Source organism: Felis catus, chromosome C1, assembly GCF_018350175.1.
Source record: "Felis catus isolate Fca126 chromosome C1, F.catus_Fca126_mat1.0, whole genome shotgun sequence".
NCBI classification, from domain to species: Eukaryota; Metazoa; Chordata; class Mammalia; order Carnivora; family Felidae; genus Felis; species Felis catus.
This window is the reverse complement of record NC_058375.1, coordinates 112079685-112151773: the sequence shown is the minus strand read 5'-3', so window position 1 is coordinate 112151773 and position 72089 is coordinate 112079685. Positions and strand designations below refer to the sequence as shown.

Genomic DNA, 72089 nt, shown 5'->3' with positions numbered 1-72089 from the left:
AGCTAATGCAATAAGACAAGAAAAGGAAATAAAAGGCATACAGATTGAGAAGAAATAAAACTGTTTTGCTTTTTTTTTTTTTTTTTGCAGATGACATGAGTGGCCTATGCAGAAAATCCCAAAAACATCACCCAAAAATTTCTGAAACTAAGTAAATATAGAAAGTCTGTAGAATGTACGGTTAATATGCAAAAGTAAATTATTTTCTTATATATCAGTACTGAACAATTGGAATTTGACATTAAAAATGCGATACCATTTATATTAGCCCCTAAAAAATATTTAGTTACAAATGTGAAAATATGTACGTAAAGAATCTATATGAGGAAAACTACAAAACTCTGATGAAAGAAATAAAAGCAAATCTCCATAAGTGGAAAGTTATTCTATGTTCACGGGAAGAAAGACTTGATATTGGTAAGATTCTAATTCTTCCCAACTTGATCCATTTACTCAATACAATCCTAATATAAGTCCCAACAAGTTATATAGTATATATTGACAAACTGATTCTAAAGTTTATATGGAGAGACAAAAGATTCAGAATGGCTGACACAATACTGGCAGAGAAGAGCAAAGTTGGGAAACAGATACGGCCAAACTTTAAAACTTAGTATAAAGCTCCAGTAAGTGACACCATGTTTATTGGTGAAAAAATAGACACACAGATCAATGGAACAAATTAGGGAGTCCAGAAATAGAGCCACACAAAGACAATCAACTGATCTTTGATAAAGCAAAGACAATTCAAGGAAGAAAAAATAGGCTGTTAAACAAATGGTGTTGGAGAAATTAAACATCCATGTTCTACATAAATAAATAGTCATCCATGTGCTACACAAATAAATTTAATAAATAAATAAATAAGTCAGCCATGTGTTACATAAATAAATTGAATAAATCAGTAAATAAGTCATCCATGTGTTACATTAATTAATTAACTAATTAATTAATTAATTAACTAAATAAGTTTAGCTCTACGCCTTACACCTTTCACAAAAAAGTTAACCCTAAATGGATCCTAGACCTAATATAAAATACAAAAAAAGTATAAAACTTCTAGAAGATACCATAGGAGAAATTCAAAGCTCCCTGGTTTGGAGATGAGTTTTTAGATATGATACCAAAGTCATGACTTAAAAAGAAAAAATGCTAAGTTGGACCTTTTTAAAATTAAAAACTTCTACTCTATGCAAGGCAGTATTTTAAAAATGAAAAATATAAGCCACAGACTGGGGGAAAATCTTTGAAAACCATATCTGATAAAGGACTCTTACCCCAAATACAAAGAGCTCTAAAAACTCAACAACAACAACAAAACAAACAACCCCGTTAAAAATGGGCAAACAAGTCTAGACAGACATCTCACTAATGGAAGCATACAGATGAAAACATGTATATGAAACAATGCTCAGCATTGAAACAATGAAATACTGCTACACACCTATTAAGATTGCTAAAATTCAAAAAATCGACAGTACCAAACGCTGGTAAAAACGTGAAGTAAAGGGACTCTCATTCACTGCCACTGGGAATGCAAAATTATACAACAGTTTGAAAGGCAGTTTAACAGTTTCTTACCAAACTAAACATACTCTTACCATATAATCCAGCTCTCCTACATATTTACCATTTGAGTTGAACACTCATATCTACACAAACTCTGCACACAAATGTTTACATAAACTTTATTCATAATTGTCACAAACTATAGGAAACTTAGATATTCTTTAATATGTGAATAGATATCCTGGTACATCCATACAATGGAATATCATTTAACAATAAAAAGAAATGAGTTACCAAGCTACGAAATGGCATGATGGAAGCTTAAATGCATGTTTGCTAAATGAAAGAAAATAATCTGAAAAGATGGCTTACACTGTATGCTTCCAGCAATAAGACATTCTGGAAAAGGCAAAACCACAGAGACAAAAATTATCAGGGGTTGTCAGGTGTTTGGGGATGATGAATAGGTAGACCACAAGGAATTTTTATGGCAGTGAAACTATTCTCTACGACAATGTAATGGTAGTGCATAATATTATTTGTCAAAACCCGTAGAAGTGCCCAACACAAAGAGTGAAACTTTATGTAAACTATGGACTTTATTTAAAAATAACATATCAGTTAAGTTTCTCAGGATCCACATAAGAGTGAAAACATATGGTATCTGTCTTTCTCTGTATGACTTATTTCACTTAGCATGACACTCTCCAGTTCCATCCACGTTGCTACAAAAGGCCATATTTCATTCTTTCTCATTGCCAAGTAGTATTCCATTGTGTATATAAACCACAATTTCTTTATCCATTCATCCCATGGGGGAGGGAAAGGGAAAAAAAAGTTAGAGAGGGAGAGAGCCAAACCATAAGAGACTCTTAAAAACTGAGAATAAACTGAGGGTTGATGGGGGGTGGGAGGGAGGGGAGGATGGGTGATGGGCATTGAGGAGGGCACCTGTTGGGATGAGGACTGGGTGTTGTATGGAAACCAATTTGACAATACATTTCATATTAAAAACAAATAAATAAAAATAAAATGAAAACATTCACTAAAAAAAAAATTTACAACTGGCTACTACATCATTTACCACCCCTTCTAAATTTGCATGTAAATAAAAGCATAGACTAGAAAAAAAACAGATATATAATGTAATGGGGGTAAACAGTAAAATTGGTATTTAGGTCACATATAAAAAAATGAAAATAAAATAAAAATAAAAATAATGTATCAATATTGGTTCAGCAATTGTAACAAATGTGCCTTACTCATACAAGACTCTGATAATAAGGGAAGCAGTGTGTGTAGGGAGGGATGTATATAGAACTCTCTGTACTATATGCTCAGTTTTTCTGTTAATCCACAACTGCTCTAAAAACTAAAGTCTATTAATCCTTAAAGTCACTTTTTTCATATCACACTTTGTAATATTTTTGTCCGAGGATGCACTTTTTTCCTTCAAAATAGTTGCCTCTGAAGCCTGGCAGTTATTCCAGTGTTCACGTGAGCTGCTGTCAGGCTTACAGGGTGTTCTTTTCTACCTCCTGCATTGGTATGTCTCCTGGGAAGTTTTGACTTGAAGAGCAGTCACCAGTTTTTCTGAACCAAAACTGACGAACAGCATAGCTGATTGGATATATTTGTTTTTCTTTTTGTAAGGCCTGATTTTCTTAGTTGGCATGTAAAGTAAATCTGCAATTTGCCAAGTTGAGATGAGACAGAAGACCATTTCAAAGACGGGCTACATCACTGGAATATGGTTGTTGCCTCTACATCTGGATTTTCCCCTAAACACAAATACCTTCATATTATATTTCTGCCTATCATTTTAAAACTATACAGACAAAAGGAACATCCATTTAAATATTTAAATCCATTTAAATGTGCTTCCTCTTTGCCAATGGGGGAAAAAAGTCAATTTTCAGCCTAAGTATTATTCCTTTGAAGGTAACATGCCCTTTTTCTCTAGCTGCCTTTAGGATTCTCTCTGACTTTTTCTCACCAGTTTTCCTGTGATGTGTTTAAACATAGGTTTATTTATGGCATTTATTTTGCTTAAGGTTTAAAACACTTGTGGAAATTGTGACTTGATGTCTTTTGTCATTTGGGGAAATTATTGGTCATGATGTTTTCAAGTATAGCTTCTACTCCGTTTCATTCTCTTCTACCTCTGGGACCCCAGTAACTCTGTGTCATATATTTTCACCATGTTCCATCTGTCTCGTATTCTTTTCCTGTATTTCGTGTTTTTTCTCTCTGTGGTTCATTCTATTTATTTTCTACTGACCAGATTTCCAGCTTACTAATTCTGTTGTAAGTCTATCCAATCTGTTGTGAAATTCATCTATTGAGCTCTAAATTAATATAGGTTCTTGTATTTTTTTTTTATTTCTAGACTGTTCATATAAACTTTTTTATAGTTTGCTTATCAAAGTCTTCATTTTGTCAGCTAACTCCTTGAATATATGAATATAGAGTTCACGTCTAATAAATCCAACACCTGAATTTTCTGTGGGTCTGTTTATATTGTCTGATTTTCTATTTTTAAAATATTTCCCTGGATTATAATTAATATGCAGTAAAGTGCACAAATCTTAAACGGACATGTCATTGGTGCATATATATATATATATATATGTATATATATATATATATATATATTTATTCTGTAACCCCCACCAGATTGAGATACAATAGTGATTAACAATATATAAAGAGTTCTAACAAATCAGTAAGATTAGAGAAAATCACCACAAGGAAAAATGGACAAAAGTTCTAAACGGGCAATTCACAAGAAAACACAAATAAGCTATAAAAGAATAAATCTGACAGATGTGCAGGCTCACTTTTAATAAAAAATTGCAAGTTAAAATAGCAATCAGATGCTATTTTTCATACATTTCATTGAAAGTAATACAATACATCATTGATCTATGGTGGTAAAGCTGGAACTTTCACGTCTTAGGGAAGTGGAAATGACAAGTTTTGGTTACCAAGTATCTCTCTGTGTTTTAAGTTTATTGCTCTTTGATTCAGCATTTCCATTGTTAAGGCTCTATCATTTCAGAAATTTTCATAGAAGCACACGAAGATATATTAGCTGCTAATAATAATGTCAACATTTTTTCAGAGCTCACTATTTGCTAGACTCTTAGTGCTTTTTGAGTATTAAGATATAATTCTCAAAATGACATAGAGGCAATAGATATTTCCTGGTGTGAATGGTAAGTTGAATAGGACACTAAACCTGAAAAGGGAATGTAGGGCTTGCTTTTGCCTCACTCACTAGGTAGAAGACGCGAACGTCTTAAAAGGAATGGCTGAGTGGTGGCTATCAGGCACAGATCAAAATGTCGCCCAGGTGGGTCACAGGGCAATGGTATGGAACCACGTAAATAAAGCCATAGGACTGGGCTAGCCAGGTCCCTAAATTTTGATAACTGTGGGAGAAGATTTCACTACCTCCACATCAAATAATGTCCATCACCTGCCGTCTCTGTGTGCTCCACTGTGCCAACTGCTGTGGGACTTACGAAAGAATGACAGGACTTAATCTGTGTCTAAAAGTCTGGATGTGATGTAAGAATAGCATGTACTCTGCTCCAGACTCTCAGAGAAGGAGCCCTGCCCAGATATCTAGCAGCATCGACAGCACGCTGTGGGGACGTTCTGACACGTGTTTCTCTCCAGTGCTTGTCTATGTTCTTCCTGATGGTAACTCTCTATTGGATTCATCTCTGTTATCTTCTACACCTAGTACAGTGTCTGGCAGACAGTGGGCAATCAGTTCAATAAATGAATGATTGGATCCAGGGATAGGCAGATGAAAAGCTGAGTGGATGGGTGGAGGGGAGGGTAAGTGAATACCTCCTACCAAGTATCAACCCTTTCCTCATGACAAGAAGATGAGAGGGTCACCCTAGATAATGTCTAAAGTCTACTATAAATAGTTCTATATTCTGATCTAACTTGTGTCCATACTTCAGGAGTCCAGTTTTGTGGAATTTATTTCCACCCTATAAGTTTCATCATCAGCACAGAAAAAACTATAGTTAAATTGGTGCTGTTTCCCTTAGCTGTTTTTTTCTCTTTTCCAAGCAGAAAGCTCTTTGTATTTATTGTTTCCTGTTTCTGAGAAAACAAGCACTAACAGCTTCAGGGATGAATATGAGAGTATCTGTCCACTGTCATATTAATTCCTCTCTGCAAAGAAAGTCTATTTCATGTTTATTATTTTTTATTGTTGCCATATACAATGAAATTCTGATATGTTTCAGACTGTCATCATTGTGAGCAAATCTCAACACAGGCATTCACAGCTGAATCAAGGCATCAAAATGGCATAGTAAGAGCCAGTGGGGCTTCCAAAGCGTGACTCAGGCTGAAGAGTCATCAGCTACCAGGGGCACGCTCTTCCCATGGTGGAGGGCTCGAGGACAAGAGGTCAGGCCAAACCATGCAAACATATTCCAAGCCTCCACTGGGATGCGGCTTAGGTCATGTCCACTCACATTCCATTGGCCAAAATAAATCTCAGGACCAATCCCAATATCCATAGGGCAGGACAGCATACTGGGCTCTTGCTGGGGAAGGGAAGGGTAAATATTTGCTGAATAGTAATACAAGCTATCACAGGGGGTCTTTCAAAAGTTAACTCTCAAACTCCCTGCTGCTTCCTTACAGTATCCTGGAGCTCTGCCCACTTTTTATGCTTTGGTGACTTTTAATTCAATGAGTAAAAATAACAACATAAAGAGTCATTATTTCTGGAGTACCCACTATGCTTCAGCCACTTCACATGTATCATTTGTAATTCTCACCACAGATCTACAAAGAAATCGTTGTTACCCATATGCTATGTGTATCGCATATGAGAAACCTACAGATCCAAGAGAGAAAGTATCACATCCAATGTCACGAAGTGCATGCCAGAGATAGACACCAAGACCATTCTAGCAGCCCAACTCACAGACCATGGGCCCTTTAAAATTTCTTGGGACGCTCAACCTCACTGATCATCTTATCTGATTTATTTATTTGTGCCATTTAAGACCACAATGAAATACTCCTACACACCCAACTGAGTAAGTAAATTTAAAGGACTGAAAATAACAAGTGTTTGGAAGACAGAGTATCAACAGCTCCCTACACTGTTGGCGACAATGGAAATTGGCACTTTAGGGATCAATTTGACATTATCTATTAGAGTCAAATGCACACTGTGTTAATACCCAGCAAGCCCGCTCCTCCTAAATACACTATGTAATATGTAGACATATAGATGTAAGCGTAGATATAGATATAAATATAGAAGTAGATATTGATGTATGTGTGTGTACAAGCAAACAATAATTAAAGAAAAGAATCCTCACTTAAAAGGACAAAAGAGGAAGAAATGCCCTTAAAGAAAGCCACGCTCCTGAAAGAGCAAGAACAGAAAAGTAACATCTGACAAAAAGTTGCAGAATACAAGGAAATCTGCTGCTAGGAATGTGAGTGTTGGAGCACCAGTAGAAGGGCTGGGAGAGTCAGAGGAATGGGCAATGGGCTCCCAGTAAGGATTTAAGAGCTGGGTAGGTGAAGAGCCTGGGAAGCTTGAACTTGAGGAAACAAGAATGCACAATGATACTGATCTGGGTGATCCACTGGGAGGAAGAAAAGGTTTCTGTTTTAGAGCCTCAGCTGGAATTGATTGGTGGTGGGGCAGCGGGGAGGGGGGGCATTGAGGGGCTCAGGGCCAGTCCTTTAAGGAGACCACAGAGATTGAGACACCTCCCTTAGCACACACCCTGTAAATCATGCCGCGAGCAGAATTGAGGCTGAGGACTGAGCTAAATTATGTTTCCGTGGTACCATCCATGTGCATGATTTTGAAGCAAGGTCAGGGACTTAATTTAATTTGCTGCTAAATTTCATCTTTCCAGGTTAAGCCCATTTTCTAAGCCGCCTGAAGGATTTTTGGTTTTGGGTGGGTTTTGTTTTGTTTTGTTTTGATGTTTTAGGTTTTTCCTGTGGTTTTTGAGTGTTTTTCAAAATTTAATAAATAAATAAATAAATAAATACATGATTCAAATAGCACAGAGGGCTTTTGTCTTAAAACCAACCGCCTCCCACCCCATGCCCCTACCCACAGGCCTGTTCTCCAAATGCTCTTTTTACCATCACAGATCGCCGGTATCCAGTTGGCCACATCATTTTTCTAGATAATATGCTCATTATCCTGGTTTGTGACTTGCCAACTTCAGACAATGCATTGACTTCTTGTAATGGTTACTGTCCATTTACCCATCTCCCAGACCCATTCTTCCCTACTCACAGCCAGAGGAGGGACTTGGGGTGTAAAGGAGTAATCTTTTCTTGTCCTCCATCAACAGTCCCCCAAAATGCCATATTTTAGCGAGCTTCGTATTTGGCTTACTTGTACAGCTTTTTGTTTGTTATTCTGGGTTTTTAGCCAACATTTTTTTTTCCTCTGTGGAAAAGCAAAGTATGCATTCTTAGTTCATTTTCAGTTATATCCAGCTGCTCAATCATCTCATCTCCTACAGCATTCTCCCTCCTGAATGTCACCATTTTCCAGAACTCAGCAAAAGCCCTGGAACCTCGCTGTCCTCCCTCCAGCCACACCTACTGTCTTCTGCATCCTGGGACTCCTCTGCCTGGTCATTCTCCCTTGGTCTGACAGATCTTATTTTCCAACAGCTTTCTTCTGCATAAGAACTAAACTTGTTGAGCCTTTAGATATCCAAAGACCTCTTATTCTTCTCTCGTGATAATTTATTTATTTATTTTTACTTAAACAAAATTTTAATGTTTATTTTTGGGAGAGAGAGAGAGAGAGAGAGCGAGCAGGCCGAGGTAGGGTAGAGAGAGGGAGACACAGAAGCAGAAGCAGGCTCCAGGCTCCGAACGTCAGCACAGAGCCCAACACAGGGCTCGAACCCATGAACAGTGAGATCATGACCTGAGCCCAAGTTTGATGTTTACCTGACTGAGCCACCCAGGTTCCCAGGCATAACAGTTGATTTTTTGTCCAGGTGTAAGATGTAAGGTGTGAAGTCATCTTTGCCTCTTAACTTCTACATTCTGTATTTTTGATAGGCGTCCTGATGCCAGTCTGACTTGAATCTTCTGCAGAAGATGCCAGCTAACCTCCCCCACCCACCTGTCTATGGAAGCTTTTAAATCTCTTCTCCTTATCATTGCTGTTCTGAAATTACATAACACATAGTTATATATAATTTTTTAAATGCAGTCCTTTCTATTTGAAAACCTGTATACTCCTTTAGCTCCTCATGATTTCCTCCTCCGTTCCCCGCTCATTCTTCTCTGTCTTCCTTATACATATTTACATGTAAACTCCTCTCTTTCATTTTCTCTGCTGTTCTTTGAGAAATTCATGTAAGTTGGACCTCCTAATCTCATCACTCATTTTTTCTCCAATTTTCTCTTGTTTTGTTCTTAGTCTAGAATTACAATTGCACCAAGAAGAATAGAATACCCAGAAGTAAACTTAGCCAAGGAGGTAAAAGATCTGTACTCTGAAAACTATAAAACATTGATGAAAGAAATGGAAGATGATGCAAACAAATAGATATTCCATGCTGATGGACTATAAGCATATATTTAACAATATCAGTATTGTGAAAATGTCCACACTACCCAAAACGATCTACACATTCAGTACAATCTCTATCAAAATACCAACAGCATCTTCACAGAACTAGAACAAATAATACTAAAATTAGTGTACAATGGCAAAACACCCCAAATAGCCAACGCAATCTTGAAAACCAAACTAGAGGTATCATAATTTCAGATTTCAAACTAAACTGCAAAGTTGTAATAATCAAAACAGTATGGTATAAGCACAAAAGTAGACACATAGATCCAACAGAACAGAATTAGAGAGTCCAGAAATAAATAACTCCACACTTGCATGGCAAATTAATCTTTGACAAGGAGGCAAGAATATCAAATGCAAAAAAAAAAAAAAGAAAAAAGACAATCTCTTCAACAAATAGTGCTGGGAAAACAGGATAGCAACATGCAAAAGAATAAAACTTGATCCTTTCTCACAATATATCCAAAAATAAAATCAAAATGGATGAAAGACCTCATTGTGAGACCTAAAATCATAAAAATCCCAGAAGGGAGCACAGATAGTAATTTCTCTCACACTAGCCATCGCAACATTTCTAAGGCCAGAGAAACAAAAGCAAACACAAACTATCAGTTATTCCTTCAGCTTTCACCTTCTTGATTGGATTTTCATTTTAGCCATTACAGATGGTCTCCAACCCAGCATGGTTCAGCCTAGGATTTTTGGACTTTATGATGGTGCAAGTAATACACATTCAGTATTCAGAATTTTGAATTTTGATCTCTTCCCAGGGTGATGCTGCCTCATGATTCTGGGCAGTGATAGCTCCTGGTCATTCACATGATCACAAGGCCAAACAACCCCCACACTTACCACCATTCCGTTTTTCACCTTCTGTACAGTAGTCAATGAATTATATGAGATATTCAATATTTTATGAAAAAATAGGCTTTGTGTGAGATGATTTCACCCAATCATAGGCTGGGTAAGTGTTCTGAGCATGTGTAAGGTAGACTAGGCTGAGTTATGATGCTCAGGAAGTTAAGTGGATTAAATGCATTGACAACTTATATTTTCATCTTACCATGGGTTTACGGGGATGTAGCCCCATTAAGTGGAGGAAGATCTATACATCGTTAATTGTATAATTAATCTATATGTTGTTACTGCTAATTGTCAAAAATTCCTTTCTCATTATTTGCTTTTTCTTTTACATAGAACACCTCTCTTATTTTATGGTTTTATTATTTTCCCAAATTTCTGAGTATTAAAGTTCTGCCTTGTCCCTTGGTTTTCTTTAGATCCTCGTCTTATTTAGTTCTGTTTCTTTTTTTGAAGTTAGCTTTTTTCTTTTGTTTGGCTCGGCCATGTTCTGGCTCTTGTATGTGACTTGGTTGTCATATACAGCTGTCTATCGATGCTTAAAAAGCAAAGGCCAGGCCAATCATTCTAAAGCGTTGTTAAGGATTCTCTCTTCCATTGTCTGAATATGTTTCCTGATTAGTCTTCCTTCTGGGAGGGAGAAATCTGGCTGGGAGATCTGTGTTTCTGGACTAAATGGTCTCTGCTTTAGGTTATGTGGAAAAGACCTTCTTGACAAATCCCAGAAAGAGGAGGGTTTCACCAAAAGAGGCTCCTTCCCACACTAGTAGCCTTGACTCACTTACACAGTTTCTTAATTTTCTTAGGGACATTCACACGCTTTTGTCCCCAGGGGCAAACCTTTGTGGTTGGCCTGACATTTTGTACCCAAAGGTGGGGAAGCAGGGAGGAGTTGCTTCCACAAGGAATAAACCTTTAACCAATGTCCTTGTCTGTATTCTCACTTCCAAACCCCATGCTCCAACCTGCCACTCTGAGCTCCGGCCCCTGTGGCTCTGACAGGCTGAGCCCAACCCCCCTGCCCGCACGCACCATTGAGCGCACACGGGCACACACACACCACACACACACACACACACACACACACACCGGCCACCCTGCAGCCTCCCCTGGGCTTCCCCTGTGCTGGAACCTCTATCTCTCTATTTCCTCCCTTGACATACTCCATACCCCATCTTCCTGGAATTCTGGAAATCTCATACACACTGAAGGATCCCCTTAGAGCCCCTTCACTTTATGAGCTTCTTTCTTTACTATTCCTATAATGTAATTGTCATGTGCTGTAAAAAGAGTACAAAATACACTAATTCTGTTGTCTCGAGCCTTACACTTGAAGGGACTTAAGATGAGAGAAATAGGTATACAGTCACCTGTGTCCCTGTGGCCTGGACAGTAGACATAGTTATACCTAGTTGTGTTCATGGCGTACTATGTCTCTCTGTGTATTACATATGAATTATTTTAATTTTTTTCTACAGTGCTACAACACTGTACATACATTTACATCTTGGTAAATGTGTGAGCTTTTGGGGAGAATCTGCACCAACCCCTTCAGAGCACATCGGATGTAGGGGTCATTAACCCCCTTTTGCACGTGAGAAATTTTGGAGGCAAAGTCACTGAGCAAAGTCGCACATGGTGAGCCAAGAATGAGAAGCCATATCTGCCACATTCCAAAACCCTGTTCTTTCTTTGCTCATGAGATTGTTTGGGGTATTACATGAGATAAAATATGCAGAGCTTGTAGCAAAAGTTTGGCAAATGTAATTACCATTCTGGTTCCCCCTTCTTAGTCACAGCTACATACCCCAAATCCCTCTGTCTTCTTGGGCCAAAGGGAATAAAAGCCACAGCAAAGACTCTAAGGAGGAAACTGCCTCCTCTCTTAGTGGGCCCCAGACCTCAGCTGGAAGCAGCTAGAGTACAATTTTTTAGTTCAGGTTCACACCAACAACTTACTCACAAAGGGAGAGGGCTGTGACCCAAACAGGACTCTCTGAAAGTTAGTAATTCATTCTACCTCCTGGGAGATAATAATTTCCTTATGTGCTGGTGGGAACCGTTGGAGACTCATTTAGCAACTCCTTGCCTCCTTCCCTTGTGTCTCAGGGTTGCCAGCATGAAGAGTGCCATCAAGCTGGGCAGGAACACCAGGGAGTCCACCGGGGCACCTGGATCCTCCAGGGACATTGGGATCCTCCAGCGACAGTGGGGTCCTCCAGGGGCACTGGGGTCCACCAGGGACACTGGATACAGGGATACAGGAGGGGTGCCAAGGAGACCAGAGCTTTAGGGTTGGACAGTCCTTGTTCCAATTCTAGCTGTCACTGAGTAGCTGTGTGAGCATGAGTAGTTACCTCTCCTCTCTGGTCCTCAGTTTCCTTTTCTGTAAAAGGAAGAAAAGGGAAAAGGAAGAAAAAAAAGTCAGAAACAAAATGCCACCTACCCTGTAAGGATACTGTGACATATCAGTAACCTCACATGGGAGGGCCCAACACAGCACCAGGCCTGGCACATTCTAGGTCCTCAGGAAATTGTTGCTATCTGTATATTCCTATGTCTGCTGGGATGTGTTTTTCTGGAAAAATCACACTTGCTTAAGTGTTAGAACCACCCAGGCTGACTTATGTGCTGGCTGTGTCCTTTTCACTGATTCTTCCCTGCCTGAGATTCAAACCAACCCCATCCTGACATTTCTCTATGTGTTTTTTCTTTCTTTCTTTCTTTCTTTCTTTCTTTCTTTCTTTCTTTCTTTCTTTCTTTCTTTCCTTCTTTCCTTCTTTCCTTCTTTCCTTCTTTCCTTCTTTCTTCCCTCCCTCCTTCCTTCCCTCCCTCCTTCCTTCGCTGTCTCCTTTCTTCCTTTCTTTCTTCCTTTTTTTTCTTCCTTTCTTCCTTTCTTTCTTCCTCTTCTTTTCTTCCCCCACCGCCAGTCTGAAGCCTCTTCATGTGTCTCAGTCCTAGTCTGTACTAGGTGGACTCTCAGAGCTGTCACCAATGCATAAGATTTTGCTTATGGTCACTTCCAACTACCCCAGCCCACCCAGTGTTCCTGCCGGGTTTCTGTGCTACTCTTCCTCTCTTAAAGATACTGTTAGAAAGTTACCAGAGTCAGACCATTCTGGATGCTTACGACCTATCTACTCCTGGATGAGGTGCTGCTATAAGCTAGGGGCCTAGGCTGCAGCTCTGGGTCTAGCATGAGTCCCACAGCCTCACTGACCTTGGACACCCTTTGCTCTGCCTGGCATGGCCAGAGCCAGCCTTTAGTAAAGTCTAGACAGAAGAGGGCCTAGCGGCTCAATCGTAGCAGACAGCCTTAGACCTTCTTTCTCTCAGCCTTCAAACATCCTCACTCATGGATTCTTCTCAGACAGATGTGTGTCCTGAGGGGAAAAGGGAGAGGCTCTTGGCCAAGGCTGCAGCATCTGCCGGCCATTGATGTCTCTGTGTTCCTCTGGACCCCACCCTCCCAACTCCCAGCCCATGTTCCTCATTACTCACAGCTCCCCCTGCTTCTTCTCTCCACGCCTCTTAAAATATGCAGAGCCACAGTGTGGTTTTCTTAAAAGCTGCCAACTTGCCAATCAGATAAGTCAAGCTATGTTTCTGTGCTAATGAGAAAGAACCAGAAAAGGGCCCAAGGAGAAAATGTTCGCAATACACATGAAAAGACGTTGTTGTCTTTTGTGTATAAAGAGTTCAAGGAAATAAATAAAAAAAACATAAAACACCTTTCTGAATGAGAAACAGCATGAACAAAACATTCAGCCAAAAGAACATGCACTTTGTAAATAAGCATGACAGTATATTCAGCCTCACTAGTAATCAAGAAAATGCAAAGTCGAATAATTACATATTTCCCGTCCACAGAATTATCAATGATTTAAAATCTAATGCTTGATTCTGTCAAGAGGCTCTGAGAGGAACACTTGACTGGGGAGAAGGTAAATTGTCACAGCCACAACTCATGAATGTATCAAAACCCTAAAACATAGTCCTAGCCTTTGATCCAGCCATTCCACTTGCTGGAATACAAGCTAAGGAGAAATATATGAAAAGTAGATATTTATGTTCATATGGTTTATCCCAGCAAAGAAAAGGAAACAACTTAGTAATTAAATCAAAGAGCTTTTATACTTGTATATGGGAAAATGGTCAATAAAGCAAATGCCCACAAATGTGTAAAAGAGATTAGCACTTAATGTGCTAGACATTATGAGCAATTGTTAGAGTTTTTTTTTTTTTAACCTCTCCATTACATTTTTTTTAAACAAAGAACATCTATTAGTTTGATACAGGGCAAAAATTTTAATTAGAAATTTTAAAGGACCCAAGTAAAATCTGCCTGCCTCTACCTGTAAGAGCTCACAGACAAGGACTGCAGTAGGTCCCCTCCAAGAGGAAACCAGCACTATGTGTGTGTGTGCATGTGTGTGTGTGCATTTGGGTGTACGTGTGTGTGCATGTATGTGTGTGTTTGGGTGTATGTGTGTGTGTGTGTGCATGTGTGTATGTGTGTGTGCGTGTGTGTATGCGTGTATGTGCGTGTGTATGCGTGTATTTGGGTGTGTTTGGGTGGGGATAAGTCAGGCAGGAATCCCCCTCACATGCACAACTCCCACCCTATGTAGTTCTGGAAAGGAAGTGAAAGTTCCCCTCTGGGGCCCCATCACACCCTCTCTGTCTGTGGTGAGCTCAGCAGGGTATCCCAGCCACATCCTGCACACATTACAGAGGCTGCCAGAGCTGAGTCCCAATCCAGGCTGCACTCCGTCAAACAAGTTCTTGTCACTGCTGCCAACCTCAATTTTCTCACTTCCAAATGGGCCGTTGGCAATATTCTCTTTGATGGTGCTTATGTGAATTAGATAACTGTTTTATTGTTATAAGATATAGCTGAGTTCTTGCTACTCCATTAATAAGCACCCAACACATCAAGATACACTGCATTTCTGTGACTTAGTATCAGACCCTTACCATAGAATCTAATTTTTCATGTTATGATTTTACCTTCTTAAAATACTCCTCGTTTCTTTAAAATTAGACACTTTTAGGATTAAACCTTCTAAACTATATCAAATGTTTCTCTGCTAGCTAAATGACTACTCACTATTAAACACTATTTATCTTCTTTTCAGAATGGCCTGAAGTCCTTACTATAAAGTGTGTCCATCAGGGGACAGGACCAATGTCTTCGATAACTTACACTTAATGTCTTTAACTTATTTGTTGAGCAAGATATTGTATTATTACATTATTATCTAATGCATCAGTCACAGTGACCTCACTTTGCAGATTGTTCCAGTTTAACAGATGAGAAAACTGAGGCTCAGAGGATTTGAGTAAAATGTTGAAGGTCAGCCACATAGAAGGCAATGAGGACTCAAACCCAGACGGAGTCCCAAAGCCTCGGTTCCTTGATGGTCCATGGTGCAGTCACATCCTCCACGTATGGCTGGATCCAAGAAGCTTTCGTTGTATAATAAATGCTACTCTGTTTTTGTATCCGAACTTAGAGTTTGTGGAGATACCTTTCTTTAGTTTTTTGGCTTCCTCTCTGTAAGGGATTCTTGTTACATTTTGGTGCTTTAAATTTTTTTTTAACATTTATTCGCTTTTGAGAGTGAGAGAGACAGAGCATGAGTGGGGGAGGGGAAGAGAGAGTGGGAGACACAGAATCCGAAGCAGGCTCCAGGCTCTGAGCTGTCAGCACAGAGCCTGATGCGGGGCTCACACTCACAGAAGGGGAGATCATGACCTGAGCCAAAGCCAGACACATAACCAACTGAGTCCCCCAGGTGCCCCATTTTGGTGCTTTTAACCTGTCCTACTTTGGGAAATGACATAAGCAAATGTCTTATGATTATATCTAAAGGCCAGTTGGCTGTCAGTGAGGGTCTAAAAGTCTCCCCACAGGTGTTTTCACAAGTGAGATGCAATGACCTGGGGACTTATTCTTTGGTTACCTAGTGGCTTTTTTGGCCTCCTTCGGGCTCCCCAGCTGCATTTCAGATCATTGAAGTTCTTTAAATTATGAACTCTGAATACAGGTGATTCTATCATCTAACAAGGACTTATATGCTAAATTGTTGCTAGTTTCTAGTAAATGCCTTTTCTGTCCCACTGTTATTTATAGACATTGCTTCTGCAACTTTGAAATGCAAGTGCTCCTGTCTGCATTTTCTAGGCGAAGAAATGGAGACTCCAAAGTTTCCACACCTGGCCCAAAGCATTCCGTTGAATAGTTCCCTTCACATCAACATGTATATGTAGCATGGGAGTCTCACTAAGGATTTACAAGCAGTGTGAGTTTCTTCATCATCTAACTAATGAGAATTATGAACATTTGCCCACTGTGTCAAACAGGCCGTCCTCATAATAATGCCTGGAGTTGGTCCAGCCCACATAGAGCTGGGCAAGGAGTCTGCTCTGCACACCTCCAGGGGGCAGCCTTACATTGTGTTCAACCTGGTTGGTACTCCCAAGGGCATATACATCGTGCAGACATCTGAAATGGTGCCCCGGGACTGCAGCAGAGCACCCTTACCTGGGAGAAGGGGAGAAGGTGTCACAGCTGGTGCATTGGAGGACCATCAAGTAAACAACATGAAAAGCCCCACAGGAAGGGCCATCAGACATGAGGACAGGATGTGTCTTGGATCTGAGATTTAAAACCAGGCTGACATGGTCTCAAACTCCCTTGCCCTTCTCCCTGGTGGGGAGAGGGGAGAGATCAAATTTTGCATATAACATAGCATTCCTTCTCCGTGAGGTAGGCAGACTCCGTTTAACTAACCAGAGTGTCAAAATCCATCTCAAAGTTTTTAACTGTCCAAGTAAAGTGAATTCTTTACAAACTCAACTATGTCTGGAAGCCTCAGACAAAAGTGATCCAAATAAATCATACGACCTTTGTCCAAGCAATCCCTTTTTCTAAGAATCTTTTCCAAACATCAGCCCACGGATGGGGACAGCGCCCTTGAGGAGGGCCAGCCAGGCAGGGACTTCCCAGGCCAACGGTGCCCCTCAGCCCTGAGTGGCCACACAGCCATCGAGCGGCCAAGCAGCCTGCCAAGATTCAAACACAGGTCTGTCCCTATTTGGTCACTGGCCCTAACAGTGCCCTGCAGGCCATCCTGTCACATCTGGGAGTTTTTCAGTCCTCACCCAGGGGAATTCTCCACCACAACCTCTGAGTCTGATAGCTGCAGATGGAAACAGAAACACAGAAAATGTGATTCTTGCGCAGGAAAGTTGGAACAGAGAAGAGTTCAGACGTGGGCGGGTGTGTGTGTGTTTAAAAAAAAAAAAAAAAGGGTGGAAACCCCACCAGCCAAGTCTGCAGAAAAAAAATAAATGCAGTCTGCCTATCTGGGGCCGGAGCCCCTCCCCTCGGGCCGCCGGAGACCGTGACACAGGTGCCGCTTCCTCCCGGCTGCTGAGGGTCAGAAGTAGGCCCGCGCGCCCCTCGCCACCGCTCGGCTTCTCCGTGCCCCTGGCCCGACCCGCGCCCCGCACCCGCTGGCGATGAGCAGTCTCAACAGCACGTTGCCGCCCGACCAAGGTGAGTGCCCGCCGCCGCCCCGCGGGGTTGCGCCCCAAGCCCCCGGGTCCTGCCGCTCCGTTCGTGCCTCTGTGCGGTGGCCGCGCGTATCCGCCGCGGGAACTTGCCCCAGGCCGGGAAGTAAGGAACCCCTGCGCGGAGGGAGGGGACAACGCCCGCCTTGTGGCTCGGCCGCCCCGAGACGTGGGGGCGGATTCCGAGTAAACTTCAGGAAACTCAGCCGGTGCCGTGACTCCTCTCTGGGGCGGAGGGAGGGACGTGCACGCGGCGGGGGCATCTCTGGCCTTGACCCCCAGAGCGTTGTAATTCCTCTTTCTTGTTAAGAAGGCACATGCTTTCCTGCTGACGGGAAAGAGAAATCGGATACCCCGAGCTTCTCTGTAAGGGTGTTGCGGGGACCTGGCCTGGCCTCCCCCACCCCTCCTCTGCCAATGGGCTTTTGCAGTAACAACATCAACAACAACAAAAACTTAAAATTTTCTTCTTAAAAAAGCGAATGTTTATCCCTCTTATCCCCAACTCTGCCCAGGTCTGCTCATTAGAAACTGTCAGAGGGGAGACATTCTGAGTCATCCTGTTAAATAATTAACGTGATAATAGGGGTACTGGGGACACCCGCTCCTTTAAAAGTTTTTAACATCCAGGTGGTTCTGTGGCCTCACCAGCGGAACTGGAGCATAGTCTACTGTGGCTAGGTTTGTGGTTGTGCACTATGTGCCTGTGTGTGTGTGTGTGGCCACCGGCATGCTTGTTTGGGGGTGCGTGGGGACAGGAGTCCTGGGGGGAGGGCCCCTCCGCCTGCATTGGCATCAGGCGTGCCACTGATTAGCCAGGGGCCTGAGGCAAGCCAGCCTCTGTCTTAGCTCCAGCACTGTCATCATCAGTGAAATGGGAACATAGGATATTCTTTGGGTCCTGGGAAGGAAGCTCTGTGTAAAGGTCCCAGCATGGAGATAGACCGCTAAGGGCCCCATAAATGTCAGTCATCTTCATTTTTCATTTTACAGGAGACTGGATCTGGGAGCTCATGTTGGCTCCTGTTTTCGTGTATAAACACACGTGAGTGTGAGAGTCAGACACTAGTGTGTGTGTGTGTGTGTGTGTGTGTGTGTGTGTGTGTGTGTGTGTGTTGGGGCCAGGGGTGAAGGGCAAAGCCACTGAGGAAGTGCAGGCAGGCTGCCACTCCCCCTTCTGGAGAGGCTGGCTCCCTCCCCAGGAGCCTGCCCCACCCCCTCCCTTAAGCAGTTCTCTAGGCTTCAAGTTTCAGACCATGACCAATGGCTGCAAACACTTCCCTTCTGGAGCTCAGAGGGATGCAGCCATCACTTGCATGCCATTCTAGATTACCCTTAGGACTCCATTTATGGCAGGCTCTTTGCTGTGAGAGAACTGTGGGGCCCTCTCTCTTGCTGCTAACTCAGGCAGGATGTGTCTATATCCTGTGTCAATTTACATCACTGCTTCTCAGAACCAGAGGTTAGGAGAGGACTGCTTGGGCTCCGCCAGGCCTGTCCCCTACCCTCTGGTCTCAGCCAACTCCTGTAAGCCAGAGTGCCACAGTTACTGCGTAGGAGTCATGTGCAGAAATCCATTGCCTTGCCCTTGGATGGAAGGGGTGATTGCTCAGTGAGGAGATGGTCAGGTTTGTGGACTTTATTCAGAATTCACTGCCTCCGGCAGAAGCGGAAAGGGTTGCATTAAGTGCCAAGTGAAATTCCATCTCAGACGTTGCCCAACGGCTCCAGATATATCCATGGCGGGAGGAGTCACAAGGCATTGGCACAATCAGCAGCTGGACCTTTCCAAGGGTGTCTAGGGTTGGGCAATTATTCCTGGGTATTTGGGCAACAGAGGGGTGTGGGGTAAGAGGCATTCTGTGTTTGCAATGGAAACACGTGAGCCCATCGATAACGAGGAGGAAGAGGCAGTGCAGGGAGGTTGGCACCCCAGATCAGTTTCCCTCTTTGCATGGCAGATATTCATATATCAAATGGCCTTCTGCAGCCCCAACCAAAACACCTTCCAGAGACTGTGTGGCCACAGTGAGACCAGTAAGCTCAAGCTAAGAACAAATTTGAACAATAAATCAAGAGTAAATAATAGGAAAGAGAAAGATACCATCCCACCTCCAGAGCAATTTATCAATTTATGAGAATCCTTCTAAAGTGTTATGTGTATAAACAGCTACTTTCTGTTTTACAAAATAAAACTCACTTTATATATTCTCCTTCATCTTGCTTTTTTCTCGTAAGAATATATGTTGAAGATTATACTTCATCGTCAAATATAGACTAACTCATTCTTCTCAGGGCATAGTATGAATATATAAATAAATTGGTTATTTTATTTAACCAGTCCCTACACCAATGGGCATTTAGGTTATGGACAATCTTTATTTGATTAAAAAAAAACAGACACAGTGCAGCCATGACAAACCTTGTAAGCAGGCCTTATGTATTTACACGAATAGGTATAAATACATGTGTTTGTATAAATTTCGAGCAAATGCCCTCACACACAAATTTGATTTCTGGGACAAAGAGTGTGAACATTCAAAATGTTGTAGATACTAAAAAAAAAAAAATGCCCTCTAAAAAGTCACATGAATTTCTAATACCCACCAGTAGCCCATGAAAGTCATTATTCCCCACCCCCCCATTCACCCTGTGTGGTTTACCTCTTAGCCAATCTAGTAAGTGAAACAGGTTGCCATTTTTGAACGTGCCTCTGTAATTCTAAGTGAGGTTCTGCATGTTTTCATATCTCCATACTGGATTTGATCCCACCTCCAATACCTGTGGGCTTTGAGGAGGTACACAGTATAGCAGAGCCTCAGTTTTCTCATCTGTGAATGGGAATAACAGTGGCTTCGCAGGGGTCACGTGATGAACAAGAGAATAAGGGTTTGGCATCATGCCCAAGACTGGTGGTGACTGTGGCTGCTGTTGTGAACAGAATTTATCACAGTAGACCTGACCTGCGAGTGCTGGTAATCTCCAAAGTCTCCTTTACAGACAGTTGCTGTTTTGGCTTCTGATAACATAACAAGGATATCAGTACCCACGTGCTGAGCCTTGTGGTAGGGCCTTGTGTGGGTCACCTTTCCATAGCCTGGTCTCATGGGCATTTTCTTACCTGTTTTGCAGATGAAACACTGCAGGCTTGGGGGACGATGTACCCCAGGCCTCCCAGGCACTGAGGAGGGCACAGCCAGGCTATGGACACAGGCTTTCAGACCCGAGAGCCAGCAGGGGCCAGCCTGAGGGGTGTGTGCAGTCAGGGCACTGTGGGGGCTGTGCCTGGGAAGTCACCACTGTAGCTTTGCACACAGAGGAACTGCATGTGGCACGGGCGCTGAGAACCTGCCAACCAGGCCACAGTTCCTCGGCTGAGCCTGTGTTCTGACCACAGTCTATGACCTCAGTCTACCACTGCCTACTGTAGTTCCCTGTTCTGCGGTTGGGCCCGACCCACACCAGACCAGCCGCTGCCCTTCACCCTGCCTTCCACAGCCTGCTGAGGCTGTCCCCTGGAGCCTTTTCCTGTGGACTCTCCTGATGCCCAGACTGCCCTGCCTCTGTAGCTTCATTTCCAGGGCTCTCTGGGTATCCCCACCACACATGTACCCATGCCCGTGCACACACACATTCACATCCACATACACACACACAGCCTGCCTGCCTCACTCCTGTTCATCCCATAAAGCCAAGTTTATGACCCCCAACCTCCCTGGGCCTTCCCTGAACACTAGAAGACCACCCACCGTGGCCCTGGGGACACTGTAGCCACCCCCCAAATTCCTGGATCTGTCTGTTTCCTGAAAATTCTGACCTCCTAAGGGGCTCCATGACCTTACCCACTCCCTCCTTGAGGCCTGGTCCAGAGAGGTGAATGCTCCCAGATCTACATCCATTCCACACGCTGAAATTGCCTTTTAAAAATCATAGGGGCTCCTGGGTGGCTCAATCAGTTATGTGACAGACTTTGGCTCAGGTCATGATCTCACCTTCTGTGAGTTCAAGCCCCGTGTCGGGCTCTGTGCTGACAGCTCTGAGCCTGGAGCCTGCTTCTGATTCTCTGTCTCCCTCTCTCTCTGCCCCTCCCCCACTCATGTTCTGTCTCTCTCAAAAATGAATAAACATTAAAAAAAAAAAATCATTCACTCAATAGCTCCTAGTCCAGCACTTGGCATATACATGGAGGTCAGTGACTAATAAGTTAAAATGGACAGAAAGTCAAAATGAGACAAACTCTAAGAACAGGGCTGCTGGGCCCTGGCACTCATCGCCTGGCTCTTTCGCACTCCTGCACTGATTCTCACCTCCTGTTCTCCCCCAACACCCCAACACCTTGCCTAAGGTTTTCTCCACATCTCTCTATCATCTGAACTTCCGAGGCAGTGCTGGCTCCTGCCTTTAGTTAGTACGCATTTTCACTCTTGCACATTCTTCCAGAACAAATAGCGTGCAAAAGTGTAGCCAGTGGCAGATGCTGACAAGAGCGGTTTTCCTCTCGTGCCAGCAGGCGCCGAGCCCAGGACACTGGATTCCATCACAGGTCAGGCGGGCGTGGCAGGCTCTTTGCATGACTCCCTCAGAGAGCCTGCGAGGTTGTCACCACTGCACACACAGCCCCTGTGGCCCCAGCCACAGTGGCCCAGCTGCCCGGCACATCGGTCTGAGCCCTTCCTCCCGGCCGGGCATCTTTACCCCTCTTGTTGGTAACTCTGACACTGAGCGGTTGCTGGAGGCTCAGTGTGGACCACTCTGAGAAGTAGAAACTCCAGGGGGACCCGGTCAGAGGGAGCCCCCACAATTACCTCCCAGAGCGCGACCTGGTTCCCACAGGAAAGAGAGGAAACTTCCCTCAAGCTTCCAGCCAGGGAAGGGAAAGTTTCACATTTTGATATCGACCAGAGCACCTGTTGTTAACAAGGCCTCCCTCAGCAGAAGCTACCACTGACTCTTGAACACCAGGGCTTTGAACTGCGTGGGGCCACTGTTACGTGGATTTTTTTCGATAAATACAGTACACGCTGTAAATGCATTTTCTCCTATTTATGATTCTCTTAATAACCTTTTCCTTGCTCTAACTTACTTTGTTGTGAGGAAACACTACATAAGCCATATAACATAACAAAATCTGTGTCAATGGACTGTTGAGGTTATTGGTAAGGCCTCTGGTGAACAGCTAAGTTTTGGGGGGAGTCAAAAGTTACATATGGATTTTCACCTGTGTGCGGGGTCAGCACCTCTCACCCCCAACATTGTTCAAAGGTCAGCTAACCCCCCAGAGGTATCATTAGAACCTATCTGACCTGGAGGAAGGGACATAACCAACACCAGCCCACCGCACCCATCCTGTCCCACCTGAAGGGTGAAAAAAGAATGAGAAACACTTGTGAAGTTCACGGTCCAGAGACACAGGCTCCTACTCACGGAACCGTGGGCCACTTCCTCTGCCCCACCCCACCACGCTGTCACTGCGGTTCCTTCTACCCAATACATCATGCCTGACTGTCAACAAAATTACAAGACCCACTAAAAGGCAAATAATACAAATTGAAGAGACAGAGCAAGCCTCAGAACCAGACGTGGCAGGGATGTTGGAACCTGACCCTGTCACTTGCAGAGCCTGTGTCCCCTTCACCTGTACACAAGGCATGTTTTTAAGAGGGGCACAAGCATACAGCCACCCAGCTGACCCCAGGCCGAGCCCTGCCATTTCTCCCCCTTGGAAAAATTTTCTCCTGGAGTGGAGAAGCTTTGCGTTTTAGCCGTGGGCACATATATTCTCACCAGAGTCTAAGAGTGAAGGACATTATGGTTTGCTAATGCCTGCCTGCCTTTTGTGTTGGGCCCCAGTCTGTGATTTCTGCATTCACCAGGCAGCATGGCCCACTAGCTATGACATGGTACTTGCTCCTGAGAGGCTCACCAGACGCCAGAACCTTGCACGCCACCTTCAGCGAGCGGAGGCTTCGCGTTCAGGTCCCCCTTCTGCGCTTTTGAAAACCGTTTAACTAAATTCACTTTGTACCAATTTGCTGGTGATGAAGAGGTCAGACTGAAGAGGTCAGAGGTTCGAATCTGAACCCGTTCTGACCTGCCTGTGGCCTTGAACGTGTCGCTGGGCTCCCTGCGTCCCAGTTCTTCCTCCAGGACAGTGCTGGCTTTGTCCTATACAGTCGCACAGGACCCCCACCCTCAGAGGGCCCCACACTCTCAATGCTCTGCAGTCACTTCCTTGAAATTCTTCGCTTTTGTAAAGGGGCCCCTGTTTTCAATTCGCACTGGGCCCCACAAATTCTATAGCCAGTCTTGAGCCACTAAATGGGGATAATAATAATTTCTACCTCAGGCGTTTGTTCTGAGGATTAAATGCATTAGCCTAGATAAAATTCCTGCCGTAGCACCTGGTGCATGTTAATCACTGCCACTTACTGAGTGCTTGAGTGTGTTGTAAATGAATGCTGGCTCACTCACCCTGCCCCGCTCCCTCCACGTTCTTCAGTCTCTGTCCATGTTTGCCCAATTGCTGTTGAAAATAGTACCTGAGGCCAAGATGGCAGAGTCTGCCCAGGTCTGTAGGGCCTGGTCGAGGACCTCTCCAATAGCTCTGGCAAGCCGCTCCCTCCTGAGCTGTGAGTGCATCAGAGGGGGTGCAGTAGGGGGAAGGTAGCCCAGAGAGGGTGTGCAGATCACTGTGACCTCAACACCAGCTGTGGCCTCAGCAATGGGTTTCCTTACATGGTGCCTGGTGGACCCTCCTTGTTCCATTAGCCTCATCTGAACACCAGCCCCTGAACAGTAGGGGCTCAGCTGTCCTGTTCTCCATGGGGAAGAGTAGACTCCTAAAAACACTGAATGAATGAATGAATGAATGAATGAATGAAAAGGTCTAGCCAATGCAAGCCAAGCCTGATGTACACAGAGTGCAGTGGGTCCCCGTAGTCACCTCCCCACCCCCACCCCTTAAAGTGGCCTCCGAGCTCCTCTTGGTTGAGCCCACCAGCTTGTCCCAGCCCTGCACTCCTTGCGCACCCTAACCTGTGTTACCCCCCTACCCATCTCACCCACCACCTCTCAGTGCCTTCTCTCCTGGCTCCCTTCTCTTTTTCTTCAATGCTGCCATTTGTGTGGGTTCACAGCGAGGACTCTGCCAGGTGCTCCTTAATGCCCGGGCTCCCCTCTCTCCTGGGAGGGCTCCCCTTGTCCAGCCTACAGCCCACCCCTGAACTCCTGCAGGGGACCTGAGCCTTGCTTCCTCTGAGACTGGCTTGTCATTTGAATTGCCATCCTTCCACTTCTACCAAAATTCTCATTTTAGTGAATTAATTTCAGCTATGGCTGACAATCCTGAGTGATCTTTTTTTTTTTAATTTCACAATCTCTTTTTTTTTCCCCTCTTGTTACAAACTCTAAATTATCCTGACTCACTGTCCTCTTATGGTGATGGTCTCCCTGACTCAAAGGACAGAAAGTAGACTTCACTTCCCATATGCTATCTCATTTTGCCTTGTAGCCACCTTAACTAAGGGAGGTATTTTTATCTCCATCTTGCATATGATGGCACTGAAACCTAAGAGGCAACCAACGTGGCTTGTGGAGAGAGCCACAGCCAACCCCTCACACTCAGGCTCACATACAGTGGATTCAGGCTCATGTTCAGGGAGTTTTTCTAGGAAGGCTCAGCCAGGACCAACCAACATAGCAGGCAAGTGCTTAGAACCCAGGGTGCTTTTAGAGATCCACAAAAATTTACATTTCTTTTACAATGAAAAGGAAGAAAGGGGTGCCTGGGTGGTTCAGTCAGTTAAGCATCTGACTCTTGATGTTGGCTCTGATCGTGCATGATCTCCCAGTTCATGAGTTTGAACCCTGCATCAGGCTCTGGGCTGACAGTGCTGAGCCTGCTTGGGATTCTGTCTCCCTTTCTCTTTTCCCCTCCCCTACTTGCTCTCTCTCTCTCTCTCTCTCTCTCTCAAAATAAATAAGTAAACATTTAAGAAATTTTAAAAAGAAAAGGAAAAAATGAACTTTTGAGACTAAACATTACATTTGTCTTTATACCTATGCCACTGTAAAATACAGCTTTTGGTATTTTGGGGGAGAAGGGACCCATAAACATAAAGCACCAAGGTCCAAAACGGTCACCCTGCAGCCCTGCCTGGCTCAGCACAGCTGAGGCCATGGGACCGGGTGCCGGCCTACTGCTCCCTGCACTGCCGTTCTCCCCGCCGGACTCTGCCCTGCTCCCAGCACTGTGACCCCTCTGTGCAGCTGTCCTGCCTCGAATCCTCACACATTTTTCCCCTGGCGGTCCTGCCTAACCCAGCAGAACCCTGGGGGCTGCGCAGCGGTAGTGGCTGCTTCTGGGCCTGCCCTGTACCCCAGCCTTCAGGAGATTTAGAGTCAAAAGTAAATGCTTGAGAGAACCTAGGTCTCTCTCTCTCTGTCTCTCTTTCCCACCCACTCTCATCTCTCTGTCTTTCTCTTACTCTCTTGGCTATTTAAGCCATGAAATTAGGTTGTTCTCCACTTTAAAAAGTTTTGAAAAGAATAAGTTTTCTTTGCCCTGTTTCACTATAACAGAAACAATCACGTTCGCTGGAGAACTATGTATATGACCAAGAGGAAAGGTGTAGGATGACTGTCTCTAGAGCGGAGGTGACTTGGAGATGCCTGTGCGGCAGGCAGGTGACAGCTGGAAGGCAGTTTCAGAGAGAGATCTGGGCAAAGATAAAGACGGCCTGGGGGCCCCAGTGAGGAGCTGGGGGCCGTGAAGAGCCTGCTGGGGCTGCACGGATCACCCCAGACAATGTGGGTCTTCACACAGGCACAAAGGGGCCGGGGTGGGGGGGGGGTGGAGAGCACTTGCTCCATGCTGTCTCTGTTCCCCTCCAGACCCAGCGACGATATACGGGATACCTTGTTTCATCCTGAAGACGTTGCACACACGTAGATGTTGTTTGTTTCAGTTTAGGAATACGGAAACTGAGTTTTAAAAAGTCGTGTCCCCAGGCCCTCGCCATGCACCACAGGCACTGTCCAGCCTTGAGCTCGGTGTGTCTCCCTCTGCCTCTTGGATGTGGCTCCCCACCAGGGCAGGAGGGGGGCTGCCCGTGACCCCGTGCCCTTCTGCTCAGCTCTATGCAGCTCCGAGGTCACTATCAGAAAAAAAAGGCCTTTTTTTTTTTATCCACCCACCCCAGGCCACTTGTGCTCAGCTCTATCCTCCTCTGCCGGCCCACACCTGCCAGTCCAGCAGCTGCTAATGAAATGCCCGCAGTGGCACACAAGGGCCGGGCTGTGGCTGTGAGTGCCTTGCCAGCCAAGGCCAGCCCACACACAGGTCTCGCTTTCCCCCAGGGAAGCAGTGGGCAGCTGCCTCTCAGGTTCACCGCAAGGGCACTGGGAGAGAATGAAGCCCCCACCAATTCCTCACCAATTCCTGGGATGCCTCCACCACAGAACCACCCCTGGTCTGGCAGCTTTGTCTTCTGTTAAGATGCTGTTAAGATACTAGCAGCCGCAGGACCTTTCCTGCATTGTGCGGTACTTTGCCAGGCACTTTCAAATCTGTTCCCCTTCTTCATTCAAGAGAGACTGTTCTCCCTCTCTGTGAGGAAACAAAGTAAACCTCGGAGAAGTCGAGTGACTTTTAAGAGTTCCCACAGCCAGGGGTAGTAGATGGAACAAGGCTGTGACGCAGGCTGAATCTTCTGGGGGTGTGTTGTTTGTGCCACAGAAACTCATTCATCAGGTTCTGAAGGGAGGGATAGGATGCAGGGACTGCAGGGTCACCGAAAGGGAGACACTTTGACACTGACCCTACATTCTCTTGTATATCCACATGTACACACATGCACAAGCACACACACACACGCACACTCACGTACACACGTGCATGAACAGGTGCACACACATACACACACACACACACAGTCCTTACCACTTCCTTGCAGTCATCAGCAACAGACTGGTGTCACCCTCAGGTTCAAGGTGGGGAGGAGCTCTTTTGGGTTCTAGTTTGGCCTGGGGCAGCGTGGATAGGCGTTTAGTCTATGGGTCCTATGACCTCACAGAGACAGCTGGAGACAAATGTGAGAAGTGCTGTCTACAAGCATCTTTGGCCTTGGGCATGCTTTTGAAACTATTTCCTCTTCCACTAGTTTTCAGACAGCATCCCATTTCTCTGCCTTGGTCTGGTATCCCCGCAGTACATCTGACTATCAGCGGTCTGTTCTGTCTGTGATCTCTTTTGAGGTCAGTGTGATGTCCAGGCCAGATCCCCTTTACCACCCCTCACCCCCCATTGTGGCAGACAGGGACACACAGGTCTGAAGAAGGCAGCAAGGTTGTTTTGGTTATTTGGGATTTGGACTCAGCATTGCCTCTCCCCATTGAACCCATCCCAAGTCTATTAACAAAGGCAACAGTCTATTAGTAAGTCCATTAATAAAGACAGCCTTCTCTCTGGTGGGTTATCTATGCAGCCCATACATGTACCAGTAGTTAAATTTAGGGCTGGTTTCCAGATTTGATCCTTACACACACCCTCTTCACCCCCAGTCTATCACATGATCTGGATCATGTCTTCAGGGATCCCTTGGGTAGCCAGTGACACAAACCATGAGCCTTCTGGTGAATCCAGTCCAGAGGACAATCTTCAGATCACCATAATCCAATCTGATGCACTTTAATTCTGATCCAATGAGCACTACAGTGCAAGGGGCCACACAGGAGACACAGGGGACCCTGTCTTCAAAGGGTCTTCAGCCTCACTGGGGAAGCAAGACCCAGGAACATCAGAGGGCAAAGGAATTCAGAACACCCTTCAGGTTCATGCAACTGTGCAAGTCCCCTCTGGAAGAAAGGCCATGTATCCCTGAAATTCCAAAAGAAGTAGCTTCTCACCTGGGGTCTCCACTCCAAACACACACACACAGACACACACACACACACACACACACACACACAAAATGGTGTCACAACTATAAATCTCCATTGCAGTTATTTTCAGCAGAAAGGACATTCCCCCAAAATAAATTATCAGATAAAGTCTAGAAATACAAAAGAGATAAAAGTTTATTTGATGTCTGTTGAGGAGAAGAACTGAGTGACCACACTCCAGGGGCCGCTTGTAATGGTTCACTCTCAAGTTATCACTGGACACCGAGGGCTTTGTGAAACCCAGTCTGCAAATTCCTCCTGCCTGGTGCCAAAGCCAGAATGGTTCACTGATGTCCAGTCACTGTTGGTTGTCAGTGATGATACCTGGGAGCTTGGATCTCAGAGGATCTTTCCATCGTGGATGTTCCCATCACATAAAGCCAGAAAATGCTCTCACTGTGGTTAAATGTTTGCCTATGGCCAGATTGTAATGGATGCCTAGCTGTCAATCACTTTACCAATTCCATGAGGACAGTTCTTACCGACTTCAGGACCACTATGCTCAGACTCCATGAAGAAAACCTGAAAAGTGGGAAGGGAAATTGGATGGAAGAGTCCATTATGAAAGTGATTTATGCACAAATTTTTACCAACCACCATACACATTCCTGGTTCTTCAATAGAAACGCGCATCTTGTCATCTGTCCTAGGGATTAAAGAGGAAACAGATAAAGTATCAGACAATATCCCTGCCCTCAAAGCATTGTTGGGTTTGTTGGGGCAGCCAGACACACATCATAATAGGAATAAAAAGCGACCCATCCTCCTAGGGGGAAATTTCTTATCACATAAATTCAGGTTGCAAACCAAATTGCTTATATCTTGTGATTATTCACTGAAATAGCTAAATAGATATCGAGATATTTAAAGAGTAACTTAAAGTAATATAGCCCTCAAATGTAAATTATGACCTAATATTAGCTAATATTTGTAGGTAATATTAAATTATGATGAATTTCTACTTAACCAGATAGAGTTTTATCTCGGGTTAAGATTTTGTGCTTGAAAAAACAAGTTGTCAATGATCAACATTGATTCTTGAGAATGTTCTAACTTTGGGGAATGACTTCGGGAAAGATACATTGCAAGGATGTAAAAAGGAAAACTGGTGCAAATGTATGCGGTCTCCATGATGTGCAGGGATGATCTGACCTGTCAGAAGAGCTAAGAAAATGTTCACTGGTCATACTCACCAGTAGCCATCATCCTCACCATCACTGTGAGGTGGGTGCTGTGGGTGACACCCCCATCTTCAGGATGCAAGACATTGCCGTGAGTGGTAGGGCTGTGATTTGAACGCGAGGGGTGGACCCCTGGGCTGTCTTTTAACCCATGCGCACTGCCACCATTGGTGGGTGCAGAAAATGGGGAGTTTGCAAGGAGAAAAAAGTTTTCTTTCATAGGAGGAGGGAAAGAAAGTTGGTTCCAAAGGATTTTTTAATTACATTTCTGGATGTGGGTCTCTAGTAATTACCCCAGGTCATCTCCTATTTAAGAATCATGGAGCTTCCGAAAAGACCTTTCAGAATGTGCTATTTTTAAACAACTCATTTGAGTGAAGTGACGTTTGTCACTCACTGAAAAAGCAAACAACTCTGGGAAAAGTCAAAATATGTCTTGGAGGACAGGGCAGTCAAGGGGGGAGGAATCCGCAGTTTTCCTTCAAATTTCAGAGCTCTGAGGCTGTGTTTCCCATTCTTGATCCCTTCTGGGCCATTTGTTTCCTGAGGCTTTGGTCTCGCTTATTTTCCCTGTTCTTCCTTTTGTTTCCAGGGTGGTGCTTCTGGGGCAAGCCAACTCTGAGATTCCACTGCCTTGGAGGCACAATTATCTGAGTTCCTGGCTTTATCTTTCCCTCCTTGTCCAGGGGCTGTGGAAACAGAAGGCTAACTGTCTAGGCAGATAAAAGGCTGACCTCTCACTGCCCTGCCTCCTGCCCACCCCCACCCCCACCGGGGTCCCTCATGGTTTTCCTTTGAGCTCCTATGAGAGGGCCCTCCCCAAGGGGGAATGAGTGCTTGGCAGCATTCTCCTCAGCTCAGTTCATGATGTCTCTTTCTGAGCCGACAACCCCCTACTCAGGGATGCTCGGACTGCAGCAGGCCACTGCCTAGGCCTCCTCTGGCCTCCCTCAACCCAGCCCTTAGAATGTAGCCAGGCTGTGGCCATTTCTCCTCTTCTGGGACCCGACACCCTGGGGGCTCAGGACTCCCTGGAGAGTCCCTATGTGACAGGGCTGGGACAATCAGTGCAGGTGACCAGAGAAGGTACACAGGGCCAAATCAGAGAGGCCCAGGCCACTGCCCTCACCAGCAATGATGGCTTCAACCCCATGCAAGGTTTAACTCAGAGGCAGGACCCCACCCCACCCATGACACCTTGTCAGCTACTGTCGGCTCCACCACTAAGCAGTGAGGATGACTTTGGGATAGTCACCTCGCCCCCTTTGGCTTCCGTGTCCCTGATGCTTATGTCCTCACAACTTCATGGGATGTCCAGGATGCAATGAGTCCCAGGTACCACCAAACTCTGCAATCTGTGGAAGCAGCCATGGCAGTGGACAGAGTGCCTGCATTCGAACAGCTGAGCATTGCGCAGGTTAAAGTTCACGCCTCAGGTGTGACAGACCTGGGTTCAAGGTGCATCTGGGTCACTCGATAGCTTCCTCCCTGCGGGCACCTTAAATGAGAAGATGTGGGTAAAGGCCCAGGCCAAGGGTGGGACAAATTCTTGATAAATATTAGCCTGAGTGGAAAGAGAGAGACTTAGTGACACAGACTTTAAACCAAGGGTCTGCAAATTAAGGCCCATGGCACAAATCCAACCTGCCACCTGCTTTTATAATTAAAGTTTTATTGGAACACAGCTGCACCCATTCATTGATATAGTGTCCTTAGCTGCTTTGTTGTAACAGAGACCATATGGCCCTCAAAGCCTGAACTGTTTACTACATGGCCCTTTATCAAAAAAAAGTTTGCTGACTCCTGACTTAAACTAACAGGAAAATCTCTAATGGCTCAACTTCCAAGCCTAGAGCCCACCTGGGCCCCATTGCCCCTCTTTCTGGAAACACCACCCCCATGACAAGAAGCCATGGAAGAAAGACCAGTGCTAGAGGTCAGGGACCAGACATCAGCCAGGAAGGCTCAAATGGACCAGGCTGGGGACACACAAAGTGCCTTGGTTCCCATCACTTGATCTGCCAATGCCCAGGCCACCAAGGAGAGGGCCTTTGTTATAGTCTTTACTTTCTCTTGTCCTCCAATCACCTATCTGTCAGTACAGGCACTCAGAGCTCTGCTGCTACCCTGCAGAAAATCCTCACCTTACCTTGACAGGGGTTGGAGGAAAGGCAAAATATCAGACAGGGCCCCCTGGACCTACAGCGAAGGAGGGCCAGCCAGCTCACCTCCTAAGTTCAGAAAACAGTGCTTCTCACCCAGGGCCCAGGCAAGGGAGAGGGACACCTCTCAATTTGGCAGGAGTTGGGCCAAGTACATTGCCTCCTGACCTTACTGAAACCTCCTACCCCCTTGGGGGGTTATCCTGTCACCCCTCTTTTCAGATTTGGAGCTGGATGCTCAGAAGCGTGTCCACATTTGACCAGTTATAAAATGGTGGATCCCTGAGTCTACACCCATCTTCTCCTATGCCACCTACACTAGTTAGCTAGTAGGCCAGGAGTCACATTCCATGACCATGTAGTGAGGACCAACTGTGTGCCAGGCCCTGCTTGAGGTTCTGGGGAAATGACAGTGAACAAACCAGCAGTAATCCCAAAAGGGAGTTCATATTCTCTTGGGGTTGGACAGGTAGACACCAGACACGTGGGGATAATGCCCAGTACATCAGATAGTGCTGAGTGCTAGAGAGGACAACCAAGCCAAGAAGGGAGGTAAGGAATACCAAGGGAGGAGGGAGGTACCATTTTAAAGACCATGGCCAGAGAAGTCTTCACTGGGAAAGATGATGTTTGAGAAAGACCTAAAGGAAAGCCAGTGAGTCAAACGGGAATATCTGAGAGAGGACATAATAGGCAGAGAGCACAGCAAATGCAAAGGCCCTGAGGTAGGAGGAGGCCTGGTCTGATCAAGGAATAGCTAGGAGACAGTGTGACTGGGTAGAGGGAGAGGAGGGCAGGAAGTGGTCAGAAGGAGATGAAGTCAGACAGGTGAGGTGGGAGAGAGACAGTGGGACCATCTGTCAGCACCATTTGTAGCAGCTGGAAGCCCACCATCCTCCTGAGTCTTGGGGCCTGCAAACCTCCTGATAGAATGCTCCAGACCCTAGGAGAGGAGCCATTGAGCACCTCAGCTAATGCTCCAGCAAAAGACTAAGGAGCAAGGCCCTGGGCGAGCCCTGGCAAGTGGTGAGAGTGAGCAGGAGGGAAGAAGGAGGTAGGGAACTTCTAAGGGGTGCCTGAAATACAAGAAAGTGGGAGACAGGAGGGACTGTACCAAGAGCCGCATTTGTCCTCAGCCATCCTGAGAGGTGCCTTAGTGGAGTGCACAGGCACTCGCACACCCAGGCCAGCTTCCAGAAGCCTCTCTGAAATTGCTAGTTGCGTCTGCTGGGTCTGAAGGTTTTTCTGCTGGACTGTGCTGGGCGCCCTACAGGGACTGAGTGTGAGTGCGGGGTGGCAGCGGGGGGCAGGCCCCATGCACCTGCAGTTCCCAGGGCACTAGGACCCCGGAGGAGCAGCTCAGAGCAGAAGGATGTGGATCAGCCCCACACCTGCAGCTCTGGGTCCACAGAAGCCTTGGGGGCAGCCACCCAGCAGAGAGCACAGAGCAGCAACCTTCTCCCCTGGGGTGGAGGGTCTGGCCTGGAAGGGGGTAGAGAAGATGACCCTGAAGGGGTGTGAACAAGAGTGGTCTGCCCTGCTGCTCCTGGGGTCCAGGCTGCCACCTTGCTGGGGAAGGACGTCACTGTGCCCTGTTCAGCCTCATCCAGTCTTTCCTGGCAGAATGAGAGCACAGCCCAGAATACAGGCTCCTTCTCCCTGAAATCAGAGAACTGAAGAGACAGCTTAGGCTCAGACAGCTCAGGTTAGAGCCCAGGACTCCACCACCTCAGGTTCTCCCAAGCACACCCCCAACACCCATGTGCAAGGTGCAAATTCATACAACTCCCTGCACCCCCAGAGGTCCGGTTCATAAGACCAGGAAAGATGTTGAGAGGCTATTTGCACCTGCTTTATGTTTGCACGCTTTTCTGTTGAGTCTGATGAGCAGTCCAGACAGCAGTTCAGTTAAGTGACCAAAGCCACTGGAACACGGACACAGAAGTTCATCCTGTGTGCCTCCTCTCCTCAGATAATATGATCCCAGTGCGAGAATCCAGTTTCTTTCTTTTTTTCTTTTTTTTTAATTTATTTCTGAGACAGAGAGAGACAGAGCATGAGTCGGGGGAGGGGGATAGAGAGAGAGAGAGACACAGAATCCAAATCAGGCTCCAGGCTCTGAGCTGTCAGCACAGAGCCCCAGGCAGGGCTCAAACTCATAGACTGTGAGATCATGACCTGAGCCAAAGCCAGATGCTCAACTGATTGAGCCACCCAGGCGCCCCTGAGAATCCAGTTTCTACTGGAGTGACTGACTTCTCACTTCCTCCACCCGAGGGCCTGTTGGAAGTCAGGCCACCTGGGCTGTACCTGGGCTGTACTCGGGGTGGCTGGCACACACCAAAGCCATTCACATTTCCTACCTCACTCTGTCCTCACCCAGCCTGGAACAGCGGAGCGAGGAGGGCCAGAGAGGCTGTTGGCATTTACCGAGCTCTCTGTATGCCAGGGTGCCAGGGCGGACCATCCACGTGCCCACCGGGAAGGACAGTGCTGTTACACACCGCTCAGAAGAGGAGCCCGGGGTCCCCATACAAGTTAGTATCCTGAGTGTTCCTGGAAAAGATATAAAGTCTGTCCCAAGGGCACACGGATAGCACAGGGCACAGCCAGCACTGTGATTCAGGTGTTACCTGATCCGCTAACCTCCTCCCTGGCCAGGCTCATGGGCAGGCAGGCAGTATGGCGTCCTTATGACACCATGCACTTTATGTGCTACAGTTTTAAAGGGATAAATGCTTCATGCTTAAGCACTGTCTGCTCCCCCCAACACATACACACACACACACACACACACACACACACACACACACACACACAAGTCCAGGAGACCTGAAAGGCAGCACACACACCAGTACTGAACTCAGGTCTCTGTGAGCTTGAGACCTGGTGTGCAGGAGGGTCCCCACTCACTCCAGCATGGGGAAGCCTGTGGTGCCTTGTCCTGAGTCCCCTTCCACCTGCACTTGACTGCGTCTAAGTGCGAGCACATTATATTTCTTCCAGGGGCCTTTGTCTCTCCCCTTCACTCGCATAGCATGGAGGAGAATGGGGCCTCTACCCAGGCCTGCCTCAGATAGGACTCTGGGCGGGAAGAAAGCAGAGTTGAGCCTCTTATCAGGCAGCTGCAGCGAGAAGAGATCCGGTGCCCCGCCTGGCAGGCCTGGGGCTGATAAAGTGCATCTGGGCCCTGGCACTTACCAGCTGCTCTCTCAGACCTGTCCCCAGGGCCTAACCGCTCAGAAACAGGGCCAGTGAGACCCAGGAAGCTTCTTTCCGTTCTTCCCCAAAGCAGACTTCTGGTGGCCACAGGCAACAGGACCCGATAGGAAGCAATTGGGGGCAAAGATTTGGCAAGGAGGGTCGATGGAGAAGGGGATGCTGGAGAGTTCTTGGGGACTTGGACATGGCAGCGGGAGTGGACACCTCTCCTGGACATACTCAGAGGACTTCTGTGGTTTGAGCCCCCTCAGGACCCCCCGGGAGGCACACAAGGGTTCCCATTTCTTTAATGTTTTGTTTATTTTTGAGAGAGAGAGAGAATGCGCAGGGGAGGGACAGAGAGGAGGACACAGGATCTGAAGCAGGCTCCATGCTGACAGCAGAGAGCCTGAGACAGGGCTCGAACTCACAAACCATGAGTTCATGACCTGAGCCAAAGTCGGACACTCAACCAACTGAGCCACCCAGGCGCTCTCTGTTCCCATTTTTTGGATCAGACGCTGAACCTAGGAGAGGGAAGGTGTTAAGGTACTTCGTTGACTGTGGTGTGGTCAGGTTGAAAGCCGGTTGGCTGACCCCAAAACCTCAGGTAGCCTCCCTCTTTCCTGGGAGCTCTGGTTTGAAGGAGATCAGAGACTCATCCCACCACCCCTCACACACACACACACACACACACACACACACACACACACACACGTGTGCACACGCACACACATACACACACCTTCTGGACAACAGCCAATTTTACCTTCAAAAGTTAACTACTTTTCCTTTAGGCTGTTAAACTTCTCATCGTTGGGGTAGGGCAGACTGGGTTAGCAGACTGTGATGTTCACCAAATTGTCTCTCTGGCCTTAGTTGTCCTGTCTGTAAAATGGGCTGGTCACCCCTGCCTCACAGAGCCGCTGTGTCCAGTGCCCTGCCAGGAGCACACAGGCTCCAGAGATGGAGGGCGTATTGTGTCACTGGCTGCCAGGGTCCCATCCCCAGACTCAACACTACACTGGGAGACAGGGCCAGGGGCTTTCAGGGGTGGACAGCAGTAGACCCTTGGGCTTTGAATCCTGGTTCTGACTTCGGCAACTGACAATGTCTCTGAGCCTCAGTCTTTTCATATATAAAGCAGGGATGGAATATAAAAATATATATTTTGGGGGCGCCTGGGTGGTTCAGCCAGTTAAGAGTCCAACTTTGGCTCATGGTTTTCACGGTTTCATGATTTCATGGTTCAAGAGTTCGAGCCCCGCATCAGGCTCTGTGCTGACAGCTCAGAGCCTGGAGCCTGCTTCGGATTCTGTGTCTCCCTCTCTCTGCCCCTCCCCCTCCTCCCTCTCTCAAAACTAAACATTAAAAAATGCTTTAATAATAAAAAAATTAAAAATTAAAAAATATATTTCATATGTAAAGCAGGTTGTTTGGGGGAGTTCAGCTAATGAGAGGTGCTCATGATTTGTGTCTGTCCCATGACACAGGATTTTGAATGAGAGAAGCATCATGAGTGGCTGGAGGTACAGTTGAATTCCCAGCATGGAACAGACCATACAAAGCAGTGGCATGGGCCCGGCTGACTTCTAGCTGCCCTTTGCCCCAGGCTCTGATGCACACGGATGCAAACAGAGTCTGAAGGACCCTCCAAGACAAGGCAGACACAGCGGCCTCTGTGCAGGCGGGTCAGGCAGGGCCTCCTGGCACCCTGGCCCAGTGACTAGAGGCTTCCCTGGAGGGGGCGGACACCCAGAGGGGGCCGGCGGAATGAGCGCCTTCAGACCACCTGCCAGGACGGTTCGTCACAGCAGACCTGATAGGAAAAGTGCGTTTCCTGACTCAAATCCCCAAATTGGGACCATACAGGTGGTATGGCCTGACATGGAGACTGAGCTCAAGGCCTGGGATTCTAGCTGGACTGTGGAGAAATGAGCAAGTTTCAGACCCCAAGGCTGACAAAGCCTGACGAGCTAGAGAAAGGGCAGATCAAGGGCAAGGGCAGAAGGACTGCCAGCATAAGGGAGGAACAAGGTGGGGACTCCTCTGATCTCTACCCTGGAACGAGCCAAACCATCACCAGACATCACTAGTGCCGAAGGATTAGTGTGTGTAAAAAGTTCTCTGCCCTGTGGGGCGCCTGGGTAGTTAAGCGTCCCACTCTTGATTTCAGCTCAGGTCATGATCCGAGGGTGGTGGGATTGAGCTCACGGGATCTTGGTTGGGATTCTGTCCCTCCATCTCTCTCTGCCCCTCCCCTGCTCGTTCTCTCCCTCTCTTTCTCTCTCTCTCTCTCTCAAAATAAATTTAAAAGAACATTTTAAAAAAGTTCTCTACAGTGTGGAAAGATAGATGCAAGAGATGGTTTTACCACCTGGTACCTAGTAGGTGCTCAGTTAAGTTGGTTTAGCACACTCCTACTTCCATAACCTGTCTTCTGGGTGATTTGCCTGCTGCATTTCGATGTGGTCTGCTAAGAGGAGCTTGCTCTCAGTAAGCTTTTGATGACCACCTACTTACTATGGGCAAGCCACCTTGCAAAATGCCAGGATACCGAGATGAAAGTGGCATGGCCCTTCCTGCACCCCCAGAGTTATTTTGACATGCTTTGCGAGTCTGTCTGTAGTAACAGGTCACTTCCACTGGGAGGTCAGGACAGACATCCTCCTTGATGGGTAGACATCCATTCACCAGGTAAGCTGGGTGGAGTGGACATTTCAGGCAGAGGGAACAGCATGAGCCAAAGTCTGGAGGTGTGGAATAGAATTAGAATCGTGTTATGCACAGTAGGCTCACCTGGGACAAGTAGGAGGGATGTGAGCGTGTGAGATAATAATGTGGGAATTCAGACTGGCTTGTGCCTGTTGTTCTGGGCTCAGGCCCAGGAGATCCCAGGGCTCTCCTCTGGGTGTATCCACCTTAGGAGACCCCCAGTCTACCTGGTAAGCTGACAAAGAACTAAACAGTCTGTGGAGCTGGCGTGCAATATTTGGGCCATACTTAGTATACTAAAAAATTTGTTGTTGCTTATCTAAAATTCAAATTTAACTGGTGCCCTGTATTTTGTCTGGCAACCCTAGGAGGGTGGGACCTGGACAAGAGCGTCTTTTAAAGGGTCTCGTGTGGTTCTAATGTGCAGCCAGAGTTTAGAACCACCAACACACACTCAGTGCCCCAACTCCCAGGCCAGGTTGCCTGGGTGCAAAACCTTCTATGTGGATGGAGCCATCGTAATCTTCAAAAGCATCCTCGTTTCAAGCAGTGTCGAGATCCCCTTGTCATTCATTCTTCCCATCCATACATGGATACCTCTCGCAATAGACAAAAATGTACTTTTTATGTAAATTTGAAAATCCGAAACACAGCCTAATATTTAATACTTTAAATGATATATTTATTTGATAATAAATTATGTTATGTAACTACAATATAATTATTGTGTGATTATGGAAGTTAGTCATTAAATGGATATATTTTAATTTTTTTTTCTTTTTCAACGTTTTTTATTTATTTTTGGGACAGAGAGAGACAGAGCATGAACGGGGGAGGGGCAGAGAGAGAGGGAGACACAGAATCGGAAACAGGCTCCAGGCTCCGAGCCATCAGCCCAGAGCCTGACGCGGGGCTCGAACTCACGGACCGCGAGATCGTGACCTGGCTGAAGTCGGACGCTTAACCGACTGCGCCACCCAGGCGCCCCAAAATGGATATATTTTAATACAAAATAATAAATCATTGTTCATAACCCTCCAACCTCTTCAATTACACTGTCTCCTTCATTTAACTTCTAATCATACTCCTGTCAGAATCTCAAACTCTCCAACCCTCAAGACTCCTAGCCTTGTCAAGTGGGCCTTGCTAGCCCCTCATTTCACATCTGTACCTCTCCGCTCATGTCCACTTCTCTCAGCCTTGTTGGTCTCTCATTGTGTCATGCTGATTCTTTCTTGTCTAAACTTGGAAAAGAGAATGCTCTCTAAACTTGGAAGAGAGAATGCTCTCCCTCTCCATCCCTGTACTACTTCAGGATTTCTAGAGAATCCCTTTTTTTCATAATCTCTCATTTGTTCATGGCCTACAGTAGTAGACACAGCTTCTTTAGCCTGATATTTAAGACTCTCTACTTCCCATAATGAGTTGAATAATGAATAATGACGTTTATTAACAATACTAAATGTGGTAGTGATGGTGGAAGAAGTAATAAGACACGGAAAAGGAAGAGAGGAAAATAAACCCAAGATATATACTGGATTTAGCCATTCATCTCTCTCCTTCCTTCCTAAACCATAGCTTTTATATTTCCCCCTCAAAAGTTAAAAATAGATATTTGGAAGGCACAGAACTACAATTTGACAATTTGCATTGGTTTACATATGAAACCATCCCTGCTAAAAAAAAAAAAAAGGATAAAATTATTTGAAATCTGCACTTAGACCATCTGGCATATCTGGGATCCCTAATCCTAACCACTCAAACAGATCCAAGTCTATAAGTGGCTGATGTCTCTTTTGGTAACTCCATTTTCACTCTGTTACTTGGTTTGCTTAAGAAAGCAGTACATCAGTTTGACGGAATAGTAAATTGTGTCTGTACCTACCCTTTTCCCCTAAGGTTACATGTTAGATTTCAACTCCACATTTTGAAATGCTAAAAACCTTGATAAGGAAAGATGCACAAAGTCTGCTTTCCATCTCAGTTGTATTAAAACATCCAATTCACCAGTCCTGTTGGTCATGCGATGTAACCAGTTGTTGGACTTTAACCACACCACCTGCAAAATTCTGAAGTGAAACAAAGTCTAAGTTTGTTGGCTTTCTTGATTGGTCTCCAGGGCATTTATCACTTTCTTTGAAAGAAACATTTAATTTAGATGGCAGTTGATTTGTGTCATGGGATTTCAACTGACGGGAGGAAGAATTATGTATGTGTTTATAGCTTCTTTGCTTTTAAAAGATTAATGTTGGAGAAATATAAATCACAAGACCTTAACGGGGGGCTGGGAAGATAGAACAGGAGTGTGCCCGCGTGATGGATTGAGACATATTATAAAGTGTCTCCATCAGCCAGAAACACAGTGGGAGGATGGGGTGGTGGGGTGGTGGGGAGTGTGCAGTGAAGAGAAATGTTTTTTCCTCCCCAAGCACAAAAACAGTGCAGTGGCCTGACTGGGGGCAGTCAGCCTCCTGGCTCTGGTGCTGGATACAAAATGAGGTGAATTGGTGCCTTCCTAAAGTTCCTTTCCTGCCCTGATACCCAGAGGACAAAGGAGGAGTAAAAGCAAAATGGGAAGCATTGGGAAGCCCAATTATTCCAGGAGATAAACAAGCACTCCCTGCCCCCCAAGTCACAGGAACTGGGCCCCTCTGCTTCCCCACAGGGGCCCTGCATCCAGGGGCCATGTGGGCCTGTACACACATGCAGGAACCATGCTCAAATAAATGGGGATTATGAGAAGAGCTTGCATGTGTTGGAGACTGCCTCTCTTGGAGCCATGCAGGTGCATCGTTCTGTTCTGGCAAGTGAGCTGAGGGTTAGAGACGGTCACATGCCAGTGGGACTCAGAAGCCAGGACCCACAGCTCTGGCATCACTACCCACATGACAGTGCCCCCGTCAAGGGCTGTAAGATGGTTTCTATAGATGGCGTATTGATATGCATTTGCCCTTTTCTTCATTACCACCCCAGGATTACACTTCCTATATATATATATATATATATGTCAAAATGCACCCTCCCTTTCAAACACTGGTCCAGCCTAAAAAACAAACCACAGAAGTAGCACTCACAATACTAGCTAACAGGTATCGTGTAGCAAATCATACCTCGCCATCGACATGCATCATCTCATGCCATCTTCACAGCTGCCCTCCGAGGCAGGTTCTTTTATGGTCCCATTGCACACGGAAGAACAGTGAGTATCAGCACACCTCCATCCAGTGTGGAAAGAAAGCAGCATCCCTCAGTGTGGGTGCCCTCACTGGCTTAGGAGGAGGAGAAATATTCCAGGGAATGGGGGAGGAACTACTCATGCCTCCTACTCCTGTGGCTTGCCTTCCTTCCAGAATCCTTACCACATCTCTACCCTCCTGGTCCATAACCTGGAGGTCCAGCTGTCTCTGGATCACTTTGGCTTCCCTTAGCACATCCTGGGGGGAAGTGACCTTGTCTGGCTTTAGAATGTGGGTACTCTGACAGGCTCTACCTGAGGCTTTGAACCAAGATCTCCAGGCAACAGGAATCCCCCCAGCTCCCATTCCCCTCTCCACCCTGCTCCCCTCCTGCCACTCCTGCCTGTCAAACCCGGGGAGGGAAGGAGAAAAACATTCTCCACATCCTGTTCACCAACTGATGAGCCTTCTGGAAAGCCAATAACAAAGCACGGCTAACTAAATCATCATTATTTACACATGCAGCCTGATCGAGGACATTTAGTCATGTAATTAGGTACCTAATTATGCTGAAAATGTAATTATATGATTTTTTAAGTGAATTAAGTCCTCCAGAGAAGTGGGAAGGATTAGCACACGTGATCCAGCTGGAGTGCAGGGAGCATGGAGGGCATGTCAGCGTGACCCTGAGCTGCACAGCGACCCAGTGATCTGTACCTAAGTCACATGCATGAGCACATGCACGTACATGCACACACACACACGCATGCACGCACACACATGCACACGCACAGTATGGTGGCTTCACTTCTGTGTCCATAGGACTCTACATTGGCCTGCTGCATACCGGGGACCTAATAAATGACATCCATTAATATCACTGAAAGCTTGGTATGCATCTGTGGAGGGACTGTTTAATGGCTGACTTGGAGACTCTTAGGGAGGTTGTTTATTTAACATGTGAGAGGCAGGTGTGCAGAAAAATGATAAAAGAGTCAGCTGGGACACGTCAGAGGATATTTTATGCAACATCAGTTATTCATTCACGTAGCATTGTGTCAGATGTGGAGGTATATAAAATACAGTCCTTGCCCTCTAGTAGTTAAAAGTCAGTGCAGAGACAGACAACTGCAAAGCATTTTAATGGTGATTTTAACGAGTTGTTCAGCAAACTGCAGCCTTCAGGCTAAACCCAGCCTGTGGCCTGCTTTGGTAGAGTCAACCAGCTAAGGATGGTTTTTACATTTTTAAAGTATTGAAAAAAAAGCATACAAACCAACCAACCAATAAAATAAAGAAGAATATGCAATAGAGACCATATGTGATCTGTAAAGCCTAAAATATTTATGAGGAAGTTTGCAGCCTTCTGCAGGGGTAGAGGAAAGGAGCGCACAAGCCATTTGCAGAAGTCAGGGAAGGCTTCCTGGAGGTGACGTGGTCTAAACTTGACAGCAGAGAGGAGTCTGCAAAGGCCCGCAATCACTGTGGCATAGTGCAGAACCTTGGCCTCCCAGAGCCTCCTGCCAGCCAGGCGGCCAGCAGCACGTGAGAAAAAAGAAGAGGCAAATTTAGAAGACTTGCCCCTGAAATAAGGGCTGTAGGCACCCAGAGGTTCTGAAATGTCAGGCAGTGGAACTTGGACTGGATCTTCAGCAGAAGGAGCACGAGGCATCCGGCCAGACACAGCTGGACTGCCCCCAATGCCAGTCAGAGGGGAGGGACAGACGACTCAGCTTCTCAGGCCCCTTGTGGCCCAGATGCCACTGATTTAGCCCTTGAATCATCAGAGGGTCCCTTCTGGGGATGGAATGACAGGGAAGAGAAGAGCGGCTGAGTGGAAGAGACAGGCACACACAGATAACTCTGAGTGCCCCAGGCCTCTGACACGGATGGCCAAGGACCTGGGACACCCCCGGCTCTCTCCCTGTGGCTCAGTGCTCCCCCCACAGGGCCCCAGACTGCATCACCAAGCTCCACCTTTCAACCTGTTTGAGCACAGCCTCACCTTCTCCCCCGGGGGAGGAAGCCTGGCTCCCCGAGGACACTGCGTTTCTGTCCCACACTCTTGTGCACTGGGTGCAGGGTAGAGACAGAGGCCTTTCCCAGGCACTGTTACCCTTCGTTGCTAAGTGCCCCTTCCTTCCACGAAGCACACCTCCCGTCCTCCTGGGTGAGGCGGGCACCTCTGCCGTCCCTCGCACCCATCGCCACCGCCATCCTTAGAGCTGTGCGCACACACAGGTGACTTACCTCAACTCCTGCCTCTGGCACCCTGCTCCTGCACTCCCTCGCTGCCATGGGGGCAGTGCCAGGGACCCCAGTCTCCATTTTGGCCACCCCGCCCCCCGACGGCCCACAGCACTCCTAGCTCGTGCTGCTGTCCGTTCCACGTCTCCCCTCCCTCAGTTCCTCAGCCCAGGAACACCTCCCCTCCGCAGCCTGGCTGCCTCCCTTCCTTCCTCACCTCCTCCCTCTCACAGCTCAGATTCCATAGCCCACCATTGTGGTCCCTTGTTGTATGTCCTCAACTCCTGCCAGCACCACCTAGAAGGTATATTCAAGCCCACCACCTCTCACCTTTTCTGCTGGAGTCCAAGCCACCATCCTCTCTACCCTGGGTTTTACCACAGCCACCCCCACCCCCCACCCCGCGTGGGTCCCTTCCCCTGCATAGTATAATCCTGCCAACGTGTTGGTCAGTTTGTGTCCCTCTTCTGCTCAGAATCATCCCATGGCTCCCGTCTACCTCAGGGTGAGAGCTGACGCCCACGCAGTGCTCTCAAGGCCCTATGTGGTCTGGCCTCCATTCATGTTCTGACTGTCTTCTACAACTCACTTCACTACGGCCACCCTTCTGGCTGTTCCTGAAATATGCAGAGCTGTTCCCACCTCAGTGCCTTTGCACTTGCTGCACCTCTGTGTGCAACACTGTTCCCCGGATACCCACATCTTCCCCCCATCACCTGGCTCAGGCCTTAGCCATATGCCGCCTTCTTCCTGACGCCCTCCCGGCCACATTTTTAAAATTGCAGCTCCCACCCAGAGCCCCATCCTTTTCTCTAGTTCATTTTTCCTCTTAGCACCATCTAGCACACTGCACACCTCATTATTTCTCCTTTGCATCATCCATATCCCTTCCCTAGAATGTGCACTCCTGGAGGACAAGACCTCTGAGTTGTTTTTTCACTGCTGTAACCCAGCTGGGTTTGGTTGAATACACTCTTAGCCTTTTTTATTCTCTCCGTCTTGGCTCAGTCTAGATTCATCCAGCTCCTCCCTCCTGCATGCCTGCACCCAAACATGGCCATGGCTGGAAACTCACACACACACTTGCACACTCACACACATTCACACTGGCCGGCCTCACCTCAGCGCCACAACCACAGCCCAAGTGCGCTGTCCAGCAAACCACCACCTTTCTGTGGCCAAGGCCTCCCCCTGCCTCCACTCTCTCCAAGCCTCCCACATTCTGTAGAAGGCTCTGTTTCAGTTTATGTCACCAGAAGACAAAGAAAAAGAAGCACTTGAAACACCAAAAGTATGTAGAGAAGGCCTTTTGCAGAGCTTTGCTGTGAAGGGAACAGGGAAGAGGCCAGGAGCAGGAGGGAGACAGGCCATGGTGGGGGGCGGGGGGGTCCCTTTCCTAAGTTCGGGAACAGACATGCTGCCAGAGGTGATCTGGTGGAGGGGGAAGATTCCATGATACATGGGAGAGGGCAGGATCTTAGCAGAGTTTGGGCAAAGTGAGAGGAAATGGGGCTAGTATAGACATGGGGGCCCGGAGCACAGGAAGCTCTGGGCAGCAGCAGAGGGAATGCTGGGATCTTCCTGACATGGTGCTCCCTGCTTTCCTCCTGGCCCTCTGCCTGCTTCCCCCCGGGATGCCCTATGCAAGACCCCCGGCTCCTTTTCTCGTCCCTTCCCATGGCTGTCCGTGCCTTTGAGATGCTGGAGGTGCCAGCTGGGGCTCCAGCCCTCACCTGTCCCCTGAGCCCTAGACTCTGTGCCAGTGGCCTACCCTGCACCTGTGCTGCACATCTGACGGGATCCCTGGGCATAGTAGAGGTCACCCTACATCTTCGCTTGCCCTACAGCTAATCCAATAGCAACTCCTGTCAGCCTCAATTCCAGACATGTCCAAAATACCTCTGTTCCCCGTCACCAGTGCCACCACTGTGCAGGCCTAAGCACTTGCCTGGACCGTGGCCAGAGTGGCTCCCAACACGACAGCCATGGAGATGCTTCTCAAATAGACACAACCCGAAAGGCTCCTATGGGGGACCCTCCCTGGCCTCTCAGATGGAGGCCACACTTCTTTCTATGGTTGAATACTGCACCTTCTAGCCCCACGGTCTCTGGCTCACCATGGAGCTCACCCAGCCTGCCTGCCCCAGCCTTCACACTGGCCCATGTCCTCCTGGAACACTCCTCTTTCAGACTCAGAATGAGCAGGCCTCTTTCTGTCCCTGCTTCACCCTGTATGAGTCAGGCTGCTACCACAGAGTACTGGTAGACTTCAATGACAGACATTTACCCAAGAGCAAGGCACTGACAATGCCTGCATCTGATAAGAGTCTGCTTCCTGGTTGATAGACGACTGTCTTCTCTGTGGGCCTTTACAGGGCAGAAGGGGTGAAGGAGCTCTTGGAGTCTTTCTCTAAAGGCACTAATCCGAGGGCTCTACCGCCCAAAGGCCCCATTTCCTAATACCATCCAGTGAGGGCTTTCAACATAGGAGTTTTGGGAGGACACATTCATTCAGTCTCTACCACAGCCCCAAAACACCTCGTCTGAGAGGCCTCCCTGATCACTCCCTCTCTTCTTCTTTCTTTTTGTCTTATAGCATCTATCACCACCTGGCCTAACAACATGGGTCCACATTTTTTATGAGCTGTTGACTGTTCCCTCCCCTAGAATAGAAGGCTCTGTACTGTGCACTGTTGGATCCTCAGGCTCTAAAACAGGAACACAGTAGCTTCTCAGAGACTTTTGTCGGACAGATAATTCTGGAAGGAGCTTTGGAATCAACAGACCTGGGTTTCAGTCCCACTTACCCATTATGTAACCTCAGGCAAGTGACCCAACCTCTCCGAGCCTCAGTTTCCTCAACTCTAAAGTGATAGGCATTATAACACCCTCCTCAATGACTTTGGTGAGAAATTGGAAAATACAGGCAATTATAAAGTGAGCCCACAAAATGATGGCAATGGCATCATTATCCATATCAGGAAAGGAGGGTTTCAAGTAGAAAAAGAGAGACTCGGGCAATCTGGATCCGTAGGTAATCAGGATCCCAGGGGAAGTAGAGGGTGTGGAGGCCAGAGGGGTGGTCCAGGCTTCAGGGCATGAAGGGGAGAGCAAACAGAGGCCAAATAGACCTCTGGAGGTCTGGGCAAGTCTGGAGAAGGTGACATCCTCTTCAGAAAAGCTTCAGACAGGGGCGCCTGGGTGGCGCAGTCGGTTAAGCGTCCGACTTCAGCCAGGTCACGATCTCGCGGTCCCTGAGTTCGAGCCCCGCGTCAGGCTCTGGGCTGATGGCTCAGAGCCTGGAGCCTGTTTCCAATTCTGTGTCTCCCTCTCTCTCTGCCCCTCCCCCGTTCATGCTCTGTCTCTCTCTGTCCCAAAAATAAATAAACGTTGGAAAAAAAAAAAGCTTCAGATGTAGCCAGATGCCCTGGGTTGCTGTAGAAAGAAGCTTTATAACACCGGCCTCTGTTGTGTCCTAAGCTGGAGACGTCAGGCGCTCCCTAGGTCCCCTTGCCTGAAATTAGTATTGGGGAGAGTCTCACTGGCCCACTTCCTTGGTGAGCACTGTCATTCTGAGCCTCACACCTCACTGAGAGGCACAACTGCTCCTTACAGAATTATCTTCCCCATACATGGCTCTCGCTCATCGTCCATGCACTTGACGTTGGGCTGGGACAGTCACATAGCTGGGAAGCTGACAACCTGCCAACCAGTGCCAGAGCCTGTGCCTCAGAGAAGCAGCTGCATCAGCCAAAGGAGGGGCCAGACAAGGCTGCAGGTCCCGGAAGGCTGTGTGTGTGTGTGTGTGTTTATGTGTGTGCGCGCGCGTGTGTGTACATGTGTGTGTCTGTGCCTGTGCACCTGTGTGTGTGATGTAATGCAGGAATTTCCATGAAGACTCAAAACTGAGGATGGGGAGCAGTAAGCACACTCACATGCCACATGTGCACTAGGCACAGCCTAAGTGGAGTCCACACTGGTGCAAGCACGGTTACCCACAAGCCATGGTCGCAGAGTGGCTAGATAGCCATCCAGAGCATCCCTGAGGGCTGTTGTGGGAGAATCCCACATCATCCTCATCTGTCTGCATGGTGCTCAGCTTCTCTCTGCCTCGAGCCAAGTGAGGAGGGCCCGAGAGAGCCCCCAGAGCAAGCAGGGCCGGCGCCACAGGGGAGCAAGCTCCCCATCTGTCTGTCCATGCAGCATTGGAAGCAGCAGCACATCCTCGACACCCCCGCCTGTGCAGGACTAGGCCCAGAGGGGATGGGTGTGAACCATCTTCAAAGCAGCCCACTCCCAAGAGCCCTGTCCAGGCCGCACAGGGGGGTGCTGAAGGGTCAGTCAGCTTGAGGCCCCCCAGGGTCAGGGGCAGTGCAGTGTGGACACACCTGCCTCAGTTCTCCCCAAAGGCTATCGCTCTGTCCTCAGAAAGAGCCTGCCCAGCCTAGGGCTCCCCCCACCAAGACCAAGTAACCAGTGTCACCCATGAGGGTGAAAAATGGTTTCCCTTAGCCTCACATCCCTTTGCCACTGCAGCTCTGAGGGGCTGAGCTCAGAACTGGTGGGGAGAGAGGAATTAAGGAGAGCAGGCCAGGCCCCCTATCTCACTGTGGTATGAACACTTACCACGAGATCTACTCCCTTAACAAATGGTCCAGTGTACCATGCATTATAACTGACCGTGGGCACAATGTCCGAGGACACATCTCTAGAGCATCCTGCCTTCCTGTTCCGAAACTATGCTCACTGATCCGCAAGCCCCCATTTCCCCCCAGGCCCTGGCACCCGCCATTCCCTGCTTGGATTCTATGAATTGGACTCTTTCAGATTCCTCACATAAGTGGAATCATGTAGCATCTGTGTTTCTATGACTTGCTTATTTCACTTAGGAGCTTTAAAATAGATGTGAGACCCTAGCTTTTGTTTCCGACTGGTCTTTTTTCCAGAAGGGACTGGAAAGTTATAGAATCTGCCCACAATGCAGTCCCAGGTTAAGAGCAGCCACATAGAGCCTGTTCTGACAACTCACAGGAAGGACATAAGCTGCGTCCCCATTGTAGGGCCCCATTCCTTTTTCTGCCTGCCTCTCCTGCACCACAGAACCCTCCTTCTCCCGAGGTGTCTGCTCAACTCAGGGCCTCCCTGCTGCAGCCATGACCTGGAGACCAGAATAAAAATTACATTGTGAATGAGTGGTTGCTTTGAATACCCATGTGCTTAACAGGGCGAGAGAATGTGTGAACTTGCTAACAAAGAATTGCCGTAGCCCATATGTATCTCATTTTCTACCCAAAACAATGGGAAGTGGTGGCGACAGCCCCATGCCAGCTCACAAAACTCTCCCGGACACATCAGGCCACAAGACAAATGCCAGATGGAGGGCTGTGTCCTGAGGCCAAGGAGCCACCCAGCTTAGGTGGAAAGAGGAGGAATCCAGGACTGAGTTGATAACCCCAAGAAGTTGTGGACACAGTGTAAGCGTTGTGGTCAAGGAGGCTGTAGAGTGATGGAAGAACAAGACAGCCATAGCCAGAATGAGCATTCAAGGTTATTTCCAACCCAAAGCTACTGTGATCCCAGCAACTGATGAGTACATGCTCACTGCATGCCCACAACAGATGATTTTAACTCCTCCAACACCCTCCCCGCAGGCACTTTGAAAGACAAGACATTCTGTGACCTTGAGGCCCAGTCCTAACAATCCTGAGGTTCTAATGTTTGGCTTTCAGGGACTGCAAGGATCTTTCCAGATTGAGCTCTCTGACACCCACACAGCTAAGTGCACCTCTCTGCAAGGCAAGCTAGAAGTCATTATTCCAGACGCTAAACTCTACTACTTCTTTATAAGTAGGAGAATAGACACAGCCTGCAAAAGTATAGGGGCAAAATCATTGATGGAAGATTCATTGTGCTTGAGAAAAAGAAGCAAGAGATATGGATGAGTGTGAAGTGACTGACAATGGCCACAAGGATAAGAAAAAAGGAAGAGATGCAGGAAAGAGGAGGCCAAGAGGGGAAACTGAGTCTGTGCATTTCCATTATAAGGTCCCTTCCCCTGAGACTGAAATTAAAGGGACAACTGAGGCCTCCCTTCAGAGAATCCTGTCCAGAGGGCTCTAACCAGTCCAGGAGGTGAGAGGGACCCTTCCAGGGTCTTTAAGAAGATACTCAAATCTGAGGATCCTTGGGAGCCCAGCTGAGGACACCCAAAATGACTCAAGGAGCTCCAGAAAAGCAAAACCTGGGCTCCAGCAGCCACAGGTTGCTAAAACCCAGGCTCTGACCCATTTCCTGAGAGGGCCAGAACTTGCTCCATTTCCATCTGCAGAAACAAGTGTGTCTGTGAGCACTTTGGGACTCAAGCCACATCTGGAACTCCCCCATCCACAACTGCAGCCCAGGGAAAAGGCAGGGTGAGCTATGGGTGTCGAATGCACGTGCACTTGTCCCCGGCATGCACCTCTTTTTTGGAAGGGAAAGTGTGTACACGGAGCTGTCCCTGACCAGGTCAGGCAAAGGGTATGTGAGAACAAGACTCAGATATTCGGGAAAGTGCAACCATACTTGCACTGGGGTGGGGCGGGGGAGACCATAGCGGGGGATTCAGGGGGAACTTCTTGGACTTTCCAGTCTGAGGCTTTGAAGACTCTGTGACGAGAGCCAGTTCTGAAGATCCACTCCCATTTCTTGACCTGAAAAGTAACATGTTTGTTGGAGGTGATTTGGAAAGTACAGAAACTGCATGTTAGAAGAAAGCAACACTACCCCAACCCCCACCCACCACCCAAAAGCCACCACCTCAACATGCTATTTCCTTTTATTCTTTTATCCAAGAATTTTTTTTAATATTTAACATAATTTATATTTACAGGGTCCTGTTTTTTTTCCTTTAAATCACACTGTAAGCATTTCCTCCTGTCACTGAGAATTTCCACACATCACTTCAATAACTGCATACTATTCTATCACATAAGTGTATTGGAATTTACATAACCAATTCCCTAATGTGGAACATTTAGATGGTTCTCTCTCTTTTATTTTCCATTTTACACCAAGTTGCAGTATACTTTTCTGAGCATGAATTTTTGTTTCCTTTTCAGGTTATGTCTCTAGGGCCCATTGCTAGAAATGAGGTTTTTGATGCTCAGGGTGACACATTTGCCAAATAGCATATAAGAGAATTAAAGGTGCCGTTTTTGGAAATCGCACTTGGAGGCCATTTTGGCATTGCTGACAAGTCAGAATGGTGACAATGGTGTTAACAACAGTGAGAATCACACTGCTGCCCTGTGCCGGCCACTGCACTCTCCAGGATGGTCCCGTGTGGTCTAAGTGGGAGTTCAGTCATGCTGTGGGATGGCCCCTTGCTCTGGACCTCACTCCCTCACCTGTTCACTCTCGCACCTGGCCGACTCAGCCAGTGTAGGCAGGCGGGCAGGCCCCCACCCTGAGCCCAGCAGGTGGAAGCTTCCTGCACCCTCACTCTCCCCCAGTCTGGACAGAGCTGGGGCTGGAAATAGGTGGATCTAGGGCCTTCTGTGCTCCAGTCGCTTCTGCTGACTGGAGCTCAGAGCTGGAAAGCCAAGCAAATGCTGATTGGGATACACTGTCCCCTCTTGGCTCCCCAAAATGTCCCCAAACACCCATTTCCTTTGCCACTCTGGTGCCCCAGACACCTTTCTTTGGAGAAGCGCTTCCCTGGTGTGTCATCAGAGCCCAGGGATACTGAAAGAAATCAGCAGAGGTTACTTTTCCTTCCAGGGGATAGCTGAGACTTTTGGAGTTTCCAAAGAATGAGGCAGAGGAAACTACAGTCTCCTGATCAGGCATTCATCGGAGGCCAGTGCACCTACCAGACTCTGGCACAGGGCCTTCTGTCCTGTCTCCCAGCTCCAGTCGCTGGGGGCAGGCAAAGGAGCCAGCGCAGGGGACAAGTCCGCAGAGTAACCACTGTACCAGGTCTCAAACTACATCCACTGGTCCTCAAAGAAAGCACACAAAGCTCAGATTTGTGGCCTGGGCAGCTGTGACTGTGTCTTCTTGTCTTCATCACTAAGAAAGTATGACCCACCCCCCATACTTTCATTTACTGGAGCCTGCTATCACCTCCTTGCAAACAAGAGCTGTGTGATAGCACTGGAACTGGGCACGTGACCTATAAGCCAGTCTCACCGTCATGAGCTCAGGGGTCCTCACAGGGCCAGTGGCATCAACAGCACATGGGAACATGTTGAGAAATGCAGATTCTGGGGGCCACACTAGGTGTCAAAATCTGGGGTGAGTGCAGGGATCTGTGGTGTCACAAAGCCCCCAGGAAATCGCGAGGCACACTCAGATTGAGACCCCACACCTTGCCGGCAGCCCCCACTAACCCTATCAGGAGCAGGTTTCACTCCCTACTTTACAGAAGTGGTAAGGAGGCTCCAAGAGGTGAGCTAACTTGCCTGAGAAGTTCTGCCTCCCACAAAAGCACAGGAAGAGGGCCCTGCATCTCACATACGATGACCAGGTACCACAGCAGTTATGCCCACACAGAAGTCCTGGCCACCCCACTGCGAAGTTCCCCTCCGTGCTCTTCTCTCACCACTGCACCCAGGTACCCCTGCTGGCCTGTCCATCCCACCATCTGAGCAGGCCAGTCTTGGGGGGGAGTGGGTCTCCTCCTCCAGGAAGCCCTTCTTTAAACTACCCTTTCTGAACTTACCCACAGATGCATTTCTCTCAGTCTGTCACACAGCAAGCTCCCTAAAGGCAAGGGCCTGGACTCAAGTAGAGAGCTTGCTGCTGTAAAAGTAGGTGCTAGAGACATTTTGCTGAGGAAAGAAAGAACAAACAAAAGCATGAGCAAAATCAAAACCACTGTCACAGAATCTAGGAGTCCTACGGCCCAGAGTCTGATGGGTGAGTGCCCTCTGTGACACCCCCAGGCATATCTTTATTGCTTGTTTTGACACCTTACGACACAGACAGTGTCGGCAGTCCCTTTTCACATAAATATGTCACGTGTCCTCAACCAAGTCCTGAGCTCCCTGTGGACACGTGCCATTGGGGCTGGATGAATGCCACCTACACAGCCAACGTGGCTGCCGTGCGAGAGACATGGACAGACAATGTGTAATTGTCGCTTTGTCACACTTCCATCCTGAGACCAACTCTTCCCCAGTTGTGGCTTCAGTGTTACAGCCTTTCAGGCTGTGATAACAACAAACCATCCAAGAAAAGGAAATATGATTGACCTGTTTTTCACCAAAAAAGAAAAGGCAGTTCATAAACTTCAGCCGTCAACTGCTTTCTGCTTGACTGGCATGAGGACTTGGAGGCATGAATCTAGTGCAGGAAGAAGAAACCCCAGTGGGAGCCAAGGAGAACTTTCTGCAGCCACAAAGTTTCCTGTCCCTCCCCTAGTCGCTGGCCTCATCCTGAACCCAAATCAGACTCACACAAAGTCACGGCCAGGGGAGAGCAGCTCTTCTAACCAGATCCGTAGTTTCCTTGAAATAGAAGTCTGGGTGAGTGGCATGGAACTTGGCAAACCGTAGGCAGTGGTGTGGCGGCCTCTGCACTGCTGTCCTTGACACAGTTGTCATGGGAGGAACTCTCCAAGGACTCCATGACTTCCCCTTCATGGTTTTAAAGCTGAAACAATCTTCCTCTTCCCAGAACACATAGGCCGCCTAGTCTGAAGGCATTCTCCCCCTTGACTCGAAGGAACTCACTCTCCCAGAGTCCTCTGCCCAGTTGGGCGAGAGAAGCAGGGAGCAGGCATTTCCTCCACAACCTTGGGGCGCCAGGAAAACCATCCGAGGTGGGCAGGAGGTGGGAAGATAACACCTCTAAAGGAAGAAGAGTGCCCTTGGCACAGCTTCATCAGAAAACACCAAAGAAGGGAGATTCTGGACTTGTGTCCCTGGGGCCAGCACCTGACCTCTGCTCTCTGTCAACATCTGGGAAGCACCCCCAGCCCCCAGCCCCCAGGGTCCAGCTGCGGCTAAAGTTCTGTGTCCTGTTGGCCGTGCCCAAGCTGCCAGCCGGAACCGGGAACATCACCTTCAATGAGTGGCAGCACCTGTGTGCCCCGCTGCCTTTGACCAGAAGACAGGCGGCCGGCCACCCTGTGGACCATATGGAGGGTCGACAGCCCTTGGCTGCAGCCAGATTGCAGACTGCACAGGAGAAAGCCATTCCCAGCACTTCGGAGGGTGCACACTCTGGTTCTGGAGAATCCTTCGATTGAACACAGGCTCTGCCCTTGGTTGGCTGTGAGTTTTGCCCCATTATTTGACCTCTTTGGCACGCATGTCATTTTCTGTAACTTAGAGAAACGGAAGGAAGTTCCCTTTTGCAGGCCTGCTGCAGGATGAAATGAGGGGACTTCCGTGGAGACCGTGCCCAGTGCCCAGTGCCTGTACCGGCCGAGTGGCCTTCCTCCTCCACACCCTCTCGAGGCTAAACCCCCAGGACACGTGGCCTCATCCCCATCATGGGGGAATGTTCCTCCTGCTCACCACCCCACCCCTGCCCCCACAGGAGGGCAACTTCCCTGAACAGTTTAGGGCAGTAACAGCTCTTCCCTTTCCTCTCCCCCAAGAGACCCACCAGCTCAGCTCACAGGAAGCATCTGTTATCCCTGCACTTGGCTCATGGCCCAGGCCCCGGCCTTGTGGCGAGGACTCTGGCTGGCCACACTGGGGTTCAGAAGCCCGGAGCTGTCATACACCGTGGCCACCTTCCCGCCTTGGCCCACGTCAGCTTTTGTCAGAGTGAAGCTGTGTTTTCTTCACCATATGCCTGCTCAGAGTTGGGCTCCCTTGAGCCCAATGCTGCAGGACTAGGGATTTGGTTTTTTCCCTTTTATGGTGCTGTGGTCTAAGTCATGGCCTCTGAACAGTATGGTGAATGCATTTGGTGTGTGCCCAAATGAAACCAAAGCCCCACCAAACAGTATTTACCCTGGCTGAATGATAGAGCCTAATGCTTTCTGAGCTCTCCTCTCTCTCTCCCTCTCTCTCTCTCACTCTCTCTCTCTCTCCCTCTCCCCTCTCTATATCTCTCTCTCTAGTTAGGACCCACCAGTGGGTTGGGATTTACTGTTTGACAAACCCTGCCTTAAATAAGTTTTATGTCACAGTCATATCTCCCAGAGAGAGACTCATTCTCCGTTTCCTGGAACCTCCTCTGTGCCAACGGTGATCCTGGGAACACAGAGACACTCAGCACCCAGATGTTGATTTACTGTCCACCAGGCCCGTCCTAGGAATCCATGACCAGTGCCCATCCTCTGCATGGACTCCAAACATTTGCGAGTGGGTGGCTTAGGTGATTGGCACTGAATTATGTGCAAACCAGAGTAGTAATGAGGATGAGATCAAAAGAGTGGAGACAGGATGTGAGGACCATCTGGCTGCCACCTCTGTGACAGCAACCCATTGATGGCCCGGGTTGATTCAGCAAAACTGCCTGGCTAGGCAGGCATCCCCTTCCTCCCTCACTGCTCCCTGTGCGTCCCTCTGAAAGCTGCACACTCTGTTGAAGACGATGACCTTCCCCGATAGAGGAGGACTGCTCTTCAGTCAAAGGCATATGAGTGGCTGCACTGTCTTGCTAGAATCTCCAAACAAGGTCTCAAGGTCCATTTGTAGGAGAGCATAGGCTCGTCAAGCTTCCAAGAGCAGATACACCCAAATGAGGTGCTGCACATGGCAGTCTGCTTTTCTTTAAAAAAAAAAAAAAATGATGACAACTTAGTAAATACCTATTCTGAGCTATGTGCCATGTAGGTCTTGTCTACACAACATACATAAAATATCATTATCATGCATATCTTTTCTAATCCCAACCACAGGGTGGGTATGGTTAATCTTGTTTTACATACACAGAAACTAAAGCCAGTCAGTGTTAAATATTTTGGTGGATGCACTACTGTGAAACTGGTCGAGCCAAGACTTGAACCCAAAGCTTGTCTTCACAATGATGTGGACAGCGCAAAGGGCAGTTTGATTCTCAGTTCCTCCAAAGGGGCCAGGTTTCAAATAACATCCAACAACCGTTCTTGGGTGCCAGGTATACAGCCCGATGCTGGGCATAGAACTGTGAGCAGGGCTAATGTGGTTCTGGGGTTTGTAGAGCTTTCTCTCTGGTGAGGGCATTGCAGTCTTAAAGGGAGCCAAGAAAGAAAACCACAGGTACCTGGGATCTCTGTGAAAAGGTTGAGGTCTCCAATGCCTGTCCAATCTGAGGGCTACACAGTTACTTTTTTCTGATCTCGGACCCACACCTAGCCATAAATAACACCTACCTCTGCCATAAATGCACTCCCTAAGGCTTCCCATAAATCCCTCTGCCCCAAGTCCTGAACTCAGAATGATGCCATCTCCAATCACATACTCACCCTTCAACCCCAGCTAGGGGTGGGCTTTTATTCCAGGGTCCTTATCTGCTTGCACACTAGCCCATCAACTTCCTTGGGCAGGATGGAGCTCATTCCAGCTACTCTTCCAAATATCCCTTATCATCACCACCGGCTACAGGGACCCAGGACAAGGGAGCATAGCCGATGAGCATTCTAACTCCATCTCCAGAGGCAAGAGATGAAAACGTAAGCTTCACAAGCCTCAGTGTCATGGATGGCGAACAGACATTTAGAGGGAAAGTGAGAGCTACAGAGAGGTGAGCATTGTTGTGGGTGCTGAGCTCTCTGCCTACAACACTTATACTCCTGTCTGTGCAGCAAACTCCTATTCATCCTTCAAAGTCCAATCCTAACGACTTCCCTCGGAGAAGCCTTCTCATACACCAGCAGTTCTCAGCACAGAGCATGCATCAGAACCACCTAGAGGCCTATCACCACAGATTGTGAGATCCAGGTCCTTGTTTCTGATACAGCAGGTCTGAGATGGGGCCCAACAATTTGCGTTTCTAGCAGGCTTGTAAGAAATACTGTTGGTCCCAGGAGTACCCTTTGAGAACCACTTCTCACACCATCTCCATCCTCCCAGACAGGCCTGAGCTTCCTCTGCTGTGCCAGTTCTGAGCTCTATAGCCGTTCCGGTCATGCTGAAGTGTCACCTCCCTGGGATCAATCACATTGTGCAAATTCAGCTCCACACACCCAGAGGGGTAGGGCATGGAGATGAGGCATGCCTGCCCACCTTGCTCCCGGGCACACATGAGCTCAGAGGGAGCCCTGTTGACCCCTCAGAAACCTCAGATCCCTCCTGTCCCCACCCCACTGGCCTGCAGGGAGAGCTTCCAGTGTTCCAGTATATAGGTTTAGGTGCAAGGTCCCTAAACACAAGCTAAGAAATTCACCCCAAGTGGTTCAAGCCAAATACCTCATCCAGCACTTAAGCAGTACTGGGCAGTGCCAGGCGGGGTTCAGCACACTGACCCAGAGCAGCCTGGGCTTGATTTGGTTGACCTCTGACTCTCTTTCAGCTATAAGATACAGGGAATACAGTAACACTTTTCTGGCACTCAGATTCCAAATCTGTAAGATGGGAATAATAGTAACTTCTACCAAATGGGACGGCCATGGGGGCCAAGCCCGGTAAATGCTGAGGATGGCACCTGTCACAGGCTAAGCTGTTGCTAGGTGTTTTTCAAAGAGGAAGAACCAGCAATCCCTTCTAACCCTGACTGGGTTGGACACACTGGCCTAAGAAATGCTGGTCTTCAACCTGGAAAATCCCAAGTGGCAATTCTAGGTATTTGAACTTCTATGGCCATCCATGCCAACTTCAGGAGGGGGGCGTTCTTTATTCTTCCTGAACTCTGAAGTTCTTGGTGATTGAATAAGGTCCGCAGTGCCAGCATCTGAATCCATTCACTCATATATGCCTGCATTTATGGATGCAGTCATGCATTCAACAGATGATTATTGAGGACCTACTATGTGCTACATGCTGAAATCCAGGCTGTTGTTGTCCACCCTGAATCTCAGAGTCAGATGCCACTTGTACTTCCTACCCCTCCTGCCTCAGTTCTCAGTACCGTGAAGCACTTAGAAGGCTGAACTGAGCTCTCCTCCTGCCTCCCCCTCCCTCCCCTTCCCTGACTCCTGCTGTGTGCTTGCTCTGTCTCTTTGCTGACTTGAAGGACCTCTTTTACCCTCTTCACCACCTCCAAACTCTGGGCAGGCTCTCCTCCTCCTCTGCCTCCAACCTGGAGCCTTCCCTTTACTCACCACACTCTCCTTCCTCACACCACGGCCAGTCCCTTCTCAGAAAGAGGCATCTGGAAGCTGGGGAGAATGACCTCATCCCACTATAATTAAAGTGATTATCTGAGCGGAAAGGACTATTATGAAGTAGCCCTCTCTGCTTTAATATGCGTAGCCATTATAATTGAAACATGGGATTTCCATGTTAACACTGAGATTTCTGTGGTCTAATAAATCCTTCTCCTCACTCATCTCCCAGAGGAGAGAGGAGACACTCTGTGAAGCAGCTGGAGGTGATGTACAGCTTCCTATTCCAATTGAGATGCTAGCCCTGTGGCCAGACCAACCAGTCAGTAACTCTGAGAGTGCCCCAGTGCGGCCCTTCCCACAAGAGAGCCAACCAGAGACCACAGAGGGGACTTGGGGAGGAGCCACCAGACAGGAGCCCTCCTGGGAGGGTGGCTTCAACAGAGAAAGGAGAAAGTTGCCCCCCAGATGCGGGAGTGTGGGCTGACTGTCCTGCCAGTGTGACCCTGGGCACGTTACTCCCTCACTCTCAGGGTCCCACCTGTGAAATAGGCTAGTAATACCATCCACCTCATGGAACTGCTGGGAAGACCACATGATAGGATGGGTGAGAGGCAACTGAACCAACACCTGGCATGTTTGGACCCTCCACGTGTGGGGACACTTCACAAATGGTCTGTTTTTACCATTATTGTGAGAAAGCTGAGGCCCAAAGGCAGATGCTGCTGGTACCGGGCACATGACTGCCTACCTTCATGCGCACTACTGAGCTAGCCTACCTAACGTGTCTACCGAGCACCTGCCCAATGCAAGGAGTCCGCCCCTCACCCCACTCAGAGACGCGGGAACCAGGCCAGCCTCCACTGTGGTTCCCACGTCCTCTCCAGACTGGTCAGCGACCAGGAAGAGCCAGAAGCCTGACCACACACACACCGCCCTCTGTCCACTCGGCCTGTTCACAATGCTGTGCACCTGTGAGTGGGGGGGGGGGGGTGCAGACACACTGCTGAGCATGGGAGGATTTCCTCTCCCCACTTAGGTTCTTCTCTTCTGTTCACAGAAATGGTCGACTCTGACCACATTTTCATGACGTTGGGTGTGAACATCGCCATCATTGCAGGTGAGCTGTCCTGGGCCTCCAAGCAGGAGAATCAGAGGGAGTGCCCAGGGGAGAATCCACCCAAGGCTTCAGAGCAAATGCCTGAATGAGGGTGAGGTTGCATGAGGGGCCACCCTTAAGCCCATCTAAAACTCACTGGTGTCCCCTCACCCCATCACTCCCAGGCCCTGAGTGACCTGGCCCCTACTGCCCAGCCTCCCAGCTTCACCTCCCAACCGCTCCTGAGTCCAAACAGAAATGAGGGGCTGACTGCTGTTCACACTCCACGCCTTTGCTGGGTGTCCTGCAGAACCCCCTCCCTCTCCAGTCCTCTGCTTGGCTGCCCCTGCTCCTCTGGCAAACCCATGCAGCCTTCACCTCCAGAGAGCGTGCCAGAGCTAAGGTAGGGTGATGAACAGTGAGCCACACTCCCCCCAACCTGTCCCAAGTGCTTCCCATGGCCCTGTCTTGTTCCTCCTAAGAGTGCACAAGGCAGGGCGGCCACCAGGGCCCAGCCTTCGGGGCACTTTCCTAGATTTAGTACCAAGTCTCACACCCTGGGGAACTTCTCAGTTGAGATCATTCTGGATTTAAAACTGCAAGTCCTGAGGCCATGAACCTCTCTGTTTTAGGTAAACTCATGTAGTTGATTCTGCAGGGTATGCACAGAAGTCTGTCTTCCTCAGTAGACTGAGTGGCCCTGAACAAGGGTCAGTGCTGGAATCCTATCCCAGCCTCAGTCTGCGCCAGTCTGAGTGGAAGGAGGGGGAAAGAGGAAGGGAGGTCGGAGTAACTCAGATGGGTGTGGATAAGGGTGAGCACATGCCAGGCAGGAAGGAGAAGGGCAGGAATGAGCCAGCCTGTTTGGGGTTGGTGCTGACTGTAGCAGTGTCTGTCCTGGCACAAGCCCTATGAGTCCTGACCCCAGTCCCAGGCGCCTGCCCCAGACAGAGCCATGCATTTGTTCCCTCTGCAGGCGTGATCACAGCGATAGCCATCATCCTGATCTGCCTGCTTGTCATCACTCTACGCTACTTGTACGGGCACAAGGGCACCTACCACACCAATGAGGCCAAGGGCACGGAGTTTGCCGAAAGTGCAGATGCAGCCCTGCAGGATGACCTCTCCCTCCAGGACACAGGTGGGGACAGCAGCAGAAAGGAGTACTTTATCTGAGGGGCACCGGGTCCCCTCTCCCCCAATGCCTTCTTCACGAGAAAAGATACACCCCACAGCCCCACCCTGCTACCTGGACCACCAGGCAGACCATGAGAGCACCCATCTCATCCCAAGATATGCAACTGACCTGAGAACTCTGGGTGCCGGCCTGGGGACAGGAAAGAAAGAAGGAGGAACTGAGCCAGGAGAGGCCTGTCCCAGGCACCCAGGGATGCAGTGGTCACCCAGGAGGCCCACCTTTGCTCTGCCAGAGGGAGAAAATCTGGGTCCTCCTGGGCAGTGTGGTTTGTCATCAGCATGGTGTGAAAGTCCTTGCTGGGTGGGTGGGCCTGAGGGCTGGGGAAGCAAGGAAGTGAGTCATCTGTAAGCTGACTGGGGATAATGGCATCAAATGTCAGTCCTTGACATTTGGGGGGAACAGCAGGTGCCAGCGCTAAAAGGCACCTTTGTCTCCCATCGATCCAGTTCTAAATGATTGGAAATAAATTTGAAATGTAACCAAGCATTCAGAGTCAAACAGCATTACTGTAATTGTCTGGGGAAAGATAACCACCACCCAGGCCTTGCTTTTCACCAGTGTGACATTGTGTTCTCCACTACAGTCTGCGTGTGTGAGGCTGGGACAGTCCACTTCTGGCCCCATTGGCCTGTCCTCAGCATAGACAGTGCAGAGGGCTTCTGGGCCTCCCAGGAGAGGAGGGCCCAGTGACCAGCATTCTTTTCCCCACAAAAGTACCAGCTTCATGAAACAAATGTAAACGTGGAATGTTCCTCAAGAAATAGGTTGCCCTGGCTGTGAAGACACTGGCTGAAGTGATGGTTTTCTAAGGCACAGTATTAGAGAAATCGGCCCCATTAAATAACTATGAGTGAACCCATCCTTCCCCTAATGACCATGGCTGGAGCACAGACTGCAGAATGTCATTGTCTTGGGTTTGGGCCCTGGCTCCTCCTTTCCTGATCCTAGGTCCTCAGTCAACTTGCTTGACCTTTCTGGCTTCAATGTTCTCATCCCTCAAGTGGGCATGGCTCCATGGTAGTGTTGAGGAGGAAAAAGTTTTATTCTATGTTTCAAGGTCCTTCTGGCTGGTCTAAGGATCAAGTTGACATGAGACAGATTGACCACAAAAATCACATTTAATTTTGTATGTCCTGGGAATCCACATAAACGTGGGATTCCAAAGGCAGGCAAAATGAGATATATATGTCCCCTGAACTAAGGGGAAGGAGGTAGGGGTCTGGGACTTCAAAGGGAAGGAAGGCGATTCACTGGAAGGTGAAAAAGGGTAATTATTTGGTAAACAAATGTGTACTGGGCCCCTCAGAAACAATGGGACAGGGAGAGGAATTTTAACAAAGATACTTTGCTAAACTCCTCCTTTTACTTCCTCTGGATAATGTAATTGTGATGATAGCTCCATTCCTGGAGTAGGTCCTCTATCTAAATTCTTAGAGATAGTTGGGGGAAGGTCAGAGTTTCTTCCTTGGTGTTTTGGGCACCAATTACTTTCAGCTCAAAATAATCTGCATGGCGAAGTGACCCATCCTGAGGGACTTCTTCTGAAACCCTCTAGTGCCAAGCGTCAGGGTTGATGGTGGGAACAGATGCATCAGGTGCTCAGTGCTGTCTTCTGATGTCAATTACTAGTGCTGCATAGGTAGTGCATATGTATTGGTTAATGAAACTTCCTCATTGTACCACTTCTGAACATTTCCTGAGGAGGAGTAACTGTCACTTAAACTGATGGGGACATCTGGGTGGTTCAGTCAGTTGAGCGTCCTATTTCAGCTCAGGTCAGGATCTCACAGCTCACGAGTTCGAGCCCCATGTCAGGCTCACTGCTGTAGGTGTGGAGCCTGCTTCAGAACTTCTGTCCGTCCCTCTCTCTCTTTGCCCCCCCCTCCTCTCTCTCTCTCTCTCTCTCTCTCCCTCAAAAATAAATAAACATTTTATGGGGCACTTAGATGGCTTAGTCAGTTAAGCATCCAACTTCGGCTCAGGTCATGATCTCACAGTTTGTGAGTTCAAGCCCCACATTGGGCTCTGTGCTGACAGCTCAGAGCCTGGAGTCTGCTTCAGATGCTGTGTGTCTCTCTCTGCCCCTTTTCTGCTCATGCTCTGTCTCTCTCTGTCTCAAGAATAAATAAATAAATAAATAAATAAATAAATAAATAAATAAAAACATTTTTAAAAGATAAAATGAACAACAGGGAGAGAAGATGAACTTACTAACCATCCTCTTTCATAAGTGTCTTTCTAGACTCCCCGCAACTCAGCAGTCACTCAGAGACCAGCAGGTCCAAGTTTAAGCCTGCAGCCTGGGCTTCCCTGAACTCCCTACAACTCAGGTTTCTTGAGGCTCCACCATCTATGTCCGGGAGTCAGCAAAAAGGTCCCCCATCACTCTCCCTAGGGGATAACAGGATCCAAGCCCTGCCAGGAGTGGCCACCAAGCAAAAGAGCTGGAAGTTATAGGGTTGACATGGGAACAGGGGGGAGAAATAGAAGGAAAGGAACTGGTGATCTTCAAACGGTGAGACCTTCCGTGGAGTAACCCAAGTTCGCTGCCCCACCACTTTTTCATCTGTAAAACCAAGGGTTTGACTACATCCATGTGTCCCAAAGTGTGATCTATAAAATACCAGCCTGGAAAAATGGTGATAAACAGCCCAAACAAAAAGGGTGTTCCATGTGCAAATAGATGTGTAAAATGACATGTTAAGCAAATCTAAAGCCATGTGAGGCCTCTTGCCATCCTGTGTTCCAATGTGTGCCATGACTCTTGGGGTGTGGGCATAGGGGGATGAATTCAGCATTTCCCAAATGTATTTTTCTAGACACCCCATTGCTTCCCAGAATACCTGTTACAAACCTGAGGGCCAAGAGTTCCCGGAACACATTTGGGAAACAACTGCACCAACCAGCTACCCAACATCCCTTCCTGTTGTGACATCACTTCAGGATTTTGAGAACATACAGGGCATATGTCCTCATGTTCAAGGATGATGAGCACTCATCACTGCCCAGTGGGCACAGAGGAGGCACCCAGAATCCACATGCAGGCATGCCTTGCTTTACAAAAGTCTCCAGGGAGAGGGTCAGCCCAGAGGACCTGGGCCCCCTGATGCTGCCACTAGTGTCTGTGCTGGAAAAAGATGCTGGTGGCTCTTCCCCACTCTTTCTGCAGCAGCCCCGGGGACCCCCTACTCACTGCTCTCTGAGAACCAGTCCCTGCCTCCCCTGGTGCTTGCCCTCCGTGTCCACCGAATGTCCTGGAAAACCGTACTGAAGCATAGCCCACTCCCAGCCCTCAGTCCCAACCAGAATCAGATGCAGAGGTGACATGGATGTTGCCAGGCTGGGTCATCCAAGGTGGCCTATCCAAATGTCCCCAAAAGGGAGCTGTCACAGGCTAACTGTAGAGGTGAGGGAGAGCATCCTACCAATGAGAATGCACATGCACACCCCCCATGGGCATCCAGTGCACACTGGTGTGCAAATAATGGTGCTCCCTCTGGTAAGGGACTGCACTTTCCTTATCTTTTATCCCTCCCCCAGCGATGCGTAGAGTCACCATGTAGCATGTCTACAACAAATGTGGATTGGGGCGAGTGTGCACTCCTATGCATGAGCCCATTCTCCAAAAGCCATTAAGGAGGAAGGAAGTGGAGAGGAAAGGCCGAAAGGGCAGATAAAACAGGAGAGGTGGAGAGAAGGAGGGCTGGAAGAAGAGGGAAGGGGAGCTAGCACACTCTGTATGCAATGCCCCCTTCCCCATGCATGTTCCTCTTAGCCTCACCACAATCCTTGCAAGCGAGTGGCCTCATTCACCCTTCACACCTGCAGAAACTGAGCCTCAGGAAGCTTGGAGGGCTTGCTGGAGATGACACAGCACCTAAAGGCCATGGGAGCATTTGAGCCCAGGCCTGTCTGACCAGTAGGCTGGAGAGAGGAGACTCCTTCCTTCTGTAGGCTGAGGTGAATCAGTGAGGACTCTTTCTGCGAACAGAGCAGGTGGCACCAGGACTCAGTGACCCTGGAATGACCCAGTTCTGGGGTCAGAGCACTCCAGGCCAGGCCTCTATGCCAGCAATGACCTGGGCTCTTACGATAACATCCCCATCCCTGTCAAGGGCTGGCCTGGGACAGAGGCAGCCCTAGAGTCCTGGGCTGTTGGCGCTCTGCAGGATGATTAGCAAGATAAAGACAGCAAGTGTTTTCAGGTTGATCACACTTGATTCATGTGCTAGCACCCAAGAATCTTGCCATCCAGGTCACTCTTATCAAAGAGGAAAATGATTGGGTAGATTACATCTTGTCAGAATATCCATAAAACATCTGTACTAATCCTCCTTGGATGTTTTGTGCTTTTAAACAGTGCTTAACCCCAAAATAAGAGTAATGGTAAAATTTCAGATACAGAGATAGATCGTGTGTGTGTGTGTGTGTGTGTAAGTGTTTCTGAGTCTTTAGCTGCAAGCCACAAATATGAGCAGCCCTGTTTCAAGAGCTCATGGCTTGGTGGGAAAGATAAACATATCAGTGTAGATAGCTCCAAAGTGTCACAGATTCTGTGAGAGAAGGGAAACAGACAAATGTGGAACACAAAGGAAGGACAGGCCGGTTCCACCTGAGGCATGGTATGGATTAGGAAGCCTTCAGAGGAGAAGGGAAGGTTGTGTTGGCCATGCAGTAGACTAGGGCTGGACCACGGAGGGTCTTAAGCCCCAGCTAAGAAATGGGGCTTTGTGTCACAGGCCACAGGAAGCCACCAGAAAAACAGGTCACTCTCTATCATAAAGATAAGGCAATGATCAAATTAAACAGGATGAAAATGCATTGTGGAAATGTACAAGGTCATTCTGTCATCCTGGAGTAGTAGCCCATTACTCCAGCCACCCCATTGCCCCATCTGAAATTCACATGACTCAGCCCATCCTGCTCATTGGGAAATGGATCCAATCCACTCACCAGAAGAAAGGACAGTAGGTCGGAGCTGCAAGCCAACTGTTACATAAATATCAGAGAAAAACTTCTTCAATGGAAGCAACTCCTGATGGTTTTATCTTGTTTATGTTCCTTTGGAAGAGATGCTGTTTAATTGTTTTCCATTTCTCACCTGAGCTTTCTTATCATCATAGCAACAGAGATGCCTCAAAGGTCAAGGGGTTTGGGGGAGGGGGAAGGAGCTGTGCCACAAATAGAACTACAGGCACTTGAACATCTGCGATCATGTCAACATGTTATGGAAAGTTGTGGTTCTGGAATTGGACAGAGTTGAACAAAAACCTCCCCACTAGCACTAACCACCTCTGTGACCTAGGAGAGTTAACTTCTCTGATTCAGTTCTAATCCACAAAATGAAGATTAAATTATTTTAATTGATGGTGTTTTGAATGTGAAATTCAGTAAGGATATAAGCTTGTCAGGAACTGTGAGGGCATTGAGATTTTACCTGCTTGTGAGGTAAGCCAAGGCTGTAACAGTTCCATGGGTGCTGACAGAAGACACAGGGCAGAGGGCTTTCTTACTCACAGCAAGGGCATAGACATTGGCATATTTGTGTGGGCACTTCCTGTTCTCTAGCCCCAGGTGGACAATGTGGGTGGTCCCCAATGGATACTTGTCCACATGGTATGTTGAATTCCAGAAGAAGAACCCTGAACTAAGAGAACCAGTGTCTCTTCTGATGGGCAGTAAGCACGTCTGCCCCTCTGACCTGGAGGAAGGTACTAGCTCAGTCTTCCAAAGCTGTTTGCTATGCAAACTTCCTTGAAAAGATAGTCCAGAACAGCCAGGTCATGCCTCACAAGATGTGAGAAATTTGAGAGACCCACAGAACATTTTTACCCCAACAAGGTAGGCACTGCCTAACAGTACCTGGTGGCCCATGAGTGTTCGGTACTTACTGAATAAGCATGTACGTACATTAAACTCTAGCAATGTGCTAAGTAGCTGGGCTCGGAGCCCATTGAAATATTCCCACCTTGTCACCAGCCAACCAAAAAGCATATTCTGCTTCCTAAGGCACGTGGGGGAGTTTCAAGGGGAAAACTTTTCTCCATCCTTCTGCTAATCCCTGAGAGATGTAGCTTCAGGTTTTGTGGGTTTTATTAGTTTGCTGTCACAGGAACAAATAGAGGTATACACTGTGGGAATGTCTCAGTTCATGGGTGAACTCATAAATCCAGAGCCCTGACAATGAGACTCAATAGAATTCTCCAGCTTCTATTTCTAAGGTCACCCAGTGATCAAGAGGTCTCTCTTACCAACATTATAGATCTCAGAGGATGCTTAAGATAGGCAAACCCCCCACCCAATCTTTAACTTTAAACCAAACACTTTGGCCACCTTTTATTTTTCAGATAGCTGAAATCATTCTTCTTTTCCCCCCAAGTCAAAGAGTAGGAAAGTGTTCTACATTCAGCTCTCCAAAGATACAACACTCTGGGGGCTCCCTTGGATGCCCCAAGGGCAGGCCACCCCTTCCTCTGGGGCAGGACCATTTAGGTCACAGCCGCTGCTTGTCGGACATTGTCCTCTAAGGGTGACAAGTGGAGACATTAGGACAAAATGATGGTGAGCATCCAGAACTCAGCATCCAGGCAGTGACATACCTTCATTCAGTCCCCAAATGTCCCCTGAGTTTATACCACACAGTAGGCACCATGCCAGGGACTTAGGGCGAGCAAGTCACTGCCACTGCCTGGAGGACCTCATCACAACAGGAAATATGTCAAAACTGCTCGGGTTGCATGGGGTCCACACTGGAAGAAAAATGAAGAGCCTAATGGAAGCCAGGGAAGCCTTCTTGGAGGAGGAACTCTAAGCCTAGTTCTGAAGGAGTCAGCCAGTCACAGGGGTCAGAAATGCAAAGAAATAAAGGTGAGTCCAGAAACTGCCAATGCCATGTTCTTCTGGAGCATGTGGTCTGCGCAGAAGTGAAGGATGAGGCTGGACCCAGAGACTGCAAAGAACCAAATAATGAGGGGTCTGGCCATCATACTGTGGAGCCTGGATGTCATCTTGTAGGTGATGGAGAGCCCTTGGAGGGGCTTACAGGAGGAAATGGGGTGTAGATGTGGTCTGATTTGCACATTACATTGGTAGCCATAGGTGAAGATGAATTAGAGGCCTGGGGAGAAAGATGGCTTAGAAATTGTTGAGACCTGGATAAGGAAAAGCACCTTGTAACAGATCCCTTGGGATCAAAGCAAAATTCTCTTTTGACACAGTTGTGAATTCACCTGACTCTGTATTGGTTATGGCATGCCATGCACACAGAAAACTACAGCCCCTGGAGCGGAAGTTCATACCAGATTTATTGGGTTTGTAGACGCAGACTGTTCATCAGCCATTGTCACTAAAATCTACAGAGAATGAATCAAGGTCTTCAGCATCCTACAGTCACATCTGCAACTCCTCTGGGACAAAAGATACTTGACTAGAACCCCAGAGGGGAAATAAAAACAAAGGATTCAGAAGGGCTACCTCTTAAAGTCTGCCCATAGAGCACTTGAGATGCCCAGGGAAGGCATTCTACCCAAACTTCCCACCCCAAGGAAGTCAGAAATTCTACTACTCAAGTTTTATTCTTTAGGATGAAAAGTTGCAAAGCCTTCTGCCACACACATCCTTCCAGGCACAGGAGAAATGGTGGGTAAGCCTCTGCACATCCTGTCTCTGACCAGAGGTATAGGGCATGAGAGCCTGGAGGTGGGAAAGCAGAATGGGGAGCTGAGGCGTGTTTGCGCGGTGCATGGTGGGATAGAGACGGGAGGGCAGAGAAGGAAGACATTTCTGACTTAATTACTTTGCAAAGGTTCAGCTCTGAAGCCTTTCTCGGGTCAGAACCTTGTCCTGGCCCACAGAGGACTATGATACAGAAAAGAGGCTGTGACTTGAAGTCCAGCAAAATAGCTGCACATGTGCCAGACAAGGCCACAGAAACCAATCTGCGTACTTATGTCCAACCTTCTAATTTCCCTTGGAGAGGAGAAATGGGGTCTTGGAGCCTCCAAAGGGGGCAGGCTCCACATATTTTGTAAATACCAGCACCTGTGCCATACTAGCAACTATGCATATACCAGCCTCTGGGCAACGCCCAGCACCTGTGCAATACTAGCATATATGCAATACTGATACCTGAGCAAAACTGGCAGCTGGGCACCACTGGGTACCTGGGCAGAAGTGGGCACCTGTGAAGCCCTCCCGCTCCATGTGTCCCTGGCAGTCATTGTTGACTGTGTCGTTCTCACACTGGAACCAGGCTGGGCTTCACCATCTTCCCCACACCTCGCTCCCGGCAGCCTGAGCCAGACTGGAAGTGACCTTGCTGTCATCTTGCCACCATCTAAAGAAGATAAGCTAGTTCCTGGGAGTTGACGTGGAGCCAAATCAGGAGGCTCCCCTCGTTGAGTCTTCATTTTCTCATCAGTAAAAAGGGAATAAAAAGCCCTAGCTTCCCCGCTTCATGAAACTATTAGGAGTAGGCATAGCCAGTGCTGAGACAGCGTTGCTAATGTGTGATGGGTGGAAAGCCTCCACCACCGGTCCTCCTGTCCTTGCCAATACCCTGTTGAAACGTACCATGCAAAACATATGGAGGGTCCCCCCACCTACACACAGACATGTTCAATTTTCAAAATAACAAAGCTGGAGAGTTTCAACAGCCAAGCTGAACTGGAATTCTTGGCAGCCAACAGCAGCTCCCCCCAAGGGAGGTAGAAGGAAGTTCTCTAACTTGTTTATCCCACTTATTATTAATCACCTGCCATTGAAAAATGATTCTAAGAGGAAAAAATGTGTCGCTGAGTTGCAAATCAAAGAAATATGTATGTGCATTTTATTTTATTAATTAAGGCAGAGATTATCTAAAAGAAGCTTACTCAAAGCCACTAAGGGTACAAAGAGCCCACACTGGAAGGAGTAGACTTGGCAGTCCCTTTGGCAGTGTGCCAAGAATCTCATAAATGTTCACATTCTTTGACCCTGAAATTCTATCTCTAGAAGTCTATCCTGAGAAACTATCTTGAAATGCAGACCAAGATTTCAGTTAAAAAGCATCTTTAATCGCTCTATTTACAGTAAGGGAAATATAAAACTGCTTAAGTGTTTATCATTAGGAGAATGTTAAGAAAATTATGATGTGAACTTGCAATTAGATATTCTGAAGCAATAAGATGATGTTACAGAGAATTGCTAATAAGTTCAAGAAATGCTTGTGATATAATGTTAAGGGGAACACATTAAAATACATGATACACCCCCCACCCTGCCCTGTGCAAACTCAGGCGTGCTAAAAAGGCACAGAAAAGAGAGGAAAGCCCACCTGCATGCTAACAGTAACCACTCCGGGTGCTAAGACCATTGAGAGAAGTTTCCACAAGAATCAAGGAAGCTTTTCTGAGACTCCTCGTCCTTTGGAGGTGGAGACCAGAGCTTCACTGCGGCCTGTTCAGTCTTTGCCCTCGGGGTTCGGTACCTTCGTGGGCTCCCTCACCCTGCTGTGTGTCTCTCGTCAAGGGCTCCACACTGTCACATCATGAGTCCACACAGAGAGACTGCAAACCGGAAGTCTCCCTCTCTGTCTCAGTGACTGCAGAGGACTTTGGCTCCTCTGGACAAGCTGCAGGAAGTTACAGGTATGAGTCATCATTTTCAGCTATTTCTTTCCTATCAAGTACATTTCCAAGTCTTCTACGAAAATTATATAATCAGGATAAAAAAGTAGTATAAATTAAATGAGCCTCAGCCAAGAATCAGCTCTGCTGTAAAATGCAGAGTATTCTACAGCCCACCTTCCTCCCTGAGCCCCGGGCAAATCCCTATGTGAATTCCCTCAGTGAAGGTTATCTACCCAGGAGAGGTGGTCTGTAGAGCCAAACAGAGAAACAGGGCAGGAGTATTGCCCAAACCACAAACAAGACCTTGTGAAAATTGATTTAGACCTATGCCCAGCCACACTATTCCACGAACACACCATCCATGTTTGGAAGCACTGAGCACCGAGGTGGCAAGACAGAAGACAATGGGGGCCCCTGCTGCTAGAAGGCACGGATGAGGTTATACAGCCCAGCTCTCTCACTGAACAGATGGGGACACCAAGGAGATGTAGGGTACAGGCTTGTCAGATACAATACAATGCCTTGGAACTGAGCTATGACAAACATTTATAAGCTTACTAATCACTGACTGTGTACCCATTGTGATCTACTGACTCACTTAACTCTCACAGCAGTTCTTTGAGGTAGGAACCCTTTTACAGATGAGGAAACTGAGACACAGGGACACTTGGAAGGTCATCCAGATTGCATGACGTGACATGGCAGAGAGCCAAGATTTGAACCCAGCCTTCAGCCCATGAACTTAATCAGCACACAGTTTCTCATAAAGGGCTGATTCTGAAATTAAAGGGCTGCACTGAGTTTCTGGGAGCCTGATGATTGTGGGCCTGCAGGAGAATTGATCTAAGAGTGTCTAGATACTCTTTCTGTCTGGCATGAGGAGAGCAGGCTCATCTGCAACCCTGACCCAACCAAGCCAGCATCTCTAGCCCCTGAACTAGCATTTATTCCAACTGATGTAAGTGTTTTCCCAAGCAGACTCCCAAAGGCTAGGCAAATAGATTCTCAGAGACACCCCACAAGGTATATGTTCCTTCAGGGTAGCCCTGCTTCCCCCAGGATGTTTGCGTGGGATGGGGCACTAGAAGAGGGAAAAGTACTGCCTTCCAGAAATATCCTTCCTGGATGCAGACACTCAGTTCTTAGAATAACGGAAAACCCTGAGGATGGTGTTGAGCAAGAGGCAAGCTGGGGAGCTTTGTTCATTGGCCATGGAAAAGCAAACCTGAGACCCTGAGAGAGCACAGCAGCACTTGTACACCATAGTAGAGCAGGCCTTCATTTTGAGTCACAGAGCATGTACAAAGAACCTTCTGTGGCCTGCTCTTATATGGACATTTGGTCTACAGAGATGAATGAGGGAGGTCACAAAGACCAATAGTGATAGAAAGGAACTCAAAAACTTCAATACATCTTGGTAAATACAGAGACAGAGGAGACCACAGGATGTTTCCGTATGTGACCCAGGAGACAGTGGGATGTGGGAGAGAAGCAAGGGGAAGGAAGGAGAAGGGATAGAAGAGAAGAGAAGGATCAGTCAAGCAAAGGTCCCTGGGAGAAGAACTCTGCTTGTCAGTCTGAAAAAATAAGTAGGAATTACTGAGTTACCATCATTTGAATTAACAAAAGAGAATCTTGAAAAGAGGTGGGTGACAGACAGAAATGGGTCTGGTATGCCTAAAGTGCTAGAAGAATGTTCAACAACAGCCTTGAGGGCCAAGCTATGAAGTATGCATTTCACTCAATAATCATTGGGACACCCTGGAGGATTCTAGACAGGAGGAGGCTTAATCAGTTTTGAAATTTAAAAACATCACTTTTAGTGTCATGACAGATGGGCTAGAAGGACTCTTCTCCTTCCACAGGCCAAAGTCATGGAAATTCCCACTACTTCTTAAAATCCCTAATTGAAAAGAATATGTTCTCTTCAGAAAAGAACTTAATAGCACACAAATATGTTCCCTGGGTGCCTCACCATATTTCCCTGGGTATTTCTTAATATTCAGTGATTAATACATTAACATCCACCAATACAAAAATACCTATAGCATATTAGCCTGTATCCCATTTTCAGGTTAAATGACAAAGCAAATGAAGGCCCTAAAATCATGAAGCAACGAAAGTACATTTAATGTATTTTTAATGTTATTTTTATGTACTTTTAGTACATAATGGCTGACTGAATGGCTCCAGTCAAGATGGTGTAAATAAATTCCCTCTTTAGGTGCATCATATCATAGTTTGAATAAAGCCCAAAAGAGAGAAAGCAGCCTCAAAAGTAAGGAAGGTATTTATTTCTGTGGAGTCAGAAAAGGAATAGATACATAGAGAGGCACCAGCTTGCTGGCTCAGAGATGGTTCTGGCTGGGTGGTAAGAAGTAAAAGTATTCACCTGGAAAGGGAGACCCAGAGTTTAGAAAGTCTGACTTTCAGAGAAAACTGGCCCTCGGAGAACCAAGAAGCATGAACAAAAGTAAGCTCACACCTTGACACATCCTAGTAAAACCACAGAAAACATGGGGATAGAGACCCCCTCCAACAGAATAACAATTGAGCTAATGGAAAGTGTCTTAACAACAAAGAAAATCAGAAAGCAATGAATTACCTACAATACACTGAGTAGAAATTATCCAGGAAATGAAGAATGTGAACAATAAGATGGGAAAAGAAGTTTTAAGAGATGAAATATATATAAAGCATTCAGGAAGGATATCTAATATACATCTAGTCAAATTTCTAGAAAGAGAAGAGAGAAACTGAAGGAGACAAATTTTTAGAATTATTAAAAGACACCAATCTTCAGAATATAG

General features: G+C 47.6%; 1 protein-coding gene across 2 annotated transcripts; it reads left to right on the top strand.

Annotated features, from left to right (window-relative positions):
• The first annotated feature begins 17141 nt into the window (after positions 1–17141).
• On the top strand, positions 17142–60154 carry GYPC (glycophorin C (Gerbich blood group)). 2 transcript variants are annotated; one of them, XM_003990688.6, is made up of 3 exons: positions 17142–17552; positions 58435–58494; positions 59450–60154. In XM_003990688.6, exons 1-3 carry the CDS (start codon positions 17516–17518, stop codon positions 59647–59649), a joined length of 297 nt encoding a protein of 98 aa, XP_003990737.2. In that variant the 5' UTR covers positions 17142–17515; the 3' UTR covers positions 59650–60154. The 2 variants fall into 2 exon arrangements, with proteins under 2 accessions (XP_003990737.2, XP_044889525.1); XM_045033590.1 differs by lacking the exon at positions 17142–17552 and adding an exon at positions 55771–55855.
• Positions 60155–72089: the final 11935 nt, after the last annotated feature.

Excerpts from the sequence above, each read along its gene's own strand:
- GYPC (XM_003990688.6), top strand. The coding sequence starts at position 17,516 with ATGAGCAGTCTCAACAGCACGTTGCCGCCCGACCAAG. Across the intron at positions 17,553-58,434 it reads CACGTTGCCGCCCGACCAAG|AAATGGTCGACTCTGACCAC; the intron begins GTGAGTGCCCGC and ends TTCTGTTCACAG. Across the intron at positions 58,495-59,449 it reads GAACATCGCCATCATTGCAG|GCGTGATCACAGCGATAGCC; the intron begins GTGAGCTGTCCT and ends TTCCCTCTGCAG.